The 72,089-nt window shown below is 47.0% G+C and overlaps 1 protein-coding gene across 3 annotated transcripts; it reads right to left on the minus strand.

Moving 5' to 3' along the window:
- Positions 1-1,593: 1,593 nt before the first annotated feature.
- Positions 1,594-57,030, minus strand: LOC140211782 (leucine-rich repeat and immunoglobulin-like domain-containing nogo receptor-interacting protein 1). Of its 3 annotated transcripts, XR_011889586.1 has the most exons (3): positions 56,774-57,030; positions 27,107-27,272; positions 25,327-25,693 (listed from the first exon to the last, which is right to left on the minus strand). XR_011889586.1 is itself a non-coding variant. In XM_072281931.1 (2 exons), exon 2 carries the CDS (start codon positions 4,066-4,068, stop codon positions 2,227-2,229), a length of 1,842 nt encoding a protein of 613 aa, XP_072138032.1. In that variant the 5' UTR covers positions 4,069-4,078; positions 56,774-56,790; the 3' UTR covers positions 1,594-2,226. The 3 variants fall into 3 exon arrangements, 1 of the variants encoding a protein (XP_072138032.1); XM_072281931.1 differs by lacking the exons at positions 25,327-25,693; positions 27,107-27,272 and adding an exon at positions 1,594-4,078 and having other exon boundaries at positions 56,774-56,790; XR_011889585.1 differs by lacking the exon at positions 27,107-27,272.
- Between the last annotated feature and the right edge of the window lie 15,059 nt (positions 57,031-72,089).

The following is a 72,089-nucleotide window of genomic DNA, read 5'->3' on the forward strand; positions in this document are numbered from 1 at the left end:
ATTCCAGTCCAGCATAAGGGGCTCTAACCAAAACTTCGACGGTCCATGTCACAGACATTGCCTGACCTGTTGGTTCCTCCTATCCGGTTCCTTCTTCTCCAATCCTTTACCTTTTAAAGCTATCACCTGCCAGCTTTTTACTCATTCCCCCTCCTGGCTTCACCCGTCACCCTCTAGCCTGTCCTGTTCCCCTACCCCCACCGCACTGCACCTTCTTACCTTCCCCTTTCCTTCCCAGTCCAGATAAAAGGGTCTCAGCCCAAAACATCGACTGCTTATTCCACTCCATAGACGCTGCCTGACCTGCTGTGTTACTCTGGATTTCCAGCATCTGCAGGATCTCTCGTGTTTGTGAGTTTCCCTAACTGTTTGGTTTTGACTTCCAGATTCTAGCACCTGCCGTCCCCTGTGTCTCTGATCTCCAACTACCCCTGTCTCACACCTTCTGTCCCTTGTGTCTCTGGTCTCCAGCTACCCCTGTCTAGCACCTGCTGTCCCTTGTGTCTCTGGTCTCCAGCTACCCCTGTCTAGCACCTGCTGTCCCTTGTGTCTCTGGTCTCTAACTACCCTGGTCTAGCACCTGCCGTCCCTTGTGTCTCTGGTCTCCAGCTACCCCTGTCTCGCACCTTCTGTCCCTTGTGTCTCTGGTCTCCAGCTACCCCTGTCTAGCACCTGCCGTCCCTTGTGTCTCTGGTCTCCAGCTACCCCTGTCTAGCACCTGCCGTCCCTTGTGTCTCTGGTCTCCAGCTACCCCTGTCTAGCACCTGCCATCCCTTGTGTCTCTGGTCTCTCTACCCTGGTCTAGCACCTGCCGTCCTTTGTGTCTCTGGTCTCTCTACCCTGGTTAGTTTGTCCCTTTGCAGTATGGTCTGCTGTTCTGGTCAGTGTATGTATCACAAGAAGGATGTGGAGGATTTGGAGAGTGTCCACAAGAGGTTCATCAGGACGCTGCCTGGATTAGGGGGGATTATTAACCTGGAGGGGAGGTTGATCAGACGTGGGTTCTTTCTTCCAGGGAAGCGGAGGCTGAGGGGAGACTCGAGAGAAATTTATACAATTATAAGAATAGACAGGACAGGCAAAGTCTGTTCCTTCTCCCAAGGTGCAAATGTCAAATACTGAAGGGCATAATTTTAAGGTGAATGGGAGGAATTTAAAGGAGTTTTACAAGAGGGCGGTGCGTTCCTGGAATGCACGGCCAGTAGAAGGGGATGCAGGCAGCTTTAGACATATACACGGACAGGCAGAGTATGGATGGATATAGTGGGGTTACATGGCATAGATATGGTGGGCCGAATAGCCTATTACTGTGCTGTATCTCTAAATAAAAATATACATGACAGAACACAGTTATGGTGTAATTAGTGTCCCGTTGCTTTTTTCATTCAGAGATTCAACACGGTAACACGCCCTTCCGCCCCAACGTGCCTTCGCCGTCCAATTACACACGTGTGACCAATTAACCTACTACCCGATATGTCTTTGGATTGTAGGAGGAAACCGGAGCACCCGGAGGAAACCCACGTGGTCACGGGGAGAACGTACAAACTCCTTACAGACAGCGTGGCAGCATAAGCTGCCATGCACCCTAAAATGCTCTATCTTCTGTGCAGCACATACAAACTGCTAGAGGAAATCGGCCGGACAGGCAGCATCCATGGAGAGGAATAAACAGTCACATGCTGAGACCCTTCATAGTCCTTTCCATGCTGCGAGACTTGCTGACTTCCTCCAGCATTTCTCTGTGTGTTGCGCTAGATTTCCAGCATCTGCAGAACCTTGTGTGTTTATCCTATGCTCTACGCGTTGTTCTATGTTTTGTGTTCACCTCCTCCTCCTCCCTGTTCCTGCGGACCCCTCCCTCGGTTCCTGCTGTCAGTACAGCGCCCTGTGTCGGGTCAGTCGGTGTGAGGATGGCTGCCTGCTGAGGCGGAAACCGTTTCTAGGTGAGGTGCGGTAGCTCCCCGGCACAGGGGCACCGGCAGGTGGCTGGCCTGGAGCTGAGTGGCCGGTGGGGCAGAGAACTCCCGGGACAGTGAGCCGCCCCATGACTGGGAAAAGGCGACGGGAAGTGCTCACCCTCCTTCTTTTGAAATACTTCCACACCTTCACATAGAAAATAAAAACGACGCGTCGACGCGCTCCTCGCATTCCCACGAACTAAATACTTCTTCAAAAATCAGTGATCACCAAACGTATTGATGAAAAGAGTACGTGGCTGATCGCTTAAATCATCTTCATGTTGAATTTGCGTGGTGCGTCCGCAGTGCCCACGCCCGCGTCCGATTTGCGAGGCACGTACTCGATCTCGATGTTGTGCTTGGTGTTACCCTTGCCCCTGCTCCAGAGAAACAGGAGCACCAGACAGAACAGGACCACCCCCAGGAAGGAGATGAAGCCCATGGTGGTGGCGATGATCAGAGTCTTGATGTCGAAGGGGAAAGGCACGGAGGCGCGGGTGCTGTTGGCGCTGCTGCCGTTCGGCTGGTTGGTGATGAACGCCAAACTCTTATTGGGCGCCTGGCCCCAGTCGGGCGCATAGCCGCGGACGTGCAGGCTGGCGGTGACCGTGTCGTTGCCGCCCGCGTTCATGGCCAGGCACTGGTATGTGCCATTGTCCTGTAGCTGGGCGTAGCGCACCTCCAGCGTGCCGTCCGGGAAGACGGTCAGCCTGCCACTGCTGCGTGCCGAGATCTGCCGCTTCCTGGGCGACACCCACATGATGACGGGCGGAGGATCGCCATCCGCCCGGCACTGGAAGTGCACGGTGTGCCCTTCGTCCACCTGCACCCGCTGCGGCGTCTTGTCGCGGATGCGCGCACGCCGGCACGTGAAGTAGTTGGGCAACAGCACGTCCGGGAAGTCCTTGAACTCCTTGCCCTGCACCATCTCGGGCGAGGCACAGGCCGGCTGCTGCCGGTTAAAGTTGAGTCGCCAACGGCGCCTGAATACCCAGAGGAGGCGGCAGTCACAGGCCAGCGGGTTCCTGTCCATGATTAGCGTCTCCAGGTTGCCCACGGAGTGGAAGACGCTCTCCTCCAGCGTGCTCAGGTAGTTGGAGGAGACGTTGAGCACCCGCAGGTGACTCAGGCCTCGGAAGGCGTACGGCTCTAGGGTGGTGAGCCTGCCGCCAGCCAGGTGAATTTCCTGCAACCGCAGCAGCTCCTGCATCATGTGGCCGTGGATGGTGGTGATGGGGTTGAAGGAGAGGTTAAAGAACTTCAGGTAGACCAGGTGTCGGATGGCCAGGTACGGCATGGAACTCAGGTTACAACTACTGATGGTGAGGGAGGTGAGATTCAACCCGTACAGGCAGTTGGGCGCCAGCGTGTCCAAGTAGGGCCAGTGGGATACCTCCAGCACCTTGAGGCGGTACAGCCGACGGAAGGAGTAGTTCTGGATGGCGTTGATATTGAGGAAGCGAAGCCGTAGCTCGATCAGGCCGTGCAGGTGGCTCAGCGCCTCGGTGGGCACGGTGGTCAGGTTGCACTTCTCCAGTGTCAGCTGCTCTAGACTGTGGAGGCCGTTGAAGGCGCGGTGCGAGATGTAGACCAGGTCGTTGTCGCCCACCTCCAGCGACTTGAGGTTGTACAGATCCTGGAACATGTAGTCAAGCAGGATGACGATCTTGTTCTCGCTAATGTCCAGCTGTGTGAGGTTGTTGAGGCCGGTGAAGACACCGAGGGGGATCAGCTTTAGCCTATTGCTCCTCAGGCCCAATGACCGCAGGTTGAAGAGGTTGCTGAAGGCGCCGGGCTCCACCGTGGAGATAATGTTTTCGTTCAATTCCAGCTCCTCTAGCAGCGGGTAGGCGGAGAACTCATCCTGGTTCAGCGTCTTGATCCGGTTCTTGCTCAGGTCCAACAGCCGGGTTTCGGTCGGGATCCCCTCTGGAACGGAGATGAAACGCTTCCGGTGGCACACCACGGATCTCTCCTGCGCTGAACAATCGCAGCGAGCCGGGCAGCCACTGGCGTGGCCCGATAGCACCGCTCCGAGGACCAGCAGAAGGATGGGCGGCCAGGGAGGCAGGCCAGGACTCTGCACGCCGGTCCCTGCAACCACCATCGTCCCTCACCTGCGGGGGCACAGAAAGACACGGCTGGTTAGTCAGAGGACAGACTCTAGTGCGGACAGAGTTAACCCTGAGGACTTATGAATGGGGAGAAGCGGGGACAGAGAGACCTGCCAGGAAACCACTGGCAAGTGAGTCTGAAATCTGTTGTGGGGACGTCTCTGGAGGGGATTCTGAGCAGGCAGGGTCTGTCAACATTTGGGCATCTAATTACGGGTAGTGGACATGTGTGTGGGAAATCTCTCCAACAAGCCTCTCAGAGATTTTCGATAGGGTAGCCAAGAGGGCAGATAAAGATAGAGCAGTCGACATCATCTACTTGGACTTTAGCAAAGCCTTTGAAAAGGTCCTACATAGTAGGCGAGTGTGGAAAATTAGATCACATGGGTCCAGGCGACACTAACTAATTCGATTAATTGATAGGGTCTTTAAAGAGACTCCTGGATAGGTACATGGAGCTTAGAAAAGTAGAGGGCTATGGGTAACCCGAGAATTTCTAAGGTAAGGACATGTTTGTCAGAGGTTTGTGGGCCAAAGGGCCTGTATTGTGCTGTAGGTTTTCTATGTTTCTATGAGCTGGATGGAAGGAAGATCTGAATCTGAGGGTTATTGTTGGTTATTTTTCAGACTAGAGTTCTATGACTAGTGACACGCTATGGGGGTTGATGCACAGGCCTTTGTTGGTCATTATTTATGTAAACAGTTCCGATGTGAACATGATTAGTAAGTTTGCTGATAATACTAAATGAGGTGGTATGTAGGCAGTAAAGAAGGTTATCAAAAATTACAGGGTGATCTTAATCACTCAGGAAAGTGGGCCAAGAGTTGGCAAATAATGTTTAATTTGGACATCCAAAGTTGCATTTTAGGAAATCAAACCCAACAAATGGTGGGGCTTGAACAGCAAGTGGTGAGATACTGGAGAATGTTGTCGAACAGGACCCAATGAGTACAAGCAGATATTTCACTCAAAGCAACAACAAAGTTAGACGAAGACATTTGGTTCACTGGTCTTCATCAGTCAGGACATTGAGTTCAGAAGTTGGGCTGTTACGTTGCTGTCATACAAGACTTTGGTAGGGCCACATTTGTAGTACAGTGTACAATTCTGGTTACTTTTATAGGAAAGCTGTAATTAAATTGGAAAAACAGCAGACGATTTATGAGGATACAGCCAGGACTGAAGGGATTGAATGAAAGGGAGAGGTTAAGCAGCCTAGGGCTTTATGCTTTAGTAAGTAGGAGACAGAGAATTAACCTTATAAAGGTGTATAAAATTATAACATCATTGGAGTCATAGATAGCATGAACACACAGTCTTGTTACCCCAGGGAAATGGAGTCAAGGTGAGGGGAGAAAGGTTTAAAATGAACCTGATGACAATTTCTTCAGAGTCTGTATATAGAACAACTAATCTGTATACAGTCCATATCCAGAACAAGCAATCTGTATACAGTCCTTATACAGTCCATGTCCTCCACAGTCCATATACAGAACAGGCGATCTGTATAGTCTGTATTTTTCACAATCCGTGTATAGGACAAACAGCCATATGAAGCTTTGGAGACAGGTACGGGAACAACATTTAAGAGACAGAGATAGGAAAGATTCAGAGTGATATGGGCCGAATGTGGGTAAATACCAATGATTAGCTTAGTGGCTTCCTTGGTCGGCATAAATGAGTTGGGCCAAAGGGCCTGATTCTGTCCTGTATAATCAGGTTGACCCTCTGTTTCAGAACGATGCTGAATTTTACCCGTCTTCTTCCTTGTGTTTCGGCTGTGTGTGGTTACGAATGGGTGACGGTATGTCACAGCCCTCTGTAGAATGAGTGTGAGTGGGGAACGGGAAGTCACCAGCAGGGTTAATGGTAACGGCCCGGTATCATGCTCGGTGTAACACGGTGGGGTATCACAGCTGGGGTAACTCAACACTCCCACTGCATTCACTCTCCAGTTCCTGGTGACCCTGGGCAACGAGTGGGATCAGAATGGTGCAGTGCCCAGCCGCAGACACCAGGACATCACCACATCGATCGGTTACAACACAGGGCGAGGCCATTGATAGATCCAGCCTCCCCCTACCGCTGCCGATTGGTTCCATGTTCTGATACGTGTCTGTGGGAACAACCATCCCGAGCCCGTTATTCCCCTTTCAACTTTACTCTCACCCTCACCAATATTCGCTCCCCACTTCACCCCCCCCTCACCACCCCTCACCACCCCAGTGAACTACATCGACTGTTGAGTGTTCAAACAAAAGCCAGTGCACTGGAGGATTCTCAACAGTACTGGAACTTGTCCAGAATAGAAGAACGTTGATATTTTCTCTGTCTCACGGCTGCCTGACCTGATGAGTTTCCCTAGCGCTTCATAGCGCCGGGTCACAGCATCGGCAGTCCCTTGTGATTTCATAATGTGTTGCTGCTCTGGCCATATTTCAGGTGAGGATGGGGGTGGAGGGGAAGGGTGCTTAAAGGCAATGTGTGGGATAAGCTTTTTACACGGGGACTGGTGGATGACTGGAATGTGCTGCCTGGGATGGTGGTGAAGGTAGATACGATCGTGGTGTTCTGAGGCTTTATAAGGCATCGGTCAGACCGCACTTGGAGCATAGTGAGAAGTTTTAGGCCCCTTATCTAAGGGAAGATGTGCTGGCACTCCGGAGGGTTCAGGGGAGGCTAAGCCCTTCCTTCCTTTGAGCTGCAAACCCCTGATTTAATCCTAGACTAATCATCGGTCAATTTAAGATGACTAATTAACCTACCAACCGCTACGTCTTTACACTGAGCTGCCGGGGGAAACCCCCGCGGTCATGGGGAGAACATACAAACTTCTTACAGGCAGCAGCAGGAATTGAAGCCGGGTTGCTGGTACTGTAAAGCGTTGTGCTACCCCAGTGATCTCAAATGAAAGGAGTGTTTGATGGTTCTGGGCCTGTTCTTGCTGGAGCTTGGTGGCTCTGGGCCTGTACTCGCTGGAGTTTGAGGGCTCCGGGCCCACTCTCACTGGAGTTTGATGGTTCTGGGCCTGTACTCGCTGGAGTTTCAGGGCTCTGGGCCTGTGCTCGTTGGAGTTTAGGAGAATGAGGGAGATCCCACTGAAACCTATCGAATATTGAAGGGCTTCGATAGAGTGGATGTGTAGAGGACCTTTCCTATAGTGGGGGTCTGGGACCAGAAGGCGCAGCCTCAGAATAGAAGGGTGTCCATTTAGAACAGAAATGAGGAGCAATTTCTTTAGCAAGAGGGTGGTGAATCAGTGGAATTCATCGCCAGGCCATGTCATTGGATATATTCAAAGTGGAAGTTAATCTAGAGTAGTCAAAAATTACGGTGCGGGAGAATGGCATTGAGAGGGATAATAAGTCGGCCATTATGGAATGGCGGAGCAGACTTGATGTGCTAAATGGCCTAATTCTGATCCTATGTTTAATCTTCTATGAAGATTTTTGATAGGCACATGAATGTGCAGAGAACACAGAGGTATGGACCACGTGTACAGAGAGATTTTGTTTAATTCAGCTAATGTCACCTCATTGTTTTGGAGGAAAGGTTAAATCAGATAGTCCAAGAACCATGCAGCCAGAGAATGGGAAATGTGCTGTCACCTACTGGGTTACATTTTAGTCAATCAGCATACAGAGACATCCAAACCCCTCTCATCCAGTCAATCAGCAGCAGCTATCCGCCCCCTCCTTTCCGCAGCTGTAATACCGGGCTTTTAAGCGTGCAATGCTTTCTCGGGCAGTCACCATTCCATTCTTCTGTCCGTGCAGAAAATTAAACGCAACCCCAATGCCTCCTCCCCACCATCCCCACACCCGAAGTTGACACTTTGGGTTGTCTGGGAGTTGATCCCCGGCTCCTTCAGCCCAGATCTCAGAGCTGCACTGTGCCCATCGGCTGGTCACCCGAGGTGTCCCTGCTTGCTACAATTGCCATCCCAATGCACACAACGCTCTCCGATTCACTCCCAGTCCCAAATCACAAAGGGTACACTACCTTTTCCCTTCACCCGCATTACCAAATCCCAATGGACACCATTCCTTCCCTTTCACTCACAGAACTATATCCCAATGGACACGACCCCTTCCCATTCATCCCAGTACTAGATCCCAATGGACAAGATCCCTTCCCATCACTCCCAGTACCAGATCCCAATGGACACGACCCCTTCCCCTTCACTCACAGAACCATATCCCAATGGACACGACCCCTTCCTCTTCACTGACAGTACCATATCCCAATGGACATGACCCCTTCCCCTTCACTCACAGAACCGTATCCCAATGGACACCATTCCTTTCCCTTCACTCACAGAACCATATCCCAATGGACACAACCCCTTCCCCTTCACTCACAGAACCATATCCCAATGGACACAATCCCTTCGCATTCACTCCCAGTACCAGATCTCAATGGACACAATCCCTTCCCATTAACTCCCAGTTCCAGATCCCAATGGATACAATCCCGCCCCTTTCACTCCCAGTACCAAATCCCAGTGGACAAGATCCCTCCTCATTCACTCCCAGTACCAGATCGCAATGGATACGGTCCCTTCCCATTCACTCCCAGTACCAAATCTCAATGGACACAATCTCTTCACCTTCAATCTCACTACAATAAATCCCAATGGATAGAATCCCTCCCATTCATTCCTACTGCAACAAATCCCAATGGACACAGTCCCTTCCCATTCAACCAACTGTACCAAATCTCAATGGACACAATCACTTCCTACTTACTCCCACTTGAGAATGCTATGGGCCCGATCAGGGACATCCCTAACCCTGGCACCTACTGTAGGAGACAACATACAGTGGGTGTCTATTGCGCCAACATAATCTTGTCTCTTTTCTTCTGACTATGATATCTCCTACTACTGCTGCGGTTCTCTTCACCTCTCTGCTCTTCTGAACCATAGCACCAGATACCCGGTTACTGCAGCTCCCCAGGAGCAGATCTTCTCCCTTAACAGCACCCCTACCCAATCACTCCCAGTACCAGATCACAAGGGACAGAATTCCCTCCCATCCATTCCTACTGCAACAAATCCCAATGGACAGAATCCTTTCCCATTCAATCCCACTGCATCAAATCCCAATGGACAGAATCCCTTCCCACTCAATCCCACTGAATCAAATCCCAATGGACAGAATCTCTCCCTGTTCACTCCTACTGCAACAAATTTCAATGGACATGAGCCCATACAATTCACACCCCTGTACCAAACCACAATGGACGTGGTAACTTCCAATCAATCCCAATGGAAACTATTCCTACCACTTCACACACACTGTTCTAGATCTGAAAGGACACAATCTTTTCTCTTTCACTCCCACTGTACCAAATCCAAATGGACATGTTCCCTCCCCATTCACTTCCAGTACCAGATCCCATTGTACATGATCTCTTCCCTTTCACACCACTGTACCACATCCCAATGGACAGGATACTTTCCCAATCATTCCCACTGCACCGCTTCTCAATAGATTCGATCCATTACTTGTCTCTCCCTCTGCACCAGATCCCATTGTACACAATCCTCCCCATTCACTTTCAGTACCAGATCCCATTGAACATAATCCCTTTTCATTCACTTTCAGTACCAGATCCCAGTGTAAATATCCCTCCCCATTCACTTTCAGTTCCAGATCCATTGTAAATATTCCTCCCCATTCACTTCTAGTACCAGATCCCATTGTACACGATCCCTTCGCTTTCACACCACTGTACCATATCCCAACGGACAGGATACTCTCCCAATCATTCCCACTGCCTGTGATACTTTCCCAATCATTCCCACTGATCCATTACCTGTCTCTCCCTCTGCACCAGATCCGAATGGACACAATCCCTCCCCATTCACTTTCGGTACCAGATCCATTGTAAATATCCCTTCTCATTCACTTTCAGTACCAGATCCCATTGTACACAATTCCCTCTCATTCACTTTCAGTACCAGATCCCATTGTACACATCCCTTCCCATTCATTTTCAGTGCCAGATCCCATTGTACACGATCCCTCCCCATTCACTTTCAGTACCAGATCCCATTGTACACATCCCTCCCCATTCACTTCCAGTACCAGATCCCATTGTACATATCCCTCCCCATTCACTTCCAGTACCAGATCCCATTGTACATGATCCCTTTCCATTCACTTTCGATGCATTTTGGCACTGGCCTCTGTGACGGTGTTGCTGGTATATAGGGCCCCATTGGGTGCAGGGGCAGGGCTGTTCACTATGTCTCTCAGTCCAAAATGCCCTTTGACATCACAGTACACCGTGCTCAACGTTCAGTCACCAGGAACAGCCAACCTTTTAATGAGGCACATTTACATTTAGATGAGATCCATGCAAATTAATGATTAATATTTCATTCTTAATGGAACTACAATTGTATTTAATTTCATGAAGATTAGACTGAATGTTTTTACTGATGAAGAAGTGTAAATAAGCCACTATTATCACACACTAGCAATTTGCACAGATGAGGATTTTACCTGGCTGATGCCCTTTGCTTTGAACACAAGAACACAGGAGACAGGAGCAGGAGTATTGTATTGTAATGGCTGATCAATGCTAGCTTCAGCTCCTCTATTGAGCCCATTCTGCACTATCATCCCATTCCTTTACCTGTCAGCTATTCAACCATCTCCAATGTTTCAAGATATCAAAATTGTTTACTGTAATTTCCTGTATAAAAATGTAAAGGAAAATAAAATAATTGTTACTCCTGATCCAATACAGTACAAAAAATGTAAAAAAGATCACAATGATCATAATGAAAACAATAAATATAAATACATAAGACAGCATAGATTGATTGTATGTCTATAAAGTGACACAAAGCTGTACATACGGTGACTGACAAGAAATAATAATAATGGTGGGTCAGTGGGTGGAGGTGTTGATCAGCCTTATTGCTTGGGGAAAGTAACTGTTTTTGAGGCTGGTGGTCCTGGTGTGGATGCTACGTAGTCTCCTCCCTGATGGAATGGGACAGACAGTCCATGAGCAGGGTGGGTGGGATCCTTCATTACGTTCTTGGCCCTCTTCTGGCACCTCTCTGTGTAAAGCAACCCCACAAAATGCTGGAGAAGCTTTGCAGGTCAGGCAGCATCCATGGAAATGAATAAGCAGTCAATATTTTGATCTGAGACTCTTCAGGACTGTAAAGGGGAAGATGCCAAAAAATGGTGGGGAAGGGAAGGTGATAGGTGAAGTCAGGTGGGTAGGAAAGGCAAAGGGTTGCACTTGAATGGATCTGAACTGTTCGACAAAACATTCCTCTGATTTTTGTCGTGTCTCATCGGGAAGTCATATTGGGAGCACTGGCTACAGTAGACAGCCCTAACAGATTCACTGCATAACCTTGAGATTGTGCAGTGAAGTTACCGCTGACAATTCCTAATCAGCGTCTGAGGGATATTCCACAATCCCTGTCTAGCACACACGTGACACATTCCCAAGAGCATATGTATCCAGGTATCTGTACATGTGTGTGTCCAGGGGGCAGTGATGCACGTGTGATTTTCCACACTGGTGGGTATAAATGCTGACTGCTGTGAGAGGGAGGGACAGAATGTGGTGTTAGGGTGGTGTAACTGGGAGATGGGTCTGAAACTTGCCGCAGGGAGACTGAGAACCTGACTGTGCCGGAAATGTGGACCAGGAAGTCGAACCCCTTGGTGCCAAGTCCGGGAGGATGAAATGTGTCCTGGGAAATTGGAACGGCTACCCCTATCCCAATCCCTGAGTACATCCCATCTGTCTACTGGCCAGCAGGAGTCACCTGGGGGGGGGTGTGGTCTGTAGAGTATAAAAGGGAGGATGGACCTTCAGCTTCTCCAGGCCATCTCGACTGATGCCATCAGGTCAACAGTGCCAAAGGGACCTGCCCCACACACCCACCTGCTTTCCCCAACTGTCTGTCAGCTCTTCACACAGTGCACTGATTGAACTGTGCAGTGTGCAGATATTTTGCAACTCCCCCAAAACCGCCCCCAACCCCCTCTCACCCATCAACTCTCCCAAGGACATGCACACGGGGGGCCGTGGACGTTTCAGGTGGTGGACGTGGGCCAACCCAGCAGGTGGGGTAGGGGGAGGCACAGTAGCATAGTGGTTAGCACAACACTTCACAGGGTTTGGTTCCCGCCACTGTCTGTAAGCAGTTTTTACGTCCGCCCTCCGCCCTGACACTGTGTGGACCTCCACCCACGTTCCAAAGGCAGATGGGTTAGTGGGTTGTGTTGACACCAGGAGTAGGCGACATTTGTAGGCTGCCCCAGCACATCCTCAGACTGTGTTGTAAATGGTGCGTTTGACCAAGTGCTTCAACAAATAAGCTAATCTTTAAAACTCCACCTCCTCCCAACATCCAACACAGGATATCCTCCTGTGAGACCCTTTGCACAAAAGATTAGCCTTATTATATTGAGACATGCCGTGAAACACGTTGTTTGCAGTCCAAGAATGTGCTGGGGGCAGGCCACAAGGGTTGACATGCTTCCAGCAATAATATAACATGTCCAGAAAACACCAACACTAACCCGTACGTCTTTTGAGTATGTGAGGAGAGCAGAGCACCCAGAGGAAACCCACACGGTCACATACAGATTCCTTGGCGTAGTGGGAACCGAACCCCTTTCGCCCTGTTGTAATAGTGTTATGCCAACCGTGCCACTCCTGCCACAAACAACTTCAGCTTTGGGTTTAAACAAAGATGAGAGTGAGAGGCAGTGATGTTGCCGGGCAGGAAGAGTTGGTGCGGGGATACTCCGCACTGCACTCTGACATACACACTCCCACTGAGCTGCTGCACGCACACTCCACTGGCTTGACAGGAATGACTGCTCCAATCAAAACAACTGATTACTTTAATTAGTGTTGACAGTGAAATCACTTCCACTCAAACCACAACCAGCAATCTACAAATTAAAAGCCTGCAATTAAGCCAATTAATTTAACAATTACTGTGCAGGTAGCACGGAGCAGTGACAGATGGGGGGGAATCCAGAGTTGCCTGGGTCTCACTCCTGACACTTCCCCTCTCCCCTTGTGAAGAGCTCTCTCACTGTGCTCACTGCATAAGTGACTGCACAGAGAGTCCAAATAGGCTGTCACCATGAGCCCAGTGTGATCCACACACTCACACTCACACAGCACACACACGCACACTCACACACACAGCAGACTCACACATACACACATGCACACACTCTCACGCACACGTACTCTGCACACAGATGCACACTGCCTTGCTCAAGGACACAACGCGTTCCCTCGGCTGGGGCTCGAACTCACGACCTTCAGGTCGCTAGTCCAATGCCTTAACCACTTGGCTACGTGCTCATACCTTTTTACATTATATGCCAATGATTTGGATGATGGAATTGATGGCTTCATTGCAAAGTTTGCAGACAATGTGAAGATAGAAGGAAAGGCAAGTAGTTCTGAAGAAGTAGAGAAGTTTCAGAAGGGTTTAGACAGATTAGGAGAATGGGCAAAGAAGTGTCAAGTAGAATACATTGTCAGGAAGTGTATGGTCATGTACTTTGGTAGAAGAAGTGAAAGGTTTGACTATTTTCTAAATTGAGAGAAAATACAAAAAACTGAGGTGCAAAGGGACTTGGAAGTCTTTGTGCAGGATTTCCGAAAGATTAATTTGCAGATTGAGTCTGTGGTAAGGAAGGCAATTACAATGTTTGCATTCATTTGAAGAGGACTAGAGTATAACAGCAAAGATGTAATGTTAGACTTTATAAAGCACTGGAAAGGCCTCATGAAGTATTGTGAACAGTTCTGGGCCCCTTATCTTAGAAAGGATGTGCTGAAACCGGAGAGGGTTCAAAGAAAATGTTTCCAGGATTGAATGGCTTGTCATATGAAGAGTGTTTGATGGTTCCAGGCCTGTATTCACTAGAATTCAGGAGAATGAATAGTGACTTAATTGAAACCTATCAAATAGCAAAAGGCCTTGATGGAGTGGATGTGGAGAGGATGTTTCCTGTGATGAGATAGTCTAAGACCAGAGGACACAGCCTCAGAATAGAGGGGCGTCCTTTTGGAACCGAGATGAGGAGGGATCTCTTTAGTCACAGAGTTGTGAACCTGTGGAATTCTTTGCCACAGGTAACTGTGGAGGCCAAGTCTTCATGTATATTTAAGGCAGAGGCTGATAGATTCTTGATTGGTCAGGGCATGAAGGGATACAAGGAGAAAGCAGAACATTGGGGCTGAGAGGAAAATTGGATCAGCCACGATGAAAAGGTGGAGAGGACTTGATGGGCCAAATGGCCTAATTCTGCTCCAATATTTTATGGTCTTATGGCAATATTATCACAAATAAATTAACAAATAATAAGGTGCATTTATGATGCAAGTTAAAAAGTATACAGTATATCGCTACCGGTGCTTCATATCAAATAAGATCTAGGTGGTGGCAGGGATCTCTTACAGCCTAGGGGAAGAAGCCATTTCCCTTCCTAACAGTTCTAATCCTAATGCTACGGTACCTCTTGCCTCTTGTTTGAGGGGGTCAAATAGATTGCTGGATGGTTGGGAGGGATTCATGCTCAGACTGCTGGACTTCTTGCTGGAACACCCATACTGTGCTCTCCCCAAGGTCGAACTAACAGTTTTAGTCTCTGTGCTCCATGGAAAATTGCTCAAGACACTCGACAATGCTGTTGCTAACTTTGTTTAACTGATCTATATTTGCTTTCTGAGGTGCTGTTTTAGCAGAATTCTTCCACAGTCAAACTCTGTCACATGGCCACAGAGGGAGAGAGGTTCCTCTCCGTACCACAGGAAATGGTATCCATCATCAAGGAACGCCACCATCTGGTATATGCTCTCTTCTCACTGCGAGCATCAGACAGGAAGTACAGGAGCCTCAGGTCCCACACCACCAGGTTCAGGAACAGTTATTACCCTTCAACCATCAGGCTTCTGAACCAGTGTGGATACTTCATTCACCTCAACTCTGAACTGACTCCACAACCTACCGACTCACTTTCAAGGACTTTACAACTCATGTTTTCAAGATTTTTTTGTTTGCACCGTTTGTCTTCTTTGGCACATTTGTTGTTTGTTACTCTATGTTTATGTAGAGATTTTCATAAATCCTATTGCATTTCTTAATTTTTCTGTTAATACCTGCAAAATAAAAGAATCTCAGGGTATTAGACTGTAACTTCTGTTCAAGATGGCACCTGTGTATAATGCTCCTTTGGTTAACATCGTCTGTACCGATTATGAGACCATCTTTTTCACTTCTCTTATGTCCTTTACATTTGTTTCTCCTCTTGAATATAATTCTGGAACTGCTGGAGCCCGTGTTTTGCTGTTTGGACATTGTTTGGGTCTCTGTAGTCTCCGAGAGGATTCTTGGAGGCAGAGGCAACATGACTGAACCTCGTGGTGCGAAGGCTGCAGATGCACACAAGCCAACCTTTGACCCCATTTCACCAGTTACAGCTTCCATTGTTCATCGACTGAAGCAACAAGGCGATTGAAGCATCAAGTCGGGAGATCATTTGGGTGTTCCGAGAGGATTCTGGGAGGCAGTGTGCATGAACCTGGTAGCTGGCAGGTTGAAAGCCAATGTTTGGCCCTATTTCACAAATTAAACCTCCCATTGTTCACTGATTAAAGTGTCGAGGGAGACTGAGGCATTGAAGCGAGTGCAGAGGGTGAGCACTGACTACCTGTCTGTTGATCAGTTGCTCTGTACTGGAGAGGGGGAGCCTGCTGCTGCAGCTGGACCCGGAGAGTATTGTTCAAGTTTTTCTGTGATTTGGATATAGACTTTGGACTATAAGCTCTAATTTCAGTCTGACAGTTTTTATTTTCTGTGTTTTTTTTGCCCAATCTTGTCGGTATTTTTTGTGTGGGGAGGGGAATTTGGGGGTTGATAAGCCTCATCTGTTTTTGTTCATTTTTTCCACAGGAAGATGGGACTTTGGGGTTGATAATCGTGCTGCCCTTCTTTTTTTTCCTTTCTTGGTTTCATGGCTACCCGAAGAACTGAAGAATTTCAGAACTGTATTTGATAATAAATGAACCATTGAACATATATATACTATGATGATGAATTTACTTTGAACTTTAAGACACTTTGATAAAACTAATATCACTGACCAATGTCAACCAAAGGGAAATCACATTAGACAAATTTACTGAAGATTCTTGGAGACGCACCTAACATGGGAGGAGAGGAGCAGCCTGTGGATGAGTGAACTTGGATTTTCAGAATGTTTCGATGGGATGCTCCCCAGAGCCCTCCAAAAAGGTGAATGCATCTGGAGGTGGGAGAGAACTACCAGCGAGGACTGAGAGGGGTAACAGAGAGAAAGGAGAACTGGGCTAAACGGCTGCTCTTGAAGTTGGCTGTGACTGTACCAACAATCCAGAATCTAGACCAACAGTCCACTGAAGGGACCACATGTGACATATCCATGTTTACTGACACGTGAAACCAAGGTGTAGATGGCACAGAGGTTGGTGGAATTGTGAATGTGTAGATGATTGGTGGGATTCTGGATGTGTAGATGATTGGTGGGATTGTGGATGTGAAGATGATTGGTGGGATTGTGGATGTGTAGATGATTGGTGGGATTGTAGATGTGTAGATGATTGGTGGGACTGTGGATGTGTAGATGATTGGTGGGACTGTGGATGTGTAGATGATTGGTGGGATTCTGGATGTGTAGATGATTGGTGGGACTGTGGATGTGTAGATGATTGGTGGGTCTGTGGATGTGTAGATGATTGGTGGGATTGTAGATGTGAAGATGATTGGTGGGATTGTAGATGTGAAGATGATTGGTGGGATTGTGGATGTGTAGATGATTGGTGGGACTGTGGATGTGTAGATGATTGGTGGGATTCTGGATGTGTAGATGATTGGTGGGACTGTGGATGTGTAGATGATTGGTGGGTCTGTGGATGTGTAGATGATTGGTGGGATTGTAGATGTGAAGATGATTGGTGGGATTGTAGATGTGTAGATGATTGGTGGGATTGTGGATGTGTAGATGATTGGTGGGACTGTGGATGTGAAGATGATTGGTGGGATTGTGGATGTGAAGATGATTGGTGGGATTGTGGATGTGTAGATGATTGGTGGGATTGTGGATGTGAAGATGATTGGTGGGACTGTGGATGTGTAGATGATTGGTGGGATTGTAGATGTGTAGATGATTGGTGGGATTGTGGATGTGTAGATGATTGGTGGGATTGTAGATGTGTAGATGATTGGTGGGATTGTGGATGTGTAGATGATTGGTGGGATTGTGAATGTGTAGATGATTGGTGGGATTGTAGATGTGTAGATGATTGGTGGGATTGTGGATGTGTAGATGATTGGTGGGATTGTGGATGTGTAGATGATTGGTGGGTTTCTGGATGTGTAGATGATTGGTGGGATTCTGGAGGTGAAGATGATTGGTGGGATTCTGGATGTGTAGATGATTGGTGGGATTGTGGATGTGTAGATGATTGGTGGGACTGTGGATGTGAAGATGATTGGTGGGATTGTGGATGTGTTGACGATTGGTGGGATCCTGGGTGTGTAGATGATTGGTGGGATTGTAGATGTGTAGATGATTGGTGGGATTGTGGATGTGTAGATGATTGGTGGGATTGTGGATGTGTAGATGATTGGTGGGATTGTGGATGTGTAGATGATTGGTGGGTCTGTGGATGTGTAGATGATTGGTGAGATTGTAGATGTGAAGATGATTGGTGGGATTGTGGATGTGTAGATGATTGGTGGGACTGTGGATGTGTAGACGATTGGTGGGATTGTGGATGTGTAGACGATTGGTGGGATTCTGGATGTGTAGACGATTGGTGGGATTCTGGATGTGTAGACGAATGGTGGGATTGTAGATGTGTAGACGATTGATGGGATTGTGGATGTGTAGATGATTGGTGGGATTGTGGATGTGTAGATGATTGGTGGGATTGTGGATGTGTAGATGATTGGTGGGATTGTGGATGTGTAGATGATTGGTGGGATTGTGGATGTGTAGATGATTGGTGGGATTGTGGATGTGTAGATGATTGGTGGGATTGTGGATGTGTAGATGATTGGTGGGATTGTGGATGTGTAGATGATTGGTGGGATTGTGGATGTGAAGATGATTGGTGGGATTGTGGATGTGTAGATGATTGGTGGGATTCTGGATGTGTAGATGATTGGTGGGATTGTGGATGTGTAGATGATTGGTGGGATTCTGGATGTGTAGATGATTGGTGGGACTGTGGATGTGTAGATGATTGGTGGGTCTGTGGATGTGTAGATGATTGGTGGGATTGTAGATGTGAAGATGATTGGTGGGATTGTAGATGTGTGGATGATTGGTGGGATTGTGGATGTGTAGATGATTGGTGGGACTGTGGATGTGAAGATGATTGGTGGGATTGTGGATGTGAAGATGATTGGTGGGATTGTGGATGTGTAGATGATTGGTGGGATTGTGGATGTGAAGATGATTGGTGGGACTGTGGATGTGTAGATGATTGGTGGGATTGTGGATGTGTAGATGATTGGTGGGACTGTGGATGTGTAGATGATTGGTGGGATTGTAGATATGTAGATGATTGGTGGGATTGTGGATGTGTAGATGATTGGTGGGATTGTGGATGTGTAGATGATTGGTGGGTTTCTGGATGTGTAGATGATTGGTGGGATTCTGGAGGTGAAGATGATTGGTGGGATTCTGGATGTGTAGATGATTGGTGGGATTGTAGATGTGTAGATGATTGGTGGGATTGTGGATGTGTAGATGATTGGTGGGATTGTGGATGTGTAGATGATTGGTGGGATTGTGGATGTGTAGATGATTGGTGGGATTGTGGATGTGTAGATGATTGGTGGGACTGTGAATGTGAAGATGATTGGTGGGATCGTGGATGTGTTGACGATTGGTGGGATTCTGGATGTGTAGACGATTGGTGGGATTCTGGATGTGTAGACGATTGATGGGATTGTAGATGTGTAGACGATTGATGGGATTGTAGATGTGTAGACGATTGGTGGGATTGTGGATGTGTAGATGATTGGTGGGATTGTGGATGTGTAGATGATTGGTGGGATTGTGGATGTGTAGATGATTGGTGGGATTGTGGATGTGTAGATGATTGCTGGGATTGTGGATGTGAAGATGATTGGTGGGACTGTGGATGTGTAGATGATTGGTGGGACTGTGGATGTGTAGATGATTGGTGGGACTGTGGATGTGTAGATGATTGGTGGGATTGTGGATGTGAAGATGATTGGTGGGATTGTGGATGTGTAGATGATTGGTGGGATTGTGGATGTGTAGATGATTGGTGGGATTGTGGATGTGTAGATGATTGGTGGGATTGTGGATGTGAAGATGATTGGTGGGATTGTGGATGTGTAGATGATTGGTGGGATTATGGATGTGAAGATGATTGGTGGGATTGTGGATGTGTAGATGATTGGTGGGATTGTGGATGTGAAGATGATTGGTGGGATTGTGGATGTGTAGATGATTGGTGGGACTGTGGATGTGTAGATGATTGGTGGGATTGTGGATGTGTAGATGATTGGTGGGATTGTGGATGTGTAGATGATTGGTGGGATTGTGGATGTGTAGATGATTGGTGGGATTGTGGATGTGTAGATGATTGGTGGGACTGTGGATGTGTAGATGATTGGTGGGATTGTGGATGTGTAGATGATTGGTGGGATTGTGGATGTGTAGATGATTGGTGGGATTTTGGATGTGTAGATGATTGGTGGGATTGTGGATGTGTAGATGATTGGTGGGATTGTGGATGTGTAGATGATTGGTGGGATTGTAGATGTGTAGATGATTGGTGGGATTGTAGATGTGTAGATGATTGGTGGGATTGTGGATGTGTAGATGATTGGTGGGACTGTGGATGTGTAGATGATTGGTGGGATTGTAGATGTGTAGATGATTGGTGGGACTGTGGATGTGTAGATGATTGGTGGGATTGTGGATGTGTAGATGATTGGTGGGACTGTGGATGTGTAGATGATTGGTGGGATTGTAGATATGTAGATGATTGGTGGGATTGTGGATGTGTAGATGATTGGTGGGATTGTGGATGTGTAGATGATTGGTGGGTTTCTGGATGTGTAGATGATTGGTGGGATTCTGGAGGTGAAGATGATTGGTGGGATTCTGGATGTGTAGATGATTGGTGGGATTGTAGATGTGTAGATGATTGGTGGGATTGTGGATGTGTAGATGATTGGTGGGATTGTGGATGTGTAGATGATTGGTGGGATTGTGGATGTGTAGATGATTGGTGGGATTGTGGATGTGTAGATGATTGGTGGGACTGTGAATGTGAAGATGATTGGTGGGATCGTGGATGTGTTGACGATTGGTGGGATTCTGGATGTGTAGACGATTGGTGGGATTCTGGATGTGTAGACGATTGATGGGATTGTAGATGTGTAGACGATTGATGGGATTGTAGATGTGTAGACGATTGGTGGGATTGTGGATGTGTAGATGATTGGTGGGATTGTGGATGTGTAGATGATTGGTGGGATTGTGGATGTGTAGATGATTGGTGGGATTGTGGATGTGTAGATGATTGCTGGGATTGTGGATGTGAAGATGATTGGTGGGACTGTGGATGTGTAGATGATTGGTGGGACTGTGGATGTGTAGATGATTGGTGGGACTGTGGATGTGTAGATGATTGGTGGGATTGTGGATGTGAAGATGATTGGTGGGATTGTGGATGTGTAGATGATTGGTGGGATTGTGGATGTGTAGATGATTGGTGGGATTGTGGATGTGTAGATGATTGGTGGGATTGTGGATGTGAAGATGATTGGTGGGATTGTGGATGTGTAGATGATTGGTGGGATTATGGATGTGAAGATGATTGGTGGGATTGTGGATGTGTAGATGATTGGTGGGATTGTGGATGTGAAGATGATTGGTGGGATTGTGGATGTGTAGATGATTGGTGGGACTGTGGATGTGTAGATGATTGGTGGGATTGTGGATGTGTAGATGATTGGTGGGATTGTGGATGTGTAGATGATTGGTGGGATTGTGGATGTGTAGATGATTGGTGGGATTGTGGATGTGTAGATGATTGGTGGGACTGTGGATGTGTAGATGATTGGTGGGATTGTGGATGTGTAGATGATTGGTGGGATTGTGGATGTGTAGATGATTGGTGGGATTTTGGATGTGTAGATGATTGGTGGGATTGTGGATGTGTAGATGATTGGTGGGATTGTGGATGTGTAGATGATTGGTGGGATTGTGGATGTGTCGATGATTGATGGGATTGTGGATGTGTAGATGATTGGTGGGATTGTGGATGTGTAGATGATTGGTGGGATTGTGGATGTGTAGATGATTGGTGGGATTGTGGATGTGTAGATGATTGGTGGGATTGTGGATGTGTAGATGATTGGTGGGACTGTGGATGTGAAGATGATTGGTGGGATTGTGGATGTGAAGATGATTGGTGGGATTGTGGATGTGTAGATGATTGGTGGGATTGTAGATGTGTAGATGATTGGTGGGATTGTAGATGTGTAGATGATTGGTGGGATTGTGGATGTGTAGATGATTGGTGGGACTGTGGATGTGTAGATGATTGGTGGGATTGTAGATGTGTAGATGATTGGTGGGACTGTGGATGTGTAGATGATTGGTGGGATTGTGGATGTGTAGATGATTGGTGGGATTGTGGATGTGTAGATGATTGGTGGGACTGTGGATGTGAAGACGATTGGTGGGACTGTGGATGTGAAGACGATTGGTGGGATTGTAGATGTGAAGACGATTGGTGGGATTGTAGATGTGAAGACGATTGGTGGGACTGTGGATGTGCAGACGATTGGTGGGACTGTGGATGTGTAGATGATTGGTGGGATTGTGGATGTGTAGATGATTGGTGGGATTGTGGATGTGTAGATGATTGGTGGGATTGTGGATGTGTAGATGATTGGTGGGACTGTGGATGTGTAGATGATTGGTGGGATTTTGGATGTGTAGATGATTGGTGGGATTCTGGATGTGTAGATGATTCCACAACCTATGGATTCACTTTTGAGGACTATACAACTCATATTGTCATTATTAATTTATAATTATTATTTGTGTTCTGTATTTGCACACTTTATCTTCTTTTGCACATTGGTTGTTTGTCAGTCTTTGTGTGTAGTTTTTCATTGATTCTATTGTATTTCTTTGTTCTATTATGAATGCTTGCAAGAAAAAAATCTCAGGGTGACAATAACTTATTTGATAATAAATGTATGTAGAACTTTGACCTTTAGAGGTTTGTGCAGACTCTGACAGGATGCGGAGCTGGGCTGAGAAGTGGCAGGTGGAGTTCAATCCAGAGAAGTGTGAAGTACTCTTTTCCATAGATGCTGCCTGGCCTGCTGAGTTCCTCCAGCATTTTGTGTGTGTTGTTTTTACCTCCAGCATCTGCAGATTTTCTTTTGTGTGTGAAGTGTGAAATGATTCACTTTAGAAGGTAGGGCACAGGGATATTGGAGGGTTTCTTAGCAGTGTGGAGAAACACAAGAATCTTAGGGTCAAGATTCTTCAAAGTTGCCGTGTAAACTGATGGGCTGGTTAAGAAGACACATGGTATGTTGGCCTTCATTAGTTGGGGGATTGAGTTCAAGAGCAATGGAGTATTGATGAGGAAGCTTTGGAGAGGGTGCAGAGGAGATTTACCAGGATGTTTCCTGGATTAAAGGGCATGTCTTATGAGGAAAGGTTGAGTGATCTAGAGTTTTTTCTTTGGAGCGAAGGAAGATGAGACATGACTTAAAAGAGGTGTAAAAGATGATAAGAGGTATAAATTGAGTAGACAGCCAGAGGCACCTTCCCAGGGCAGAGGATATAATTTTATAAGGTGATTAGAGGGAAGTGTAGTGGGTGTCAGAGGTAGGATTTTTTACACAGAGTAATGGGTGCAGGATACACCCTGGCAGGGGTGGTGGTGGAGGCAGATACATTAAGAGACCATTAGATAGGCACGTGGATGATAAAAATGGAGGGCTATGTGGGAGGGAAAGGTTAGACTCATCTTAGAATAGACTAAAAGGTTGGCACAACATCGTGGGTCGAAGGGCCTGTACCCTGCCGTATTCTGTAAGCCTACACAGGACAGAGAAAAGATGGGGGCAGCAACAGGGCCAATGAAGCAGCAGGAAAATTCCGGGGTATCCCCTTTTGAACCAAACGGATTGCTTAATGACTGGGAACTGGGAAATGGGGATGTTCAGAAGGACTGGGTTATCCATTTCTGACACGTAGGACCACAAGCACAACACTGGCCTTCACTGTAAGAAGGATGTATGATAAAGTCTAGCTGCCATTACACAGGGTCTCGGTGGGAGCACTGGCCCAAACATTCGAGAACAAAGTCAGTGAGTCTGGAGGTAGAGGCCTGAACGTCATTGCCCATGGGCTAGCGGGCCCAGAAGACAGAGGAACAATGTCTGTGAGTCCAGTCCAAAGGCTGGACATTGGAAGCCTGATGTTTACGAGTCTGAGAGTCCGTGGCCAAGGACTGGAGGCCAGCCTGTGTGTGATTGGGTCGATAGGAGCGTAGGGAAGAGGCTTGTTTGTTGTTGCTTGTCTTGCACTGCTGAAAAGGAGGGTCATGACCTGTTGGTGCCAGAATGTGTGCTGACATCCATGAGTGTATGTGTTATTAAAACGAATACAGTACAGTAATGCCCTTCACCGGGTGTTTCGATGTGATCAATAAACAAAGAAACCTGAATCTGAATCTGAGAACAGACAGTAGTGGGGGAGTGTAGCACCAGATGGCACAGCCTCAGAACTGAGGGATGTTCATCTAGAAAAGAACTGAGGAAAAATTTCTTTAGCCAGATGGTGGTGAATCTGGAATTCACTGCCATGGACCAGTGCAGGCCAGGTCATTAGGTATATTTAAGGCAGAGGCTGATAGGTTCTTGTTTAGTCAGGGTGTCAAAGGTTGCAGGGTGAAGGGGGTTGAGAGGGATAATAAATCAGCCATGATGGAATGGCGGAGCAGACTCGAGGGGCTGAATGGCCTAATTCTGCTCCTATGTGTTAAAGTCTGACTGTATCCAGTTCCATTCTCCTAACCTAATGTGGACATGTCTGCAGATTCACCAGGTTATTTGCTGGATTGCTGGGCTTCAGTCAACCCAAATCTCTAGTCTTCGGTGTTTTGAATAATAATCTCACTGAGAAGCACCATATCCCCCTGGGCCAGGTGGGAAGGTGTAATTCAGGGTCGGGCAGAGCTGGGCTGGGTCAGGCAGGGTCGGGCAGGGTTGGGAAGGGTCAGGGAGGGTCGGGCAGGGTAGATTCTAGGTCGGGCAGGGTTGAGCGGGGTAGATTCAGGGTTGGGGTTGATAGATTCCGGGCTGAGCAGTGTCGATGCAGGATCGACATTTCCCTAGCTGGATAACAGAACATTACATAACATTACAGGCCCTTCGGCCCATGATGTTATGATGACCTTTTAACCTACTCAAAGATCAATCTAACCTTCTGTCCCGCAAAGCCCTCCATTTTCCTATCATCCGTGTACTGCCTTAGATTCTTTTAAATGCCCCTAATGTAACTGCCTCTACCACCACCCCTGGCAGGCAATTCCACGCATCTGCCAGTCACTTTCCCTGTCATCTCTCCTACACTTTCCTCCACTCTTCTTAAAATTATGCTCCCTGGTATCAGCCATTTTCCTCCTGCAGAAAGAGTCTCTGGGTGCCCACTCTAACTCTGCCTCCAGCAGGCAGGATCTGCCTTTCAAGATACGGGCACATCACTTGGGACTGACGACAGGAGGGAACCTTTTCAATTCCCTACCCATGGGGGTGGTGAAACAAAGACTGAGAGAGTTCTGGGCACTAGAGGAACAAAAAACAAGAAGTTGAGGGAACAGCCTAGTCCGTCACAGGTAAAGCCCTCGCTACCATTGCGTAAATCTTTTGCTGCTATTGCACGAAAGCGGCATCCATCATCAAGGACCCCCACCATCCAGGACACGTTCTCTTCCCACTGCTGCCATCAAGAAGAAGGCACAGGAACCTCAGGACCCACACCTCCAGGTTCAGGAACAGTTCTTACCCCTCAACCATCAGGCTCCTGAACCAATGGGGATAACTTCAAACAACTTCACTGAACTGTTCCCACAACCTTTGGACTCACTTTCAAGGACTCTTCATCTCATGTTCTCGATAGCCATTTCTTATTTATTCATGATTGTTATTATTTTTAATTTGTACTAAACTGAACTAAATTGAAAACTCCTGGTTTGATGTTGATATTCTGCGTGTTGTTCACTCGCTTTTTGCTGTTTGCGCAATTTGTTCTTTTTTCTCACGTGATCGGTGTTTGATGTTTTCTTTCAACAGATTCCATGGAGTTTCTTAGTTTTGCAGCTGTCTGTGGGAGGATGAATCAGAGTTGTATTCTGTATACATACTTTGATAATAAATGTACTTCCAATCTTTGCAGAGTTTGTTGTCTTTTGCACATTGGTTGCCTGTCCTGTTGGGTGGGGGTCTTTCATTGATTCCATTGTGTTTCTTGTATTTACCTGAATGCCTGAAAGAAAATGTATCTCAGGGTTGTATACACTGACATATGGTGGTGACATGTATGTACTTTGCTAATAAAGTTGTATGAAGAGGGAAAGAGTTAACACAGGTGAAAGGTCAGCCAGGACTTTAGTGAATGGTAGGGAAGGGTTCGGGGCCGAATAGCCTTCTGATGCTGTTCCTTGTGCTCCTGCCAGGGGGTGCTTGCAGCAGCTGAGGAATCCTGAGCCTTGGCGGTTGAACCAAGGGTTGTCAATGTCCACTAGGCCAAGCCATCCCTTCCAGGGTAGCCTCAGTCCAGCTGTTGCACCTCGCTAATGTGGCTGCTCACCTCAGGGCAGCAGCTAGTGCTGCTGCCTCCCAGCCCCAGAGACTCAGCTCAATCCCAATCTCTGGTGCTCTCTGTGTGGAAGATGCACATTCTCCTGGTTTCCTCTGATCTCCCAGAGACGTGCAGGTCACTGGGTTAAATAGCTGCCGTGTGGTTGGCGGAGGGGAATTGATTGGAACGTCTGGGCAAGGAAACGGCATTGGTGTACACAGAACAGTACAGGAACAGTACAGGAACAGGCCTCTTGGCCCACAATGTTGTGCTGATCTAATGAAATTACTATCAAATGCCCAACTAAACGACAGCTTCTGCCCACACAATGTGCATTTCCCTCACATTCATGAATCTATCTAAGAGCATCTTGAATGCACCTTTCATACTTTTCTTCACTACTGCCCCAGGTAGTGTATTCCAGGCATCCACCACTCTGTGTAAAAAACTTACCCCTCACATCTCCTCTGAAATTACCCCCTCTAACCCTCAAAGAATGCCCTCTGGTATTATTTATTTCTATCCCTGGAAAACGATTCTCCCTGTCTACTCTATCTCTGCCTCTTATAATCTTATAAACCTCTATCAGATCTCCCCTCAGCCTTGAGAGCTACAGAGAAAACTACCAAAAGCTTGTCCAATCTCTTGTTACAGCACATGCCCTCTAATCCAGGCAACATCCTGATAAACTTCTGCGCCCTCTCCAAAGCCTCGACATCCTTCCTATAGTGGGCTGTATGCAACACTTTGGATGAGACCTAACTAGAGATTTATAAAGATGCAACACAGCTTGCTGACTCTTGTACTCAATGCCTTGACCAACAAAGGCAAACAGGTCACTTGCCTCCTTAACCACCCTCCAACAAGTGTAGCCAATTCCAGGGAGTGATGGACTTGGGGCCAAGATTCCTCGACACATCAACACCAAATAACTGGTTCAAGATTGTTCCCAGCTATTTCCAGTACACAAGTGCAAAGAACAAAATAATTGTTACTCTCGATCCGACGTAGCTCAAACAAAATTCAAAAGATCAGGAACACGATAATAATGTAAAAAACCCAATAAATACAAATAGATCAGATAGCTTACATACATACATTGATTGTATGTCCATAAAGTGATGCTACGTGAAGAAGGGTCTGATGAATGGTCTCAGTCTGAAACATCAACTGTTTATTCATTTCCATCGATGCTGCCTGACCTGCTGAGTTCCTCCAGCATTTTGTGTGGTGTTGCTCTGGACTTCCAGCATCTGCAGAATCTCTTGTGTTTATAAAATAAAATAAAATTATGATGGGTATAGATAGAGTGAATGCAAGCAGACTTTTTCCACCGAGGCAAGGGGAGAAAAAAACCAGAGGACATGGGTTAAGGGTGAGGGAGGAAAAGTTTAAAGGGAACATTAGGGGGGGGCTTCTTCACACAGAGAGTGGTGGGAGTATGGAATGAGCTGCCAGACGAGGTGGTAAATGCGGGTTCTTTTTTAACATTTAAGAATAAATTGGACAGATACATGGATGGGCGGTGTATGGAGGGATATGGTCCGTGTGCAGGTCAGTGGGACTAGGCAGAAAATGGTTCGGCACAGCCAAGAAGGGCCAAAAGGCCTGTTTCTGTGCTGTAGTTTCTATGGTTCTATGGTTCTAAATGGGTAGCTGGTGGTCAGCATAGTCCCTGTGGGCTGAAGGGACTTTCCTCAAGCTTGCATCGCTGTAACCTGTCTGGCACTCTGTCCCTGCTCTGGGGTGATAACCCCACCCCTCCTTACTGCTCTCTCAGTATAGGCCGCAGGGAGCTGCTTGTCCCCGGCACCAGGAGACAGCTTTGAACATCAGTGAGGAAACGTGGTGGCGGGGTCCCACCCGCCACGGAGCGGTGCATCGTTAGGGAGAGTTAATCAGATTATACCCCTGGTTGGAGTAATTCCTTGGGCAACTGCTTGAGATAATGAGTTGAACTTGTGCATAATTGCATCACTTACAACAAGATAAATGAATTGTGCAGCAACCAGCTTGAAAAGATCCTATCAGCTTTTAATTCAGTTTCCAACAATAAATCAATTGTTAATTTGTTGCCTGTTGCATTAATCAACACAAAACCAATTGAATCTGTTCCTACTACTCATTTTCTGTTCAGCCAGACACATGAACTTCCATTTATAACACATCCTTAATGGGGCAAAGGAACATCCCTTTCATCAGAGAGGAGAGGATGCGGGACAGACCAGTTGGAAATACCTCTGGGAGCTTGCTTCAGGAGAGGTGTGGGAAGGAAGGAGAGGGTGTGGGAAGGGAGGAGAGAGTGTGGGCAGTGGTTCTACACTGGTGGAGGAACAATTAGTGCTAGGAAAGGACTGCAGGAGTGTTAGGCTTTGGGATGCTTGTCAGGGTTACAAATAAAGAAAGCCAGAACTAAAGATTAAGAGTGGGGAAGTTAAAGTAAGAACAACACACACACAAAATGCTGGAGGAACTCAGCAAGTCAGGCAGCATCTATGGAGAGAAATAATTTCCTTCTATAGATGGAACAAAGAACATACAGCACAGTACAGGCCGTCCAGCCCATGATGTTGTGCCAACCCCTTAACCTACACTAAGACCAATCCTTCCTTCCCATGTTGCCCTCTATTTTTCTTTCATCAATGTGCCTATCTAAGAGTCTTTTAGATGTCCCTAATTTATCTGCACCTACCCTTAGCAGGGTGTTCCACACACCCAGCGCCCTCTGAAAAAAAAACCTTACCTTTGACATCCCTCTTATATTTTCCTCTAATCACCTTAAAATTGTACCCTCTCACATTAGCCATTTCTGTAATGAGTAAAAGGTTCTGGCTGTCCACTCTATCTATGCCTCTTGTCATTTTATACACATCTGTCAAGTCACCTCTCATCCTCCTTTGCTCCAAAGAGAAAAGCCCTACCTCGCTCAGCATCTCCTCATAAGACATATTCTCTAATCCAGGCAGTACCTTGGAAATCTCCCATGCACTTTCTCTAAAGCCTCCTCGTCCTTTCTATAAGAAGGTGACCCGAAATGAACACAATACTCTGTGTCGTCCAACCAGGGTTTTATAGAACTGCACCATTATCCCGAGGCTCTTGAACTAAATTCTCTGACTAATGAAGGTCAATATAACTTCTTAACCATCCTATTAATGTATGGCAAATTTGAGGGATCTATGCACCTGGACCCCAAGACCCTTTTGTTCCTCCACACTGTTAAGAATTCTGCCATTAACCTTGTATCACTACAAGAGATTCTGCCTTCAAATTCGACCTTCCAAAGCATTCTACTTTTCGACTCAATTTAGTGCCATAAGAAATCTTAGATATGTTGCAAACTCGGTCCCCTCTTCCAAATCATTAATGTAGATTGTGACCAGTTGCGGGCCCAGCACCAACCCCTGAGGCAGTCCATTTATCATTTACTGCCAACCTATTTATCCCAACTCTCTGCTTTTCATGCTAATCCTCTATCCATGTTTATTGTTAAGCCTTTTATGTGGCTCCTTATCAAATGCCTTCTGGAAATCCAAGTATACAACAGCCACCTGTTCCCCTCTAGCAATTCTGCTCAATATATCCTCAAAGAACTCCAGTAAGTTTGTCAACTAGGACTGCCTTCATGAATCTATGCTGTATCTGCCTGAAGGAACCACTTCTGTCTGACTATCTCACCATTTCTTCTTTAATGATAGCTTTAAGCATTTCCTGATTACAGATGATAAGCCAGCTGGCCTATATTTACCACCTTAAGCCCATATCCTTTTTTTAACAGTGGCGTGTCATTTGCTAACTTCTAGTCTCCCCACCCGGAGTCCAGAGGATTTTGGTAAATTAACAATATAAATTATCACAAACACACCTACTATGACCTCTGCCATTTCTTTCAATACCCTGGGATGCATCCCATCAGGACATGGAGACTTGCCTGTCATTAGGCCCACAAGTTTGCTCAGCACAACCTCTTTAGTGATAGCTATTGTATCGAGGTCCTCACCTCCCATTGCGTTCATAACATCTCTCTTTGCCATGTTAGACGTGTCCTCCAACATAAATTAGTTGACCAACATAAATTAGTTGTTAAAGGCCTTGGCCATTTCTATATTACTCAATTTTCAATCCCCTTTCCCATCTTCTCAGAGACTTATGTTCACTTTGGCCACCCTTTTCCATTTTATATAATTAGAAAAACTTTCGCTAACTTTTTATATCTTGTGCTACTTTACTTTCATAATCTAATGTCCCTTTCCTCATTGCTTGCTTAGTGGTTCTTTGTTACTGTTTAAAGTTTCCCCAATCTTCCAGTTTCCCACTACTCCTGACAACTTTGTAAGAATGAGCTTTTAGTTTGATGCCTTTTAATTTTCTTAGTTAGGCTGGCTCTCCCCATCCTTACTATCCTTGCTTTTAACTGGAATATACTTTTGATGAGCATGGTGAAAGATTCCCACTGTTGCTCAACTATTCCACCATATGGCCTATGTTCCCAGTCTATGCCAGCCAGTTCCTCCTTCATTCCTTTAATGAGATATAATACACTGTTTTTTGATAACCATCAACTCCATACAACTTTATCTAATAGATAAGTCTTTTATGCCAGACCTTATCAAACACCTGGCAATCTGAGTATACGACATCCACTGTTCTCCCACTGTAAACTGCACTCATTATATCCTCAAAGAACTCTAGTGAGTTTGTCAAACTGGAGTTGCCCTTCATGAATCCATGCTGTATCTGTTTCACTATTTTGCTCTTACTGATAGCTTCAAGCATTTACCTGACTATAGCACTGTGAAAAATTTCTTTGCAAGTCTTCCACTGTTCCTCAAATATCCCAGAAATGTTTTGTATTCCCAGTCTATGCTAGCCAGCCCTTCTCCAGAAGCCGCAGAGGGTTGTAAATCTAGTCGGCTTCATCTTGGGTACTAGCCTACAAAGTACCCAGGACATCTTTAGGGAGTGGTGTCTCCGAAAGGCAGAGTCCATTATTAAGGACCTCCAGCACCCAGGACATGCCCTTTTCTCACTGTTACCATCAGGAAGGAGATACAGAAGCCTGAAGACACACACTCAGCGATTCAGGAACAGTTTCTTCCCCTCTGCCATCTGATTCCTAAATAGACATTGAACCCTTGGACACCACCTCACTTCTTAAATATACATTATTTCTGTTTTTTGCACAATTTTTAATCTATTCAATATATATATACTGTAATTGATTTACTTATTTAATTATTACTATTATTATATTTTTCTTCTATATTATGTATTGCATTGAACTGCTGCTGCTAAGTTACCACATTTCACGACACATGCCAGTGATGATAATCCTGATTCTGATTCTGATTTTAACTCCATTGTAATCTCCCTTGTGCAGTAAAATACAAGGGAGATTACACTGGTTCAGATTGAACTATCTCACCTTCCCCATTTGTATGAAGAATTCAATATATCTCTTTCCAGGGGAATCCCTAACTACAACGTTGCTAATTTACCTGTCATATTGCACAGGGCCAGATCTAAGATAGCATTTTCCCTTGTAGGTTCATGAACATACTGTTCAAGAAAGCTATCACAGATGCATTCTATGAAGCCTTCCCCAAGACTGCCTCGACCAAGTCGATTTGCCCAATCAATGTGCAAGTTAATGTTTCCCCATGACAACTGTCATTTCATTTTTACACCTTTAAGATGTTTGCATCATGCACCTATGACAAAGTTCTTTCAGAGGCTGGTGATGAAACATTTCAACTTCTGCTTGAGAAGCAACTTGGATCTGTCGCCATTTGCCTACCGACACAACTGGTCCACAGCAGATGCCATTTCATTGGCTCTTCACTCAACCCAGAAACATCTGGACAGCAAAGATGTAGACACCAGGATGCTCTTCGTCAACTACAGCTCAGCATTCAATACTATCATCCTTTCAAAACTAATGAATAAGCTTCAAGAACTAGGCCTCAATACCTTCTAGTGCCATTGATCTTTGATTTCCTCACTTGTAGACCCCAGTCAATTCGGATTGGGAACATCTCCTCCACAATCTCCATCAGCACAGGTGCACCACAAGGCTGTGTGCTTTGCCCTCTGCTCTACTCGCTTTATACTTATGACTGTGTGGCAAAGCACAGCTCCAATGCCATATTTAAGTTTGCTGACAATACTACTGTTCTAGGCCAAATCAAAAGTGGTGATGAATCAGTATATAGGAAGGAGACTAAAGATCTGGCTGAGTGGTGCCATAACAACAACCTCTTACTCAATGTCTGCAAGACCAAGGAGTAATTATTGACCTCAAGACGAGGAAACCAGGGGGTCCATGAGCCAGTCCTTGTTGGGGAGCAGTGGTGGAGAGGGTCAGAAACTTTAAATTCAATTCCTTGATGTTATTAATATCAGTGGACCTGTCCTGGGCCCAGCACATAAGTGCAATTATGAAGAAAGCATAGCAGTGCACCTACTTCCTTAGGGGTGTATGGAGATTTGGCATGACATTCAAAACTTTGACAAACTTCTATAGATGTGAGGTCTGGCTCTTGAACCGGGGGGATAACTTCACTCACCCCATCACTGAACTGATCCCACAACCTGTGGACTCCACCTCATGTTCTCGATATTTATTGCTTATTTATTTATTATTATTATTTCCCTTTATTTGTGGATTTTCAGTTTGTATTTTTTTTTTATGCACATTGGTTGCTGGCTGTCCTGTTTGGTGCTGTCTTTCGTTGATTCTACTGTGTTTCTTGTATTTACTGTGAATGCCCAGAAGAAAATGAATCTCAGGGTTGTATATAGTGACATATATGAACTTTGATAATAAATTTGCTTTTAACTTTGAACTTCGTACTTTGAAGCGGGTTCTGTGTACTTGTGGAAATCCTGTCAGATCTTGGAAGCAGTGAAAATCAGGCTTGATGCATTCAGCTCTTCTGAACTATCAAAGCTGCAGATCCCAGTAAACACTTCCCTTGATAACACGTTCAAGGCTGATATTCAAGATTTAAGTTACTGGGAGAGAAGAAAAATATTAAGGCTTTAACAAAATGCTAATCCCAATTACTATCTCCCTGTGCTGTTAACGAGACTCATCAATTTCCAAATCCAACCAACCCTGGTCTTCCAAAATCTGTTGTAACAAGTCCCCAGTTCTCCCCTACCTTTCTCTCCCACCTCTCATCCCAACCACCCTTCCCTATCCTTCCTCCCTTGGACCTTCTCTACCATAGCCTCCTCTCCTCTCCTCTCACCACCCCCCCCCCCACTTCAGTATCGGTAGAATGATGAGATAGAGGGGCAGAACGAAGCCGTTGACTGTGCATCACCATTCAATCATGGCTGATTTATTTTTCAACCCTATTCTCCTCTCTTCTTCCCATAACCCTTACACCCCTTTACCAATCAAGAACCTATCAATCTCTTTGCTAAATATTTCAGTGGCTTTGGCAGAGTACTCTATTCCACAGACTCACCTCCCTCTGAGTGAAGAAATTCCTCCTCATCTCAGTTCTAAAGGGATATCTCTTTGTTCTGAGGCTGTGACCCCAAAACTGGACTCTCCTACTAACTGAAGCTCTCCATATCTAGTCTTCTTAGGACTTCCAATAGGTTTAAATGAGAAATCCCCACATGCTTCAAAACTCCAGTGAGTACCGGCTCAGAAGTATCAAATGTTTCTTACACCTGGGATTCCTGGGCTGATTCTTGTGAACATACTCTGGACCCTCTCCAAGGCCAGCATGTTCTTCCTTAGATATGGGGTCCAGAATTGCTCACAATATTCCAGCTGCAGTCTGATCAGTGCCTTACATAAGCCTTGCTTTAATGTTCTAATCCACTCAAAATTAATGCTAACATTACACTTCCCTTCTTTCCTACAGGCTCAACCTGCAAATTAACCTTTAGGGCAGGAGTTCTCAAACGGGAGTCCATGGACCCCTTGCTTAATGGTATTGGTCCATGGCATAAAAAGGTTGGGAACGCCTGCTTTAGGTAACCCAGAATGATACTTCTTAAGTTCCCTTGCCCCTCTGATTTCTTAAGTCCTCGCCAATGAGAAAATAGTCTACTTCTTTATTCTTCTGAGCGAAGTGCACAACCCTGCACTTAACTTTATCCTATACCATCTGTCACTTCTAACCCGTCCTCCTGCAGACTTCCTGCTTTCTCAACACTACCTACCCCTCCACCGATCTTTGTATCATCTGCAAACTTGTCACAAAGCCATCGATTCCTTCATCCTATTATCATTAACATATTATGTGGCTCAAAACTTACCCCTGTGGAACTCTACAGTCACAAGCAGCCATCTCCTTTTATCCTCACTCACTGACTTCTGCCAGTCAGCTAATTCCCAATCCATGCAAGTAACGCCATGACCTTGTTAAGCAGTCTCGTGTGCAAAACCTTGTCAAAGGGCTTCTGAAAATCCAAGTAAACAACATCCACTGACTCTCCTTTGTCTATCCTGCCTGTTATTTCTGCAAAGAGTTCCAACAAACTTGTCAGGCAAAATCTCCCCTAAACAAAGCAAGCTTTGCCTTATTTTTTATCAGATACTTCCAAGTACACCAAAATTTCAGTCTTAATAATCAATAAAATACTCTAAAATCTTAGCAGCCACTGAGATCAGGCTAACTGTGGGATGATCGTCGAAAAGTTTGTGACTGAATTGACTGAAGTTTGTTTGTGGAAGCATAGAACAGTACAGGCCCTTCAGTCTGACCTTTTAACTTACTCTAAGATCAAGCTAACCCTTCCTTCTGACATAGCCCTCCATTTTTCTTTGATCCATGTACCTCGCATAGAGCCTCTGAAATGCTCCTAATGTTGGTGCCTCTTCCACCACCCCAGCAGTGTGTTCCACTCACCACTCCGTGTAAAAACTTACCTCTGACATCGCCTATACTTTCCTCTGATCTTAAAATTATACCCTCTCATATTAGCCATTTCAGCCCTGTGGAAATTTCATTGGCAGTCCACTCTATCTTCTTGTAACCTCTATCAAGTCATTCTCATTCTTTTTCACCCTAAAGGGAAAAGCTTTCCTCACATAACATGCTCCCTAATCCAGGTAGCATCCTGGTAAACCTCCTCTGCACCCTCTCCAATGCTTCCACATCCTTCCTATAATGAGACGACCAGAAATGAATACAATATTCTAAGTTTGGTCTAACCAGAGTTTTACAGAGCTGCAACATGGCTCTTAACCTCAGTCCCATGACCAATGAAGGCCAACACACCATGTGCCTTCTTGACTCCCCCCAATAGATAAATAGATACTTTATTGATCCCAAAGAAAATTACAATGTCACAGTCGCATTACAAGTGCATGGATATAAATGTCAGCAGAGAAGTAGAAAGAATAAACAAATAAGTTACAGACTAACAGGAGCAGGGGACAGGGGTCATCATTTCCCCAGCTATAGGTTGACTCATTATCGAGCTTAATGGCCGAGGGTAAGAATGACCTCATATAGCACTCTTTGGAGTAGCACAGTTGTCTTAGTCTATTACTGAAAGTGCTCCTCTGTTCAGCCAAGGTGACGCACAGAGGGTGAGAAACATTGTCCGGAACTGTGAGAATCCTCCGTAGGGTCCTTTGTTCTACCACAGCCTCCAGGGTGTCCAAATTGAGTCGTATAACAGCCCCAGCCTTTCTAATCAGTTTATTGAGCCTGTGTTGATGAATGAGGGAGAATCTCACTGAAACCTATCAGATATTGAAGGACCTAGATAGAGTTGATGTAGAGAGGATGTTTCCTATGGTGGGAGAGTCTAGGACCAGAAGGCACAGCCTCAGAATAGAGGTCCGTCCTTTTAGAAGAGAGATGATGATTCTTTTTTAGCCAGAGGGTGGAGAATCTATGGGCTTGATTGGCACAGACTGCTGTGGAGGGCAAGTCATTGCGTTTAGATTGATAGATTCTTGATTAGTCAGCACGTCAAAGGTTACGGTAAGAAGGCATGAGAATGTATTTGAGAGGGAGAATAAATTAGCCATGATGGGCCGAATAGCCTAATTCTGCTACGGGGTATTATTCCCTGATGGTCTTTACAGATGGACTGGAAGTGACAATAAACAATCTTGAATCCTGAATGGATATACAGGATGCTGATATAGATGGTGCGACAGTGATGTGACACACGCCCATGGGGTTGTGCTGATACAGACTTACCTCTGATGGGGGAAACACAACATCCATTGTCATGGATCCTCACTGTCCCGATCCCCAGCTTCTGACAGCTCCCATCGGGCAGGTGGTAGAGAAACCTAAAGTCCCACACCACCAGGTTCAAGAGCAGCCACTGCACTTCAACCATTTGGTACTTGAACAAACCAGTACAACCCAAGTCACTACCACACCATAGCAACACTATGACCACTTTGCAATAGTTTTATTTTCTTTCCTGTAAACTTTATACTTTATGTTTCCCTTGACTGCTGCTTCTCTGATGATCTGTGTCTGTGATGCTGCTTGTTTGATGATCTGTGCCTGTGATGATGCCTGATGATCTGTACCTGTGGTTGCCTAGCTGATGACCTGTATCTGCAGTACTGCCTGTGTGATGATCCCCATCTGTGATGCTGCCTGTCTGATGATCTGTGTTTGTGATGCTGCCTGATTGATGATCTGTGTCTGTGATGTTGCCACATGATCAGTACCCTGTAGTTGCCTAGTTGATGATCTGTATCTGTGATGATGTCTATCTGATTACCTGTGTTTGTGATGCTGTCTGTTGATCTGTGCCTGTGTTTGCCTAGCTGATGATTTGTGTCTGTGATGCTGCCTGTCTGTTGATCTGTGACTGTGGTGCTGCATGTTTGATGACTCGTACCTGTGATACTGCCTGTCTGATGATACGTATGTATCTGTGACACTACCTCTCTGATGATCTGTGTCTGTGATGTCTGCTTGTCTGATCATCCGTGTCTGTGATGCTGCATGTCTGATGATCAGTTTCTGTGGCTGCCTGTCTGATGAGCTGTGCCTATAGATAACTAGCTGATGTCTGTGTCTATGATGCTGCCTGTCTAATGATCTGTGTCTGTAATGCTACCTGATGATCTGGGTCTGTTGCTTCCTGACTGATGATCTGTATCTTTGAAGCTGTCTCTCTGATGATTTGTGCCTGTGCTTTCCTGTCTGATGATCTGTATCTGTGTTGCTGGCTATCTGAGGATATGCTCCTGGAGTTGCTCGTCTGATGATCTGTGTCTGTGATGCTGCCTATCCAATGATAATAAAGATAGTGTGCAGTCAGACTGTCAGAAAGGGCAGGTAGGTGATGGGACATAGTTGCTCCAACAGGTTGAGTGTCAGTAATTTAGGGATGCAGAATCAAAAAGGGTAGCAAATACGGTACTCAATGTGTTATACCTCAATGCATGGAGTATAAGAAATAAGGTAGGTGATCTTGTTGCACTTTTACAGATTGTTTGGTATGATGTTGTGGCCATCACTGAATTGTGGCTGGGAGCTGAATGTCCAAGGTTACACTTTATATCAGAGAGATAGGAAGGTAGGCAGAGGGAGTGGCGTGCCTCTACTGGTAAAGAATGGAATCAGATCAGAAGAAAGATGTGACATAGGATCGGACAATGTTGAATCCCTGTGGGTTGAGTTAAAAAACTGCAAAGGTAAAAGGACCCTGTTGCCAGTTACAGGCCTCCCAATAGTGGCTGGGATGTGGACCATAGATTATAACAGGAAATAGAAAAGGCAATGTTATGATACTCATGTGAAATTTTAACATGCAGATCGATTGGGAAAATCAGGTTGGTAATGGATCTTAAGAGAACGTGTTTGTCGAATGCATAAGTGATGGCTTTTTAGAGCAGTTTGTCAATGAGCCTGCTAAAGGATACTGGGATGGGTGTTATGTAATGAACCAGAAGCCATTATGGAGCTTAAGGTAAAAGAACCCTAATGAGTCAGTGATCACAATATGATTGAGTTCAACTTGAAATTTGATAGGGAGAAAGTAAAGTCTGATGTAACAGTATTTCAGTGGCGTAAAGGAAATTACAGTGGTATGAGAAAGGAGTTAGCCAAAGCAAATTGGAAGGAGCTACTGGCAGAGATGTTAGCAGAGCAACAATGGCATGTGTTTCTGGGAAAAATGAGGAAGGTGCAGGGCATGTGTATTCCTAAAATGAAGAAACACTTAAATGGTAAAATAGTAAAACCATGGCTGACAAGGGAAGTCAAAGCTAATGTAAAACCAAAAGAGCAAACATCAGTGGGAAGATAGAGGATTGGGAAGATTTTTTTTAAACCTGCAGAGAGCAACTAAAAGAATCAGTAGAAGGGAAAAGATGAAATATGAAAGTAAGCTATCAAATAATATCAAAGTGGATAGTAAAAGCTTTTTCAAGTATGTAAAAAATAAAAGAGAGATGAGAGTGGATATAGGACCGCTAGAAAATGAGGCAGGAAAATAATAGCAGGGAACAAGGAGATGGCAGATGAACTAAATGAGTATTTTGCGTCATTCTTCACTGTGGAAGACACTAGCAGTGTGCCAGATGTTGTAGTGTGTGAAGGAAGAGAAGTGGGTGCAGTTACTGTTACAAGGGAGAAAGTGCTCAAAAAGCTGAAAGACCTAAAAGAACATAAGTCACCCAGTCTACATGAACTACACCCTAGGGTTTTAAAAGAGGTAGCATTAGAGATTGTGGTGGCATTAGAAATGATCTTTCAAAAATCATTGGACTCTGGCATGGTGCCAGAGGACTGGAAAATTGCAAATGTTGCTTCACTCTTTAAGAAAGGAGCAAGGCAGCAGAAAGGAAACTATAGACCAGTTAGCCTGACCTCAGTGGTTGGGAAAACGATACAGTCATTTGTTAAGGATGAGGTGATGAAGTGCTTAGTGACACAGGACAAGATAGGACAAAGTCAGCATGGTTTCCTTAAGGGAAAATTTTGCCTGATAAACCTGCTGGAATTCTTCAAGGAGATTACAAGTAGGATAGATGAAGGAGATGCAGTGGATGTTGTATATTTGGACTTGCAGAAGGTCTTTGACAAGGTACCACACATGAGGCTGCTTACCAAGTTAAGAGCCTATGGTATTACAGGAAAGTTACTAAGATGGCTAGAGCACTGGCTGATTGGTAGGAGGCAGCGAATGGGAATAAAAGGATCCTTGTCTGGTTGGCTACAAATGACTAGTGGTGTTCCTTAGGGTTAGTGTTGGGACCACTTCTTTTTATGCTGTATATAAATGATTTAGATGATGAAATGGATGGCTTTGTTGCTAAATTTGCAGATGATACGAAGATTAGTGGAGGGGCAGGTAGTGTTGACGAAACAGGAAGGATGCAGAAGGACTCAGACAGATTAGGAGAATAGGCAAGAAAGTGGCTGTCATGGTCTGGTCCGTGAAGCCCACATTCCGGTTCACGGTCCAGTCCGTGGACTCAGGACTCCGGGTCTTCCAGCTGTCCCTTGTTTGAGTTAATCATAGGCACCTGATTTCCATCTTTGGGCTTGCAGTATAAGTAGCCTTGGGGTTGAGTGTGGGCTGCTGGTTTGTCTTGTCAGTCCCCCTTGGAGCAACCTGCTGATGGAAGGCTAGTGAACCATTTGTGACCTCTAGGCCTGGTTGGAGGACCACTGCTTCATGGAGCCTTGTTGCCACTTGTTGGAGTAGTCTTTATGGTATGGATTTGGCTGTTTCCCAGGCCAGCTGAGTGGCTGCCAGGCACTCTGAGCTAGGTAGGGATCAGGCTGTTTCTGTAGCCAACTGAGGTTGCTGGCTGAACTGAGACTTGGAGCAGAGATGGAACTGTCTGTTGTTCTTTGGTGTTTGTCTCTTCTTGTCCTTGCCTCTGTGGGGTAAACTAGCTGTTTTGCTGTTGCCCTGTGGAGGGTCCTGTCTTGTCTTGTCCTTGCCTCTGTGGGTAAGTTAGGCTGTTTTGCTGTTGCCCTGCGGGGGGACCTGGCTTGTCTTGTCCTTGCCTCTGTTGGTAAGTCTGGCTGTTCTGCTGTTACCTGATGGAGAGACCTGTCCCACCTTGGTGTGGAGATGAAGTTGAGTCCTGGCTTGTTGAAGGATAAGTCCTGGCTCTATGTTGATGTTCAGTTCCCAGTTTGTCTCTGAGCTCCAAGAACCCAAGCCTCGAGGACCCCGCAGCCAAGCCTCGAGGACCCCGCAGCCAAGCCTCGAGGACCCCGCAGCCAAGCCTCGAGGACCCCGCAGCCAAGCCTCGAGGACCCCGCAGCCAAGCCTCGAGGACCCCGCAGCCAAGCCTCGAGGACCCCGCAGCCAAGCCTTGAGGACCCTGCAGCCAAGCCTTGAGGACCCTGCAGCCAAGCTCAAGGCTCAAGACCCAAGACCCCAGCCTCAAGCCTCTAGAGCTAAGACCCCAGCCTGTCTCCAAGCTCAGGCCTCTAGACCATAGCCATGTCCCGTCCTGAAGCCATGTCATATCCTTGCCTAGTTCTGGGGTCTGAGCCAGAGGCAAGACCCAGGTTCTGGGTCCTTGTCCAGTCTCTGGCTTGGAGTCCAAGCCCTGGCTCCTAGCTCTCTTGTCCAGTCCTGTTCTGGGTTCCCAGTTTTTGTGTCTATGTCCTAGGCCTCACCCTGTATTCTAGTCCATGGTTCCTAGTCCTGGTTCTGCTTTCTCTAGCCCAAGTCTGCATTCTTGTTCCTGCTCCTTGACTAGAGTAGGGATGTGACAGGATTCAGGCAAGTCCTATTCCTTGTACTTCAGTGTCTGTGTCTTGCATTTGGGTCTGTTCCCAGCACCCCATGAGACAGAAACAAATGAAATATAATGTTGGAAAGTGCATGGTCATGCACTTTGGTAGTAGAAATAAATTTGCAGACTATTTCCTAAATGGGGAGAAAATCCAAAAATCTGAGATGCAAGGGGACTTAGGAGTGCTTATGCAGAACACCCTGAAGGTTAACTTGCAGATTGAGTCAGTGGTGAGAAAGGCAAATGCAATGTTAGCATTTATTTCAAGAGGTCTAGAATACAAGAGCAGCGATGTAATGTTGAGGCTTTATAAGGCACTGGTGAGGCCTCACCTTGAGTATTGTGAACAGTTTTGGGTTCCTCATCTCAGAAAAGATGTGCTGGCATTGGAGATGGTCCAGAGGAGGTTCACAAGGATGATTCTGGAAATGAAAGGATTATCATATGAGGAACATTTGCTAGTTCTTGGTCTGCACTCACTGGAATTTAAAAGGATGAAGGGGAATCTCATTGAAATTTTTTGAATGTTGAAAGGCCTGGACAGAATAGATGTGGAAAGGATGTTCCCATGGTGGGGCAGTCTAGGACAAGAGGGCACAGCCTCAAGACAGAGGGGCATCCATTCAAGACAGATGTGGTGAAATTTCTTTAGTTGGAGGGTAATGAATTTGAGGAATTTATTACCACAGGCAGCTGTGGAGGCCAGGTCGCTGGGTGTATGTAAGGCAGAAATTGATAGGTCTTTGATTGGATATGACATCAAAGATTACGGGGAGAAGGCCAGGAGCTGGGGTTGAGGAGCTGATAATAAAAAGGATCAGACATGATTGAATGGCAAAGCAGACTCGACGGGCCAAATTGCCTCGTCCTGCTCCTTTGTCTTGTGATCTATTTGTATTTGCAGTGCTTCCTGTCTGATGATCTGTGTTGGTGATGTTGCCTGTTTGATGATCCATGTCTATGACGCTGCTTGTCTGATGATCTGTGTCTGTGATGTTGCCTGTCTGATGTGCCTGTCATTTTATCTGTGCCTGTAGTTGTGATCTGTCTGTGATGCCGTCTGTCTGATGATCTGTCTGTGATGCCGTCTGTCTGATGATCTGTCTGTGATGCTGCCTGTCTGATGGTTTTTGTCTGTGATGCTGCCTGTCTGATGGTTTTTGTCTGTGATGCTGCCTGTCTGATGATCTGCGTCTGTGATACCGCAGCAGGTGAGTTCATTCATTGCTCCTATGTGTACATGGTTCCTTGAGGTTGTCATGGGGAGTGGAGATATACCTCCACTACCTATTAACTGTTCCGAATGCTGGACATCCCAAATAGCCTCTGGCAGCCAAGTCCAGCTCCTGGTCTTCATGTTGGCTTAGCCATGATGCCTGGCAGAACCATTTTTACTTACAAGAGAAGGGACAACAGTGGGTTACTGGCACCTTAAACTGAATTACTTCAGGCAGACGCGATTCATTACCCGCGGTTGGCAGCTCATCTAGGAGAAGGAAAACTCTGATCTGTAACCTCTGCTGCTTTGTAGCTACACCCACTCATGGGGAAGGCTCCAAGAGTAAACCCAGAGGAATAATCCTGTGACACCACTGGAGGCAAACTGTTTTGGTCTCTGCCATTCATTTGGAATGATCAGCTGTGGGGAGAGGAGAGGGGAGTGTACTGTATGGACGACAGCTTGCTCTCCATGTTGTACTGTGGGGAGAGGGGAGTGTACTGTATGGATGACAGCTTGCTGTCCATGTACTGTGGGGAGAGGGGAATGTACTGTATGGACGACAGCTTGCTCTCCATGTTGTACTGTGGGGAGAGGGGGAGCGTACTGTATGGACGACAGGTTGCTGTCCATGTTGTACTGTGGGGAGAGGGGAATGTACTGTATGGACAACAGCTTGCTCTCCATGTTGTACTGCACTGCTAGCATATCACGTAAACTGCAAGGATGCAACATCCATGGTCAACCCTGACCAATGTTGGGCCTTGGCAGTGCATACACTGACCTGTGCAGTTGACAACCAAATCTACTTCAATGTGAGGAACCACCCTTGCCTGCACGAGGGGAGATGAGGAGGGTGGGGGTCTATAACTCGCTCTTCAGAAGGTTGAGAAGGTACCTGATAGAAGATCTGTCACCTGCAGAGTTACCAACCCAGGGCAATATTGTGGGATCAGGCTGTGGAATTCTTCTGTTACCAAGTAGACACGATGGCCAGAAAGGCCTTTTGTCGCATCTACAATTGGTGACTATCGCAGTTCCAGGACATGAACTCTTCCCGTGATCTGCTCCCAATCCCACGCGTCACACAGGAGACTGTAACTGCTGGAATCTTCCCGCAATCCAGTCCCAATCTCACCATCACACAGGAGACTGTAACTGCTCGAACCTGGAACAACACTGAGTCTGCAGGAGGAGCTCTGGGGTTCAGCCAGCGTCTGTGGGTGAAGGGGGATTTGCACCTCAAATATACAGAGAAATGTGTCATTTATGATATCAGCCAACACAAGGATGTTGTCGGAGCAGAATGCAAGTGTCACCACACACTATGTCCATAACGTTCAGTGGAACTGCACAAGAAACGCTACCAATCGCATCAAGACATGTCAGGAAATGTAGAGGAGGCTTGACGCAGGAACAAAGTAGCTGAGGCGATTCAGCAATGAACGGTCACGTTAAAAATAGACCGCAAAGTAACAAGCTACTAGGGGCCACCAAACAAGAGAGAAGGGAAACCAAACCAGCAGCCAACAAGATAAACTTTAGGCAGGGAGGGGGAAAGTGATGAGCTACTAGTTGAGGCCAGCTGGTCTGATGAAAACTGGGGTTAAATCGGCTGCAGGTTATGTGCTTGGAACGAGTGGCAGAGGAATCCTCTTCGCTGGTTCGAAACTGAGATGTGCAGGCCTGAGATTACACACTGACGCACAGAGGAGTCAGGCCTCGAACACAGGACTGACAGACACTGGGCCCCCAGTCCTTGGCCCCGGACTCTTACCCTCCCTACAGATCTAGCCTGACCTGAGTTTCTCCAGCAGGGTATTTGTTCCACCTCTGGTCCCACCATCTTTGGAGGAAGAGAGTTCCAAAGGCCCACCACCGTCGTCGTCGTCTTCTGAAGCATGTCATCCCTCCTGGGGCATAGGGCACCATCAGTAGCCCACGGAAGTCCTCTGTCCTGGGCTGAATTGATCCTGTGGCTTCCACTTTCACCACATAGCTTCGTATGTCTCCGAGGCAAAGGAGAGTCAGGTCTTTGGCACGTCTGCTGATGTTTCTGTAGCTTTGGGTTTTTACGATATGGAGTTGCTGGCCCCATGATCAACCCTCCTCCTTTTGCAGCCGGGCTTGGGACAGTCCATGGTGGAGTTCCCACCCCCCGAGAGAAAAAATACTTTGCTGAACTTATCTGTAAACAGGTATGAGATATCAGGAGGAAACTGCTTCTGCACGCCAACCCCATCAGGGTAACTTAGCAGTGACCATTCCAATGGACAGCATTCTAACTGGTTGCATCAGTCTGGTATGGAGCAGATCGGAAAGCAACCGGAAGCTGTAAAGACAGCCAGCACTAAAGAGTTCGAAACTCAATCGTGGGCATGAGTCTCCCCAGCATTGAGGACATTGTCAAAAAGCGGCACCCATAATTCAGGAGACCCCCTACTCAGCAAACACCCTCCTCTCATTTCTACCCTCAAAGAGGAGGTACAGGAGCCTGAAGGCAAACACTCACCGTTTCAGAGACAGCTTCTTCCCCTCTGCCATCAGCTTTCTGAACAGACACTGAACCCATCAACACTCCCTCAGTAGTTTGCTCTCTTTTTGCACTATATTTTAACTTATTTTTATGGCAAAATCTAATTATGTATTGTACTGTCCTTCTGCCACAAAACAAATTTTACAACAAATGTCAGTGATAATAGACTTGATTCTCGTCCAAATACACGCTGACCTACTGTACAATAACCCCACTCCGGGTACCAGTCAGTAAACCGTCACTGACCGTCCCCCAGTGTACCGACAACTCCCCCCCACCCCCATCCTAGGTACTGGTCAGTAAACTGTCACTGACTGTCTCCCAACTCCCCCCACCCCCACTCCGGGTACCGGTCAGTAAACCGTCACTGACCGTCCCCCAGTGTATCAACAACTCCACCCCACCCCACTCTGGGTACCGGTCAGTAAACCGTCACTGACCGTCCCCCAGTGTACCGACAACCGCACCCCCCCCCCCCAACTCTGGGTACCAGTCAGTAAACCATCACTGACTGTCCCCCAACTCCCCCCACCCCCACTCCCACTCTGGGTACTGGACAGTAAACCGTCACTGAACTGCCCCCAATGGACTGATCCCCCTCGGCACTCTGGCTACTGGTCAGTAAACTGTCACTGACCGTCCTCCAACTCCCCCGACCCCTACTCCGGGTACCAGTCAGTAAACCATCACTGACTGTCCCCCAGTGTACCGACAACTGCCCCCCCCCCCCCCACTCCGGGTACCAGTCAGTAAACCGTCACTGACTGTCCCCCAACTCCCTGCCCCCACCCCCACTCTGGGTACCGGTCAGTGAACTGGCCCCAATGGACTGACCCCCCTCGACACTCTGGGTACCAGTCAGTATACTGTCACTGAACTGCCCACGTGTACTAACATCTGGTATGAAACACAGCTCTGCAGATGTGGACCATACTCCCCCTGCTCTGCCGTTCGGTAGAACTGCGCTGATTCCTCATTCCCACTCGCCTCCGTCTCAGGAGGGTGAATGTTGAGTGAAGGCAGAGAAGGAGGTGAGCAGTCTCTACGCCCTTCCACCCAGCATCCGGTTTAAAACCTGTAATTACACACAGCCTTCAGATACTCTGGCCTTGCACTGCTGAAAGCCTCCCACAGTAATCAGCCCCTGTCCTCCATCCAGCTGTCAGAGAGGGAGACGTGGAATACAGTGACCGGAAGTGACGTGGAATACAGTGACCGGCACTTTGGTGGAAGAAATAAAGGTGTAGACTATTTTTTAAATGGGGAGAAAATTGAAAAATCCGAGGTGCAAAGGGATTTGGGAGTCCTTGTGCAGAATTTCCTGGAGGCAAACTTGCAGGATGAGTCAGTGGTAAGGAAGGCAAATGCAATATTAGCATTCATTTGAAGAGGACTAGAGTATAAAAGTAAGGAAATGATGCTGAGGCTTTATAAGCCATTGGCCAGACTGTACGGAGCATTGTGAGCAGTTCTGGGCACTTTCTCTAAGAAAAGGCATGATGCCATTGAAGAGGGCCCAGAGGAGGTTGGTGAAAATGAAAGGGTTAACGTATGAGGAGTGTTTGATGGCTCTGTGCCTGTACTTGCTGGAGTTTAGAAGAATTTGGGGGAGGGGATTTCATTAAAACTATTGAATATTTAAAGGTCTAGTTAGAGTGGATGTGGAGAGGATGTTTCCAATAGTGGGGGAGTCTAAGACCAGAGGACACAGATAGAATGGATGTGGAGAGGATGTTTCCTACAGTGGGGGAGCCTAGGACCAGAGGACACAGAGTAGATGTGGAGAGGATGTTTCCTATAGTGGGAGAGTCCAGGACCAGAGGACACAGAGTAGATGTGGAGAGGATGTTTCCAATAGTGGGGGAGTCTAGGACCAGAGGGCACAGATAGAGTGGATGTGGAGAGGATGTTTCCAATAGTGGGGGAGTCTAGGACCAGAGGGCACAGTTAGAATGGATGTTTCCTATAGTGGGGGAGTCTAGGACCAGAGGACACAGTAGATGTGAAGAGGACGTTTCCGAGAGTGGGAGAGTCTAGGACCAGAGGGCACAGATAGAGTGGACGTGGACAGGATGTTTCCTATAGTGGGGGAGTCTAGGACCAGAGGGCACAGTCTCAGAATATCAGAATGTCCATTTAGAACAGAGGAGAAAGAATTTCTTTAGCCAGAGGTTGTTGAATTAATTGACAAGGACAACTGTGACTAAGTAATTGAGTATAATTAAAGTGGAAGCTGTTAGGTTCTTGACTAGTCAGGGCATCAAAGTTCACAGGGAGAAGTCAGGAGAATGGGGTTGAGAGGGATAATAAATCAGCCATGATGGAATGGCAGAGCAGACTTGATGGGCCAAATGGCCTAATTCTGTTATGGTCTTATAGAGATGCAGGGTGATCTCAATTCCGAATGGTCTATGTCCCTTTTTCAATTCTTTCTTTGTGACTTTCCCTGCCTTGTGTCCATCTGGTCACCCTTCTCACAGACATTCACCTTACCCCCGCCACCCATAAATTCACAAAGGACGACAGCATAGAAACAGGCCCTTTGGTGCATCTTATCTAGGCTGAACTATTCATTTGCCTGGTCTCATCGACCTGTACCTGGACCAGAGCCTCCATACCTCTCCCATCCATGTACTTATCCAAACTTCTCTTAGATGTTATAATCACACCTGCATCTACCATTTCCACTGGCATATCATTCCACACTCTTACCACCCTCTAAGTGAAGAGGTTCCTTTCATGTCCCCTTTAAACATTTCACCTTTCCCCTTAACCCATGACCTCTAGCTCTAGTCTTCTCCAACCTCAATGGAGAAAGCCTATTTACATTTACCCTATCTATACCCCTCATTACTTTATATACCTTAATGAAATCTCCCCTCAATCTCCTATGCTCCAGGGTAAAAAGTCCAAACGTGTTCAACCTTTCCTATAACTCAAGTGCTGGCAACATCCTTGTAAAGTTTCTCTGCATTTCTTCAATTTTATTGATAGATTTCCTGCAGGTAGGTGACCAGAACTGCACACAATACTCCATTACACCAAAGTCTTACACCAGGGGTCCCCAACCTTTTTTGCACCGCGGACCGGTTTAATATTGACAATATTCTTGCGGTCCGGCCAACCGGGGGTGGGGGTGTTAATCATGCCCGGAATATAGGTGAAACTATAAGTCACTTATAAGTTGCTAATAATATACACAATTTCATTTCTAAAAGGGTTTACTTAATAAATTTAATATTAAACTCACAGCGCATATTTTCCTCCCATGAATATAGTGATAAATCAATTATAAGTCACTTGTAAGTCAATAGCATCATAACATTTTAAGTAACATTTGGATATTAAACACACAGCGCATATTTTCCCCTTATGAGCCTATAAAATCATTGCAACACACAAATATTGGTGAATCAGTGGGAGCCCTGGGCTTGTTTCCCTGCAACAACACGGTCCTATCGAGGGATGATGGGAGACAGCGATTCTCGAAGGGGGTTCCTTATGTCCAGTCTATTCTGCAATTTAGTTTTCGTTGCATTCATTGTGGAAGATTCTGCTTCGCAGAGATATGATGTTGGAAATGGAAGCAATGTTTTCAATGCTTTCATGGCTATCTCAGTCTATTCAGCCTTGACTTTGATCCAGAATGCTGGCAGAGATGTTATGTCAAACATACTTTTCAGCCCACTGTCATTTGCAAGCTCGAAGTTGATCATCTTCCCGCGCTGACACGGATGATTCACTGGGGACATTCAGAAATGGATCACGGACCCATTCTTTTGCACGTCTTGGGTCATTTGTGGTTGGGAAGTAACGCTCGAATGCTGCCGACAGTGAAGATAGGTGATCGTGCACCAGCTGTGAGAAAGACGGTGCAGCCTCAGTCTGTCCCAAAATTCCAGCTAATGTTGGGAACAAGTCAAAGATGCCCCTGTCCACTTGCCATCCCCACAGTTCCAGTTTGGCTTTGCCTTTGAAAGCAGACACTTCATCTGCCAACTTAAAGACAGTTGTCATTCTCCCCTGAAGTGACAAATTGAGTTCATTGAGCAGGTTGAAGATGTCACACAGATAGCCACGAAGTACGACACTCTCAGAGCAGCAGCGTTTGTGGAGGTGGTGGCTCTCAACACTTGCTTCTGTCCCGCTTGCTCACTTTTTTTCCACTCAAAAAACTCAACAGGTCTGTCTGTGCTTGGACTCAAGGTGCCGAAGCAGTTTCGAGGGCTTCATTGCCTCATTAGACAACTTGTCCCTACATATCACACACAGGGGGCTTGGAGCTGGTGAGTCACCGGTCGCAATAAAGCCATATTTTATGTACGACTCATCGTATTTTCTGTTGAAGGAAATTTTCTTTTTTTTTTTTTGTAGTCTCTACCTCAGCTGCCTCTGCATTATCATCATCGTTAGGCCTTTTATGTCCTCTTCCACCTCTTCCAAAGAAACTCTCAAGTGACGTTTGTTTTTTACTCATACTGACTGATGACCTCGCGTGCGTTCAAATTCAACAGTGGATGTGACAGGGAATGAGGAAAGGTGCAGCTAACTCATATCGCTTCATACCGCCAAATAATATCATTTCCTCGCGGCCCGGTAGTAGTCCGCAACCCGGTGATAGAGGACCACTGTCTTATACAACTTCAACATAACATCCCAACTCCTGTACTCAATACTTTGATCTGTGAAGACTAATGTGTCAATGATCGCTCCCATCTGTCCAACAATGCCTTTGTCTCCCTACCATCAGGCAGAAGGTACCACAGCATTAGGACACAAACTGTTAGGATGAGAAACAGCTTCTTCCCCCAAGCTGTAAGATGACTGAACTCCCTGCCACCACTCGGGTCTCATCACATATGAAGAGACAGTAGCTACACTTTTAAACTAGTGTTGTAAATGTACCTCATTACTTCTCAATTTACCTGTTGTCACTTTACGTGCTATGTGTATGAGTTATGTACTGTGTTGTGCATATTAGTCTGAGAGGGAGATAGTTTCATTTCAGGGTATACATGTGTATGGTTGTTTCATTTGGTGGTATAGATGTGCAGGGTTAAGTGACAATAAACTGAATTGAACTTGAAAAGGCCTCTTTATGACCCCTCACTGGCATATGGTGATAAATCCCGAATGTGAGGCCTGTCTCTCACCACACAGGCCCTGCTTGACCTTCTGGATGCCTCCAGAATCTTCTGGCTTCGATTCAGATTTCAAGCATCTGAGGTTTTTCCTTGTTTTTGGTAGATGTTAAATCTCACTGGAACACTCACCCGAGGAGAGACAGACAGCTCTCTTTGTGCTATGTCTGTCTCTTGATACAGTACAGCATTCAACTGCCATTAACATGTCAAACCAGCCCATTGGTGTCTTCTGAAAGCAACAAATCTGTCTAAGTCCAAAGGATTCTAAAGATGTTGGAGCACTAGAGTATTCAATGGGCTTGAGATATTATGTTCTGTTCTGGTCACTCAGTGTAGGAAGGATGTGCAAGATGTAAAGAGGAAATTTACCAGGACACTGCCTGGATTAGAGGGCATGTCTTGTGAGGGTAGATTGAGTGATTCCATTCACACAGACACATCACTCACTCCCAGGGTCAGACACAGAGTGAATCTCCCTCCACACTGTCTCGTCACACACTCCCGGAGTCAGACACAGAGTGAATCTCCTACCACACTGTCTCTTCACACACTCCGGTTCAGAGTGAATAGTGTGAATCTCCCTCCACACTGTCTCATCACACACTGGCAGGATCAGATACAGACTGATGTTCCCTCTACACCGCCCCATCACACACTTTCAGGGCCTGACACAGAGTGGAACTCCATCCACACTATCCCATCACACACTTCCAGGTTCAGACACAGAGTGAATCTCCCTTCACACTGTCTCATCAGACAATCTGAGGATCAGACCCAGAGTGGAGCTCTCTCCACACCATCTCATCAAACTCAGCTGTGGGTCTGACACAGAGTGAATGTCCTTTCATACCGTTCCATCAAACACAATCAGGATCTGACAAAGAGTGAAGCTCCTTCTATACCATTATGACATTCCCAATGTCTCTCCACACAATCCCATTAAGGCACTCCCGACGTCTGCCACAGAGTGCATCTCCCTCCACATTGTCCCCTCACACACTCCCAGGGTCATATACAGAATGAACCTCCCTCCACACTGTCCAACCACACACTCTCAGGGTCAGAAACAGAATGAACCTCCCTCCACACCATCCCATCACACATTCCCAGGGTCAGACACAGTGAATCTCCCTCCGCAACATCCCATCACACACCCCCAGGTTCTGATACAGAGTGAAGCTTCCTCCACACTGCCCGATCACACGCTCCCCGGGTAAAATACAGACTGAAGGTCCCTCTACACCATCTCATCACACGCACTGGTAGGGTCAGAAACAGAGTGAATCTCTCTCCACACTCTCCCATCACAGTCTTCTAGGTTCAGACGCTGAGTGAATCTCCCTCCAGACTGTCACATCACACTCTTCCAGGTTCAGACACTGAGTGAATCTCCCTCCAGACTGTCACATCAAGTACTCCCAGGATAAGACATAGTGAAATTCCCTCTACACCGTCCCATCACACACTCATAGTGTCATATACAGAGTGAAGCTCCCTCTACACCGTCCCATCACACACTCCCGGGGTCAGACACAGAGTGAAGCTCCCTTACACTGCCCCACCATGCACACACGGGGTCATATACAGAGTGAAGCTCCCTCCAAACTGTCACAGCAAATACTCCCTGGGTCAGATGCAGAGTGAATCTCCCACAATTCTGTCCCATCACACACTCCTAGGGTCAGACCCAGAGTGAAGTTCCCTCCACATTGTCCCATCACACACCCCTGGGGCCAGACACACCGTGAAGCTCTTTCCACACCATCCCAGCACACACTTCCAGGGTCAGACACACACTGAAGCTCACAGCACATCATTCCATCACATCACATCACATACTCCCAGTTGTCAGATACAGAATGAATCTCCCTCCAAATTTTCCCATCACACGCATCCGTAGACAGACAGAGTGAATCTCCCTTCACGCAATTGAAGCACACACTCTTGGGGTCACACACGAGAGTGAATCTCCCTCCACACCGTCCCATCACACACTTCCTGGATCATATACAGAGTGAAGCTCCATCTACGTTGGTTAATCACACACTCCCGGGGTCAGAGAAAGAATGGAGTTTCTTCCACACCATCCCCTAACACACTCGCATAAAGTGAAGCTCCCAACATAGCATCCCATCACACACTCCCGGAGTCTGCCACAGAGTGAATCTCTCTCCACACTGTCCCAGCACAGATTCCAGGGTCAGACACAGAGTGAAGCTCCCTTCACACACTCCCAGGGTCAGACACAGTGAATCTCCTTCTACACTGTCCCATCACACACTCTCAGGGTCATACATAGAGTGAGTCTCCCTCCACACTGTCCGATCACACACTCCCAGGGTCAGACAGAGTGAATCTCCCTTCACACTGTCCCATCACACACTCCTGGGGTCAGACACTGAGTTAATCTCCCTCCAAACTGTCACATGAAAGACTCCCGGGGTCAGACCCAGAGTGAAGCTCCCTCCACACCGTCGCATCACACACCCCTGGGGCCAGACACACAGTGAAGCTCTCTTCACACCATCCCATCACACACTCACAGGGTCAGACCCAGTGAAGCCCCCCTCACACCATCCCAGCACACACTTCCAGGGTCAGACACACACTGAAGCTCACAGCACATACTCCCAGTTGTCAGATACAGAATGAATCTCCCTCCAATCTTTCCCATCACACGCATCCGTGGTCAGACAGAGTGAATCTCCCTCCACACCATCCCATCACACACTCCCAGGGTCAGACAGAGAGTGAAGCTCCCTCCACACACTCCAAGGTTCTGATACAGAGTGAAGCTCTCTCAATAGTCCCATCACATACTCCCAGGGTCAGACACAGAGTGGAACTCCCTCCACACTGTCCCATCACACACTTCGGGGGTCTGACACAGAGTGGAATTTGCTCCACATCATTCCATCACACACTCCCAGTTTCTGACACAGAGTGAAACACCCTCAACACATGCCTGTCACATTCCCAGGATCTGACACAGAGTTAAGTTCCCTCCACACCATCCCATCACACACCCCCAGGGTCAGACACAGAGTGAAACTCCCTCTACACTGTCCCATCACACACTCCCAGGTATAGACACAGCGTGAAATTCCCTCCACATCGTCCCATTTCACACTCCCAGAGTCAGACACGGTGTGAAGGTCCCTCTCCACCGTCTCATCACACACTTCCAGGGTCAGATCCAAAGTGAAGCTTCCTCCACACCTTCCCATCACACACTTCCAGGGTCAGATCCAAAGTGAAGCTCCCTCCACACCTTCCCATCTCACACTCCCAGGGTCAGACATAGAGTGGAACTCCATCCACACCGTCCCATCACACATTCCTGCAGTCAGACACGCAATGAATCTCCCTCCACTCCGTCCCATCATACACTAATAGAGTCTGACAAAGAGTGAAGTTCCCTCCACACCATCCCATCACACAGTCCCGTTCCAGGGTCAGACAAGGATGAAGTTCCCACAACACCGTCCCATTACACACTTATGTCCCGGGGTCAGACAGAGTGAAGCTCCTTCTACACCATCTCATCACTCATGCCCAGGGTCAGACACAGAGTGAATCTCTCTCCACACCATCCCATCACACACTCTCTGGGTCAGACACAGAGTGAATCTCCCTCCACACCATCCCATCACACACTCCCAGGGTCAGACACAGAGTGAATCTCTCTCCACACCATCCCATCACACACTCCCGGGGTCAGACAGAGTGAAACTCCTTCCACACCACCTCATCACACACGCCCAGGGTCAGACACAGAGTGAATCTCTCTCCACACCATCCCATCACACACTCCCAGGGTCAGACAGAGTGAAACTCCTTCCACACCATCTCATCACACACGCCCAGGGTCAGACACAGAGTGAATCTCCCTCCACACCATCCCATCACACACTCTCGGGGTCAGACCCAGAGTGAAGCTCCCTCCACACTGTCCCACCACACACCCCCAGGGTCAGACACAGAGTGAAGCTCCCTCCACACTGTTCCACCACACACTCTCAGGATCAGACACTGAGTTAATCTCCCTCCAAACTGTCACATCAAATACTCCCGGGGTCAGACACAGAGTGAATCTTCCTCCATTCTGTCCCATCACACACTCCCAGGGTCAGACCCAGAGTGAAGCTCCCTCCACGCCGTCCCATCACACACCCCTGGGGCCAGACACACACTGAAGCTCCCAGCACACCGTCCCATCACATCACATACTCCCAGAATGTCAGACATGGAATGAATCTCCCTCCAAACTTTCCCATCGCACGCATCCGTGGTCAGACAAAGCGTGAATCTCCCTCCATACAATCGAAGCACACATTCCTGGGGTCACACAGAGAGTGAATCTCCCTCCATACCAACCCATCACACACTCCCAGGGTCAGACAGAGAGTGATACTCCCTCCACACTGTTCCAACACATACTTCCGGGGTCAGACTCAGAGTGAATCTCATTTCATCTGTCTTATCACACCCCACCGGGGTCAGATACAGAGTGAATCTCCCTCCACACTCTCCTATGACACACACTCAGGATCATATATAGTGTGAATTTCCCTCCACATTGTCCCATCATACATTCCCAGGTACAGACACAGTGTGAAACTTCCTCCACACCGTCATATCTCATATTCCCTGGATCAGACTTGGTGTAAAGTTCCCTCTACACCATATCATCATACACTCCCAAAATCTGACACAGAGTGAAGCTCCCTCCACAACATTCCATCTCACACTCCTGGGGTCAGTCCCAAAGTGCATCTCCCTCCACACTGTCTCATCACATATTCTCAGGGTCAGACACAGAGCGAAGCTCCCTCCACACTGTCCCATCACACACTCCCAGGGTCATATACAGAGTGAAGCTCCCTCTACACAGTCTCATTTTACACTCCTAGGGTCTGACACAGAGTGAAGCTCCCTCTACACTGTCCCATCACACACTCCTGGGATTAGACACAGAGTGAAGCTCTCTCTCATCACCGTCCCATCACACTTTCCCAGAGTCTGACACAGAGTGATGCTTCGTCCACATTGTCCCATCAATGAGACCCAGGGTCAGATCTAAAGTGAAGCTCCCTCGACACTGTCCTGTCACACCCTCCCAGCATCAGACCCAGAGTGAAGTTTCCATCACACACTTCCGGGTCAGATATAACGTGAAGCTCCCTCCACACACTCCTGGGTCAGATATAATGTGGAGCTCCCTCCACACACTCCTGGGTCAGATATAATGTGGAGCTCCCTCCACACACTCCTGGGTCAGATATAATGTGGAGCTCCCTCCACACACTCCTGGGTCAGATATAACATGAAGCTCCCTCCACGCCGTCCCATCACACACTCCCAGGGTCAGATATAACGTGAAGCTCCCTCCACACACTCCTGGGTCAGATATAATGTGGAGCTCCCTCCACACACTCCTGGGTCAGATATAATGTGGAGCTCCCTCCACACACTCCTGGGTCAGATATAATGTGGAGCTCCCTCCACACACTCCTGGGTCAGATATAACATGAAGCTCCCTCCACACCATCCCATTACACACACACACTCCTGGGTCAGATATAATGTGAAGCTCCCTCCACACTGTCCCATCACACACTCCTGGAGTCAGATCTAAAACGTAGTTCCCTCTATACCATCCCATCACCTACTCCTGGGGTCAGGCAGAGAGTGATGCTCGTCCCACACCGCTCTGCCATACACTCATGGGGTCAGACACAGAGTGAAACTCCGTCCACACCGTCCTGTCACACCCTCCCAGCATCAGACACAGAGTGAAGTTTCTATCACACACTCCCGGGTCAGATATAACATGAAGCTCCCTCCACGCCATCCCATCACACACTCCCAGGGTCAGATATAACGTGAAGCTCCCTCCACACACTCCCAGGGTCAGATATAACGTGAAGCTCCCTCCACACACTCCTGGGTCAGATATAATGTGGAGCTCCCTCCACACACTCCTGGGTCAGATATAACGTGAAGCTCCCTCCACACCATCTCATCACATACTCCTGGAGTCAGGCAGAGAGTGATGCTCCTCCCACACCGCTTTGCCACACACTCATGGGGTCAGACATAGAGTGAATCTCCCTCCACACTGTCCTGCCACACACTAGTGAGGTGAGACACAGAGTGAAGCTCCCTCCACACCGTTCCATTTCACACTCTCAAATGAGGAATAGCATAGCCTAGTTACTCTGATAAACACATGGAAAAATTCATTAAAATGTGTGTGTGTGTATGGCTTTCACAGGATATACTTGGGTATTGCCTCACATACACACAAGACCATCATACAGACACATATGCAACATACAGAGCACAGACATGCACACACATGCATTCACACAGAGGACATGCAAACACTTACACGCATGGTCACACACACACACACACACACACACACACACACACACACACACACACACACACACACACACACACCGGTACCCTGAAGCACACACACAGAAAGACACATCCACACAGACATACTCACAGAGATAAACACATAAACATATGCACACACTGAATAAACATACATAGACCCATATATACACGAACATACACACACACAGATAGACACACGCAGATCCACACAATACATACTCACAGATACAAACACAAATACACACACACACAGATACAGACAGACAGATAGACAGACAGACACACACACACAGAAACACACAATACACACCCTAAAAGGCACTCACTCACGCACCCCGGTTTCGCTCTATCGCTCTAGATGAATTAGAGCTCTCTCTCTCTCTCTCTCTCCCTCTCTCTCACACATACACACACACACTCTGTCCGACATTACCAGAGCCTGCCTCCCACATCAGCACCGCACAAAAGCACAGTTGCTTAAAGGCAGGAATTCACAGCACTGATATGTGACGGGAATGTCAAACGTTAATCCCAACCCGGTTTTGTAAGCCGGTATATCCTAGCACGAACGCCGGCCGGGTAATCTTTGGGTCTGCACCCATCCCGTGTTGAAACCGGTCCAAACACAAGTTACCCTCGAGCGATAGCAGTGATTTCTGGCGGCGAGCTGTGGGCGTGAATCCAGGGCAAGGTGGGAGAAGCCGGCAGATCGGTGTCAGCAACTCTGCCGACGGGCACTTACCGTTCCGAGGCTCTCAGGTCCTAGATCATGGCTGGGTGTGCCGGGCGCTGGTCACTTCTGCTCGGCCAGGCTCGGCGATTGTCCGCACCCTGCCCTCTTTCCCAGACATCACACGGACACGGCACGGCAGTGGGCACGAAGCAGGCCCGGCACTGGGGAGGTGGACGGAGGGAGGGAGGGCGAGAAGAAGGCAGGCGGGGCAATAAGCGTCTGCAGATCCCACATTTCATGGGAAGGGAGGAGGGGGGCGTACAGCTCCGGATTCAAACCCGGCTGACAGCCACACACAGGAAGAGCAGCCCGTTAACTCTTCGATGGCCGCTTTCCTGTGAACCCTGTGAGGGAGACCTGACCCAACAACTCGCCCTCGAACGCCACACTATAACTCCCCCCAACACCTCAACCAAACTCCATTACAACCCCCCCCCACTCCCCCGCCTCTGGATGAACAGATAGGGATGTGTCTCTGAGTCACCGAGACCCTCCATTCTCCCCCAACAAACCCGCCCCCTCTCGCTTCCTCCACTCGGAGTAACGGGGCACCATAGACTGTGGGAGGGGTGGTACCGAGGGAGTGTCACACTGTGGGAGGGGTGGTACTGAGGGAAGGTCACACTGTGGGAGGGGCGGTGTTGAGGAAGAGTCACACTGTGGGAGGGGTGGTACTGAGGGAGAGTCACACTGTGTGAAGGGTGATACTGAGGGAGGGTCACACTGTGGGAGGGGTGGTACCGAGGGAGAGTCACACTGTGTGAAGGGTAATACTGAGGGAGGGTCACACTGTGGGAGGGTTGGTAACGAGGGAGGGTCACACTGTGACTGAGGCGGTACTGAGGGAGAGTCACACTGTGTGAAGGGTGATACTGAGGGAGGGTCACACTGTGGGAGGGTTGGTACCGAGGGAAAGTCAGACTGTGACTGAGGCAGTACTGAGGGAGAGTCATACTGCGGGAGGGCTGGTACTGAGGGACAGACACACTGCGGAAGGGGTATCAGTGTGGAAGCACACGTTTGCCACATTGTACTAAGCCTCACCTGTCCATGAACTGTGTGTTGCTTGAATTTCCAGCAGCTACAGTATTCCTGTTGTTTGTGTCCATGAACTCAGCTAGTTTTCTTTTAAACATTGCTAATGTGGCCACTTGAACCACTATTTCTCGCATCTCTTTTCAAATACTCACCTAGCTTTGTGTGAAGAAGCTGCCCCTGATGTCCTTTTCATCTGGTTTTTAACACACTCCCATGAGAAGCAGCTTCTATTTATTGGTTCTTACTGTGCACAGCTTAGAAGTCATGTCTTGACAGTAGGAGGCAAAAGATGATGGCAGGGTTTCAGGAACTGCTTTCTCCCCAATGCCATCAGATTTTTGAACGGACAACGAGCCACCATATTAGCACTTCCCCACTACATTTTTGCTGTCCTTTTATGCTACTTATTTATTTTTAAAATATATATTATACTGTAATTTATAATGTTTTTTATGTAGTCCACTGTACTGCTGGTGCCAGACAATACTTTTCATGAGATACTGTAAGTCAGAGATGTTAAACCCGATTCTGACTCTGTGGTTGGATGCCTGTGACTAGTGATGTTCCATTGGCACCGGTGCTGGGACCCCGGCTGTTGTGAGGTAGGAAGCAAGATTAACACACACAAAATGCTGGAGAACTCAGCAGGTCAGGCAGCATCCATGGAAATGAGTAAACTGTTGATGTTTTTGGCTGAGACCCTTCATCGAGACAGGACGGGAACAAAGAGATGAGATGTCAAAGTAAGAAGCTGTGGGGAGTGGAGGAAGATGTAGGTGATAGGTGAACCAGAGAGGGGGAGGGGTGAAGTCAAGACTGTATGTTGATTGGTAAAAGAGATAAAGGGCTGGAGAAGGGGGTATCTCATAGGAGGGGACAGAAGGCCATGGAAGAAAGGGAAAGGGGAAGAGCACCAGGGGGCAGATAAGGAGATAAGGTGAGAGAGAGAAATGGGAATGGGGAATGGTGGAGAGGTAAGGGGGCAATTACTGGAGGTTTGAGATATCAATGTTCATGCCATCAGGTTGGAGACTACCCAGATGGAATATAAGGTGTTGCTTCTCCAACTTGAGTGTGGCTTCATCAGGGCAGTCGAGGAGGCCACGGACTGACACGTTGGAATGGGAATGGGAAGTAGAATTGAAATGGGTTGCCACTGGGAGATCCCGCTTTTTCTGGCAGATGGAGTATAGGTGCTTGGTGAATGGGTCTCCCAATCTACATCAGGTCTCACTGATATAAGACCAAAAGACCATAAGACATAGGAGCAGAATTAAGCCGTTTGGCTCATCAAGTTTGCTCCACCGTGCAATCATGGCTGATTCTTTTTTGCCCTCCTCAGCCCCACTCCCCAGCCTTCTCCCCGTAGCCTTTGATGCCATGACCAATCAAGAACCTATCAAACTCTGCCTTAAGTACATCCAATGACCTGGCCTCCACAGCTGCCTGGGGAAATAAATTCCACAAATTCACCACCCTCTGGCTAGAGAAGTTTCACTACATCTCTGTTTGAAAACGATGCCCCCTGAAGCTGTGCTCTCTTGCCCTAGACTCCCATACCATGGGAAACATTCTTTCCACCTCTATTCTGTCTAGGCCTTTCAACCTTTGAAAGATTTCAATGAGATCCTCCCTCATCCTTCCAAATTCCAGCAAGTACAGACCCTGTGCAATCAAGGGTTCCTCATATAATAATCCTTTCATTTCTGGAATCATTCTTGTGAACTTCCTTAGAATCCTCTTCAATGGAAACACATCTTTACTTAAATGGAGAAGCCCAAAACTGTTCACAATACACAAGATGAGGCCTCACCAGTGGCCCTATAAAGCCTCAGCATCACATCCCTGCTCTTGTATTCTAGACCTCTTGAAATAAATGGTAACATTGCATTTGCCTTCCTCACCACTGACTCTACCTGCAAGTTAACCTTCAGGGTGTTCTGCACAAGGGCTCCCAAATCACTTTGCGTCTTAGATTTTTGGATTTTCTCCCCATTTAGAAAATAGTCTGCACATTTATTTGTTCTACCAAAGTAAATGACTATGCATTTTCCAACATTGTATTTCATTTTCCACTTTTTTGTCCATTCTCCAAATCTGTCCTTCTACAGTCTAGCTGTTTCCTCAACACTACCTTGCCCCTCCTTTGTATCATCAAGACACGTGTCTACAAAGCCATCTATTGCATCATCTAAATCATTGATATACAGCATGGAAAGAGGCAGACCCTGCAGCGACCCCTGTGGAACACCACTAGTCACTGGCAGCCAATCAGACAAGGATCCTTTTATTCCCAGTTGCTGCCTCCTACCAATCAGCCAATGCTCTAACCATGTTAGTAATTTTCCTGTAATACCATGGGCATGGGCTCTTAAAGTTGGTAAGCAGCCTCATGTGTGGCACCTTGTCAAGGGCTTTCTGTAAGTCCAAATATACAACATCTACTACATCCCCCTTATCAATCCTACTTGAAATCTCCTCAAAGAATTCCAACAGGTTCATCAGGCAGGATTTTCCCTGAAGGAAACCAAGCCGACTTTGTCCTATCTTGTCCTGTGTCACCGAGTACTCCATAACCTCATCCTTCACAATTTACTGCAACAACTTCCCAACCACTGAGGTCAGGCTAACTGGTCCATAATTTCCTTTCTTCTGCCTTTCTCCTTTCTTAAAGAGCAGAGTGACATTTGCAATTTTCCTGTCCTCTGACACTATGCCAGAGTCCAATGACTTCTGAAAGATCATTACAAATCCTCCACAATCTCTACCTTTTTCAGAACCCTCGGGTGCAGTTCATCTGGTCCAGGTGACTTATGTACCCTTAGGTCTTTTAACCTTTTCAGCACCTTCTCACTTTTCTTCCCTCTCACCCTTCAACATCTGGTGCACTGCTAATGTCTTCCACAGTGAAGACTGATGCAACATGCTCACTTAGTTCATCTGCCATCTCCTTGTCCTCTGTTATTATTTCTCCAGGCTCATTTTCTAGTGGTCCTATATCCATTGTCATCTCTCTGTTATTTTTTACACACTTGAAAACGTTTTTACTATCCACTTTGATATTGTTTGCTAGCTTGCTTTTATATTTCATCTTTTCCCTCCTAATGATTCTTTTAGTTGCTCTCTGTAGGGTTTTAAAAGCCTCCCAATCCCTTGTCTTCCCACTAAATTTTGCTTTTTTATATGCCCTTTCTTTTGTTTTTACATTAACTTTGACTTTACTTGTCAGTCATGGTTGTACCATTTTGCCATTCGAGTATTTCTTTGTTTTTGGAAGGGTTGTTTTGTTGGACTAGATGCTATTCTCACTCCTGAGATGTGCTGCCTAGACTCTGTGGGGTGGCCAAGTGAGAGGTGGCATCTTCTGGGTTATCAAGTGGGCTCCCTCTTTCCTCAGTGTTCCGCTGATAGGCCCACAACACCTCCGGAGGGTTCAGCAGTGAATCCTGGTGTCCCGGGCTCACTCCGAGATGCCTTTCACTCACTTGGGGGCCCAGATGGAATCCTTTCTCTTCATCCAGAGCCACTGACTACCCTTTTCAGCAGCTCTGGAGAGGTCTTTGACTGCTTGTCGGTGTGTCTTCCCTCGCACTCCCAACTCCCGGAGTAGTCTTGATGTTGATGTGGCTACAAATCCTCTGCAGCCTCCTTCGACCGGTCGGACCCTGCTTTCCAGCCACGTTGTTGCGCATCGGCTGCAAGCTCAGCATACCTCAGCTTCTTGCGCTCGTAGGCCTCCTCCACTGCATCCTCCCAGGGCACTGTAAGCTCGATGATGTAAACAAGATGGAATGAGGCCGACCATAGCACAAGGTCTGGTCTGAGGTTGGTTTCCGTGATTTCAGTTGGGAAGCAGAGCCTCTAGCCTAAGTCTGCCACCATCTTCCAATCACGTGCTCTGCCTAGCCGCCCAGTGTCTGGTCTCGATGTATTGATTCTGGCTTGACCCTCACCTTCCCGGACAAATGCTGTTAACAGACGGTGGGATGAAAGGGGAGAGAGAGTGTTGACGCTCATCCACCGACTTTCCAGCACTGCTGCAAGACACCATAGCACCTGGTTGTGCTGCCAGGTGTATCAGCCTTGAGTAAGGCTGGTCTTGCAGCCCATCAGAATGTGTTTTAGTGTTGCTGAAGTCAGGCAGAGGGAGCATGTGGGGTCCTCTCTATACCACTGGCTGAGATTCATGGGAGACAGCAAGACATCGTAGGCTTCCCTGATGGTGAAGCTCGCTCTGAATGTCCCCATCTCCCACAGCTCTTTCCAGGAGATCTTTCTTTTCTGTACTCCGTCCCATCTCATCCATTGTCTGTGCCCTGCCTGAGCGACAGCCTTTGCGCACCTTGCCACCTCCTCCTGCTGACATATCTCCTGCGTCACGAGCCTGCGTCTCTGAGATGGAGCAGCCTTGTTCCAGGCTGGTGTACTGTCCCCAAGGACAAGACTTCTCCACTCCCTCCCATCTATCCTGCACCTTTTCCTCATTTTTCCCAGAAACTCACACCATCGCTACTCTGTTGTTATCCCTGCTAGCATCTCCTTCCAATTTACTTTGACCAACTCTTTTCTCATGCCATTGTAATTTCCTTTACTCCACTGAAATACTGTCACATCAGACTTTATTTTTCCCTATTAAGTTTCAAGTTGAACTCTATCATATTATGATCACTGCCTCCTAAGGGCTGTTTTGCCTTAAGCTCCCTAATCACCTCTGGTTCATTACATAAACCCAATCCAGTAAAGCTGATCCCTTAGTAGGCTCAACAATAAACTGCTCTAAAAAGCCACCTCATGGACATTCAACAAACTCACTCTCTTGAGGTCCATTACCAATGAGATTTTCCCGATCGATCTGCATGTTGAAATCATCCATGACTATCATAAGTTTTCCCTTTTTGACATGACTTTTCTATTTCCCATTGTAATTTGTTGTCCACATCCCAGTTACCATTGGGAGGCTCGTATATAACTGCCATCAGGGTCCTTTTACCTTTTCAGTTTCTTAACTCAACCCACAAGGATTCAATATCTTCTAATCTGATGTCACATCGTTCCACTGATTTGATGCCATTCTGTACCAGCAGAGCCACGCCACCCCCTCTGCCTACGTTCCTATCACTCTGATACAATGTGAAACCTTGGATATTCAGTTCCTAACTACAACCATCCTTCAGCCATGATTCAGTGATGAACATAACATATACCTAATACTGCAACAAGATCAATCACAGAAGGCCACACCAGGAGCACCGGACACAATGTATGACACTAACAGACTCGTGGGTGAAGTGTTGCCTCACCTGGAAGGACTGTTTGGGGCCCTGAATGGTGGTGAGGGAGGAGGTGTAGGGGCAGGAGTAGCACTTGTTCTGCTTGCAAGCATAAGTGCCAGGAGGGAGATCAGTGGGGAGGACAAATGGACAAGGAAGCCACATAGGGAGACCCAGAGGGAGTCCCTGTGGAAGATGGAAAGTAGGAGGGAGGGCAAGATATGCTTGGTGGTGGGATCCTGTTGGAGATGGCGGAAGTTCTGGAGAATTATGTGCTGGACACGGAGGATGTAAGGGGTGGTAGGTAAGTCCTGTGTGTCTGTTGGGCTCATCCACTGTATCTGGTGCTCCCGGTGTGGCCTCCTATATATTAGTGAGACATTACTTCCTACAAAGCAAAACCCAATAGCATGAATGGCAGTGATGCTTCACTACCAGATGAACTCAACACCTTCTATGCCAGCTTTGACTGGGAGAACACATCTACAGCTGTGAAGATCCCTGTTGCACCTGATGACCCTGTGATCTCTGTCTCAGAGGCTGACGTTAGGCTGTCTTTAAAGAGAGTGAACCCTTGCAAGATGGAAGGTCCCGATGGAGTACCTGGTATGGCTCTGAAAACCTGTGCCAACCAACTAGCGAGACTGTTCAAGGACATTTTCAACCTCTCATTGGTATGGGCAGAAGTTCCCACTTGCTTCAAAAAGGCAACAAATACACCAGTGCCTAAGAAGAATAATGTGGGCTGCCTTAATGACTATCACCCAGTAGCACTCACATCGACAGTGAAGAAATGCTTTGAGAGGTTGGTCATGACTAGACTGAACTCCTGCCTCAGCAAGGACCTGGACCCATTGCAATTTGCCTATCACCACAATAGGACAACAGCAGACACAATCTCAACGGCTCTCCACACAGCTTTAGACCACCAGGACAACACAACCACTATAGTCAGGATGCCGTTCATCGACTATAGCTCAGCATTTAATGCCATCATTCCCACAATCCTGATTGAGAAGTTACAGAACCTGGGCCTCTGTACCTCCCTCTGCAATTGGATCTTCTACTTCCTAACTGGAAGACCACAGTCTGTGTGGATTGGTGATAACATATCCTCCTTGCTGACGATCAACACTGGCACACTTCAGGGGTGTGTCCTTAGCTCACTGCTCTACTCTCTATATACACATGACTGTATAGCTAGGCATAGTTCAAATACCATCTATAAATTTGTTGATGATACAACCATTGTTGGTAGAATTTCAGATGGTGACAAGAGGGTGTACAGGAGTGAGATATGCCAACCAGTGGAGTGGTGTCACAGCAACAACCTGGCACTCAGTGTCAGTAAGACGAAAGAGCTGATTGTGGACCAGGAAGAGTAAGACGAAGGAACACATACCAATCCTCATAGAGGGATCAGAAGTGGAGAGCGTGAGCAGTTTCAAGTTCCTGGGTGTCAAGATCTCTGAGGATCTAACCTGGTCCCAACATATCAATGCAGTTATAAAGAAGGCAAGACAGTGGCTATACTTTATTAGGAGTTTGAAGAGATTTGGCATGTCAACAAATACACTCAAAAACTTCTATAGATGTACCGTGGACAGCATTCTGACAGGCTGCATCACTGTCTGGTATGGAGGGGCTACCGCACAGGACCGAAAGAAGCTGCAGAGGGTTGTAAATCTCGTCAGCTCCATCTTGGGTACTAGCCTACAAAGTACCCAGGACATCTTCAGGGAGTGGTGTCTCAGAAAGGCAGTATTCATTATTAAAGACCTCCAGCACCCAGGACATGCCCTTTTCTCACTGTTACCATCAGGTAGGAGGTACAGGAGCCTGAAGGCACACACTCAGCGATTCAGGAACAGCTTCTTCCCCTCTGCCATCCGATTCCTAAATGGACATTGAATCTTTGGACACTACCTCGCTTTTTTTAATATACAGTATTTCTGTTTTTTGCAGGTTTTTAAAATCTATTCAATATATGTAATTGATTTACTTGTTTACTTGTTATTATTATTTTTATTTAATTTTTTTTCTCTCTTCTATATTATGTATTGCATTGAACTGCTGCTGCTAAGTTAACAAATTTCATGTCACATGCCGGTGATAGTAAACCTGATTCTGAGACCCGATGTAGATCGGGAGACTGCTTTGCTGAGCACCAGGAAAAGCAGGATCTCCCTGTGGCCACATATTTCGATTCTACTTCCCATTCCCATTCCAACATGTCAGTCCATGGCCTCCCTCCTCTACTGTCGTAATGAGCCCACACCCTATATTCTGTCTGGCATGAATATCAATTTCTCAAACTTCTGGTAATTGCTCCCCTCCCAGCCATTCTCCTTTACCATTCCCCATTCCCATTTCCCTCTCTCACCTTATCTCCTTACCTGCCCATCGCCTCCCTCTGGTGCTCCTCTCCCTTCCCTTTCTTCCATGGCTTTCTGTCCTCTCCAACCAGATTCTCCATCCCTGTATTCCTTTCACCAATTGACTTCCTAGCTTTTTACTTCACCCCCTCGCGCCCCTCCTAGTTTCACCTACTACCTTGAACTTCTTCCTCCACCCCCCTCAGCTTCTCAATCTGACTTCCCATCTCTTTGTTCCAGTCCTGACGAAGGGTCTCAGCCGGAAACGCCAACTGTTTACTCTTTCCCATACTGTAAAAGCTGCCTGACCTGCTGGGTTCCTCCAGCACTTTGTGTGTCTTGCTTTGGATTTCCAGCACCTGCAGAATTTCCCTTGTTTGTGAGTAGGCTCATGGATTGTTTGAGCTGTTGACAGAACGGGCGGGACTATTTGGCCACAGGGTTATACTGGTGTGTTGGTGAGTTGGAATGAGAAAAGGCCGAGGGAGTTTAATCTTGATAAATGTGAGGTGATGCTCTTCTCTTCACTATCATCAGGAAGGCAGGTCAGGAGATTGAAGGCACACTCCCAATGTTTCAGGAACAGCTTCGTCCCCTCCACTGTCAGATTTCTTTATGGACAATGAACCATCAATATTTTTGCTCTCTTTTTGCACTATTTATTTAAATTATAAACTTGAGAATGTATGAAGATGCTGGAAATCCACAGAAACACACGCAAAATGCTGGAGGAAGTCAGCAGGTCAGGCAGCATCCATAGAAATGAATAAACAGTCAACTTTTTGGCCTGAGAACCTTCTTCAGGACTGGAAGGGGGCAAAAGCCCGAATAAGAAGGTGGGGGAGGGGAAGGAGGGCAAGCTGGCAGGTGGTAGGTGAGACCAGATGAAGGAGAAAGGTTGGGAGGTGGGGGTGATGAAGTAAAACACTGGCAGGTGACGGGTGGAAAAGCTAAAGGGCTGAAGAAGAAGGAATCTGATAGGAGAGGAGAGTGAATTATGGAAGAAAGGAAAGGAGGAGGGGAACCAGAGGAAGGTGCTGGGCAGATTAGGAGAAGGGAAGGGGTAAGAGAGGGACAAGAATGGAGAATTAAGGTTGATTCAGATTAACATTAACTTTGTCACATGTACACCAAAACATACAGTGAAATGCATCTTTTGCATTAAATCAAATCCGTGAGGATTCTACTGGGCAGCCCACAAATGTTGACCCTGCTTCTGGCTCCAACATAGAATGCCCACAACTCAATAACCCTGATCTGCATGTACTTATGGGATGTAGGAGGAAACCGGAGCACGTGGAGGGAACCCATGTGGTCATGGGAAGAACATAGGAACTCCTTACAGACAAGGAGTTGAATGGAAAGCTGATCTTACAGTTGCTCTAACCTCTACATGACTAAGCTGCCCATAGTAAGGGGAGGGAGATGAAGTACCAGAAGTTGGAGAAGTCAATGCTCGTGCCATCAGGTTGGAGGCTACCCGGATGGAATATGAAGAGTTGCTCCTCCAACCTAAGAGTGTGTTGCTCTGGACACAAGGAGGTGTATAATGTGGCAGGGTTATAAGGTTGGAGTATGATGCGGAAAAATTGTAAAATTATCTGTTAAAATGGCAAGAGAGTACAGAACCCCGAGAGAACTCGAAGTGCTGGTTCACAATTCACAAACATTAATAAAACAAAGGGAAGATTATTTATTAGTAATGGGATTCAGTAGAGAACCAAAGAGGTCAGCTTGCTACACAGGGCACTGATGAGACCATGTCTGAGGCATTGTGTGTGCTGTCATCTCAAGAAGGGTGCTAATGCAGAGGAGGAACTTCACTGAATCCACAACCTAAAGACTCACTCTCAAGGACTACATAGCTCATGTTCTCAATAATATTTAGTACTTTTTTTTTCTTTTCGTACTTATACAATTTGTTTTCTTTTGCACATTGGTTGTTTGTCTTTCTATGGAGTTTTTCACTGATTCTATTGTGTTTCTTGGTATTTACTGTACATGTCTGCAAGAAAATGAATCTCAGTATAGTATACGGTGACATATATATACTTTGATAGTACATTTACTTTGGGCTTTGAGAAGGCCAGACAATCTGCTGGAGGAACCCAGTGGGTTAAACAGAGTGGGCGAGGAACTCCCAATGTACCAGATTGAGAACCTGTATCAAGATTAGACTGAAACTTTAGATAGGTAGGTTGTTGATGGAGACGTACAAAGCAATGAGGTAGAAATAGGGTGGACCTCCAGAGATTTTTACCAGGGTGGAGATGTCTAATACAAAGGGGCATAACTTTAAGATAACACGCACAAAATCAGCAGGTCAGGCAACAGCTAAGGAAGGGAATAAACAGTCGATGTTTCAGGCTGAGACCCTTCATTGGAATTTTAAAGTGAATGGTGTGAAGTATTGAGAGATCTCAGAGGTAGTTTTTTTTACACAGAGTGTTCGGTGTGTGGAACACCCTGCCGAGGTGGTGATGAAGGCAGGAACATTAGGGGCGCTTATGAAGCCGTTAGATAGGCATGCAGATGAAAGAAAAATGGAGGGCTCTGTTGTATAGGAGGGCTAAATTGATCTTAGGATAGAGGGCCAGCACAGCATTATGGGCTGAATGGTCTGTAGTGGGCTGTACTGTTCTATGTTCAAAAACTTGGAGCCTGAAGATTTCTGAATGGACAATGAACCCACGAACACTTCCTCACTACTTTCATTTGCTCTGTGTTTGTTCTACTTATTTATTTTTACACATATACACACACACGGTATTTATTTATTCTTACTGTTATTTATAGTTTTTTATATATAATTCTGTACTGCTGCTGCAAGACAGCAAGTTCCATGACGTACACCAGTGATGGTGATCCTGACTTGCGTTGTTTCTGCGCTGGCTGGGAGAGTGATATTTGATTGGAATATGCAACATCCTGTCAGGGTGGCTGTGAAGAGGGTAGAATCTAGAAGTGGAGCTCTCAAGAGAGGGCAGATACTGGAATCTGCAGCAAGAAATAATCTGCCAGAAGAACTCAATCGGTGGGGCTGCGTCTGTGAGAAACTGGATGATGCAGGGTGCCCACCTAAAATATTGACAGTTCATCTCCCCCACAGGTGCCGCTCAGCTATAAAGCAAAGTTAGAACCAAAAACTACAGATGCTGGAAATCTGAAATCAAGACAGGTAATCACTCAGCCGGTCAGGCAGTGTCTGTGGGGAGAGAAGCAAGTCCAAGAATTGCTAAGTGTTCCTGGCGCTTTCTGTTCTTGTTAGAACACATGGGCACGGGGTGTTGCGGATAGAGGTAGTGTTCATGGGTTCAATGTCCATTCGGAAATCTGCTGGTGGAGGGTAAGAAGCTGTTTGGGAAACATTGAGTGTGAGTCTTCAGGCTCCTGTACCACTTCCTTGATGGTATCAATGAGAAGAGAGCATGTCCTGGTTGGTGGGCGTCTTTAATGATGGATGCTGCCTTTCTGAGGCACCGCTTTTTGAAGATGTATGTTCTCGCCATAATGGGTTGCCTTTCATCCGGGGGCCTCCGGTTCCCTATCACAGCCAAATAAACATGGCTTAGTAGGGTAATTGGTCACATGGGCATGGGAGTCAGCAGTAGCCAAGGGCCAGGACAGGTCTGGCTGAGAAGGTCAGCACATTATTGAGGATGTTCAATGGTGGTGCTCAGATCAAGGAGCAGATTGCAGTGAAATATAACCAATCAGGGAGTAGGTTATAGTGAACACAACCAATCAGGGAGCAGACTGTGGTGAAGCAGATTGCAATGAACGATATCCAATCATGGAACAGATAAGCAACACACATCAAAGTTGCTGGTGAACGCATCAGGCCAGGCAGCATCTCTAGGAAGAGGTACAGTTGAGTCCTTCGTCAGGACTAACTGAAGTAAGAGCTAGTAAGAGATTTGAAAGTGGGAGGGGGAGATCCAAAATGATAGGAGAAGACTGGAGGGGGAGGGATGGAGCCAAGAGCTGGACAGGTGATTGGCGAAAGGGATTGGAGAGGATCATGGGACGGGAGGCCTAGGGAGAAAGAAAGGGGGAGGGGAAAGCCCAGAGGATGGGCAATAACGGATGGGGTACGAGGGGGAGGTGGGGCATTAATGGAAGTTAGAGAAATCAATGTTCATGCCATCAGGTTGGAGGCTACCCAGATGGAATATAAGGTGCTGTTTGTCCAACCTGAATGTGGCTTCATCTTTACAGTAGAGGAGGCCGTGGATAGACGTATCAGAATGGGAATGGGACGTGGAATTAATGTGTGGCCACTGGGGGATCCTGCTTTCTCTGGTGGACAGAGCGTAGGTGTTCAGCAAAGCAGTCTCCCAGTCTGCATCAGGTCTCGCCAATATATAGAAGGCCACATCGGGAGCACCGGACGCAGTATATCACCCCAGCTGACTCACAGATGAAGTGTCCCCTCACCTGGAAGGACTGTCTGGGGCCCTGAATGGTAGTGAGGGAGGAAGTGTAAGGGCATGTGTAGCACTTGTTCCGCTTACAAGGATAAGGGCTGGGAGGGAGATCAGTGAGGAGGGATGGGGGGGAGACGAATGAACAAGAGAGTCGCGTGGGAAGCGATCCCTGTAGAAAGCAGAAAGTGGGGGGAGGGAAAGACGTGCTTAGTGGTGGGATCCCGTTGGAGGTAGCGGAAGTTACGGAGAATAATATGTTGGACCCGGAGGCTGGTGGGGTGGTAGATGAGGACCAGGGGAACCCTATTCCTAGTGGGGTGGCGGGAGGATGGAGTGAGAACAGACGTGCATGAAATGGGGGAGATGCATTTGGGAGCAGAGTTGATGGTAGAGGAAGGGAAGCCCCTTTCTTTAAAAAAGGAAGACATCTTCTTTGCCCTGGAATGAAAAGCTTCATCCTGAGAGCAGATGTGGCGGAGATGGAGGAATTGCAAGAAGAGGATGAAATTTTTGCAAGAGACAGGGTGAGAAGAGGAATAGTCCAGGTAGCTGTGAGAGTCCGTAGGCTTATAGTAGACATCAGTAGATAAGCTGTCTCCAGAGATAGAGGCAGAAAGATCTAGAATCCGTAGGCTTATAGTAGACATCAGTATATAAGCTGTCTCCAGAGATAGAGACAGGAAGATCTAGAAAGTCCTCCAGACAGTCCTTGCAGGTGAGTCGGCTGGGGTGATATACTGCATCCGGTGCTCCCGATGTGGCCTTCTATGTATTGGCAAGACCCGATGCAGACTGGGAGACCATTTCGCTGAACACCTGCGCTCTGTCCGCCAGAGAAAGCAGGATCTCCCAGTGGCCACACATTTTAATTCCACGTCCCATTCCCATTCTCATATGTCTATCCACGGCCTCCTCTACTGTAAAGATGAAGCCACACTCAGGTTGGAGGAACAACACCTTATATTCCGTCTGGGTAGCATGATGGCATGAACATTGACTTCTCTAACTTCCGATAATCCCTCCCCCTCCTGTCCTCTCCTATTATTTCGCATCTCCCCCTCCCCCTCCCACTTTCAAATCTCTTACTATCTCTTCTTTCAGTTAGTCCTGATGAAGGGTCTCAGCCCGAAACGTCGACTGTACCTCTTCCTGTAGATGCTGCCTGGCCTGCTGTGTTCACCAGCAACTTTTACGTGAAATTCCAGCATCTGCAGATTTCGTCGTGTTTGCATTTTAAAATGGAACAGATAAGAGTGGACCAACAAATCAGGGGGCAGACTGAAAAGCAGACAAATGTGGATTGGAATTAATAAAACTTTAACTCATAGTTGACTGCAAAGGACCTCCCTTTCTGGCTGTACAACAGGGTTAATGGATGTTCCCACTGTTTGTCATTCAATTTCTGAGCTGCGCTCACTGTTCACACAGGAGGGGGTCATGTCTCCGTTAGTCAGTGTTCAGGTGGAGCATAGGGAGTGGCAGGGAGGAGGGGACTGGGGCAGAGAAGAGGGGGTGGGGTAGGGAGGAGGGGACAGGGCCAGGGAGGAGGGAATGGAGGGGGGTTGTGAAGTGTATGGGGAAGAGGTAGGGACAGCAACAAAACCTCAGAGACTATCGTCCGGTAGCACTTACATCCACTGTGATGAAGTGATTTGAGAGGTTGCTGATGAAACATATCAACTCCTGCCTGAGAAGCGACTTGGATCTGCTCCAATTTGCCTACTGGCACAACAGGTCCACAGCAGATGCCATCTCACTGGCTCTTCGCTCAACCCTGGGACATCTGGATAGCGAAGATGCATACATCGGAACACTTTTCATCGACTACAGCTCGGCATTCAATACTATTATCCTCTCAAAACTAACCAATAAGCTTCAAGATTTAGGCAGCAATACCTCCTTCAGCAACTGGATTTTTGATTTCCTCACTTCAGACCCCAAGTCTGTTCGGATTGGCAACAGCATCTCCTCCACAACCTCCATCAGTACAGGTGCACCCCCCTGCTCTACTCACTTTATACTTATAACTGAGATTAAGCACAGCTCCAAGCCATATTTAAGTTTTCTGATGACATCATTGTTTTTGGCCAAATTAAAGGTAGTGACAAATCAGCATATAGGAGCATAAAGATTGAAAATCTGGCTGAGCTGTATCACAACAACCTTTCACTTAATATCAGCAAGACCAAGAAGCTGATTATTGACTTCAGGAGGA

This window comes from Mobula birostris, chromosome 18, assembly GCF_030028105.1.
Source record: "Mobula birostris isolate sMobBir1 chromosome 18, sMobBir1.hap1, whole genome shotgun sequence".
Lineage (NCBI taxonomy): Eukaryota > Metazoa > Chordata > Chondrichthyes > Myliobatiformes > Myliobatidae > Mobula > Mobula birostris.

Excerpts from the sequence above, each read along its gene's own strand:
- LOC140211782 (XM_072281931.1), bottom strand. The coding sequence starts at position 4,068 with ATGGTGGTTGCAGGGACCGGCGTGCAGAGTCCTGGCCTGCCTCCCTGG.